Source organism: Gavia stellata, chromosome 16 (assembly GCF_030936135.1).
Source record: "Gavia stellata isolate bGavSte3 chromosome 16, bGavSte3.hap2, whole genome shotgun sequence".
NCBI lineage: Eukaryota > Metazoa > Chordata > Aves > Gaviiformes > Gaviidae > Gavia > Gavia stellata.
Window position 1 is genome coordinate 1,002,388 of NC_082609.1, and position 72,089 is coordinate 1,074,476.

Genomic DNA, 72,089 nt, shown 5'->3' on the forward strand with positions numbered 1-72,089 from the left:
TGCTGGCAGAATCACGGTAGAAAAGTTTATGTTGTGCTTTCCTAGTAGGTGTGCTGTCGAAAGCGGGCATTGGCTCTCCAGTCTTTTAACCCAAAGCCAGGAACTTGTGTTGAATAATCTAATATGGTCGTTAGATGTGCTGTAGCAAGCTGTGGACCATGTCATCATACTGCAGAGACCACGGTACCACATTGCCTGGCTGGATACACCACAGTGGCTCTACGTCACGCTCCTGTTAAAGCGAGTGCAGAACGTGCAGCTCCAAACCTGCTCGCCGAACACTTTCCACAGCATTTTGTCACTGTTCTCACACATGCAAACCTCATTCCTCTCCCCGTGGCTTTTCAATCCCCGCTCCCAGTGGGTTGTTTTATTTTTAATACCTGTTCAACACTGGAACTTTCTCACAGGTTTTTGCCATCCCTGGTAACCACACCAGTGGTGCTATTTTTACCAGGAGCTGAGAAATGCCAGCACAGCACTGAAAATTTTAACATTCCAACTGTGCAGCCGTATCTGCTGAAATCTTCATTGCATCACTGAGCTTCAGCTCGGTCTGTTCTTTTGTGGCTTTATCTTTCATTATTTACGACACATGCTTCCTGACCCAAAATCATCATCTCTCTCTGTTCACTCAAGTTACAAAACTGTGCTCTGAGCCTCACTGGATTATGTCAGATGATGCCCAGACTGGGACAAGTCTCACCCACCTCTCTTCTCCCTGTACCGGTGAAATTTGCAGTGAATGGGACATCTTTTGCGTGCTTACATTTTTGTGCCTGGCAGCACATGTAAAACCTCCTCAGCTTCACCTCTAGCATGTTATTTGCCCATTCTTTTGTACCTCTTGGGTATCTGTGACCCACCGTTATAGCAGCGGAGTGACTCTCGTCATTGCCCCTTGGTCGTGCTGATTGCCGTGCTGCACAGCAGACAGCTCTGCACAGAGCAGCGCCGGTTGCTGTCTCTGTCTCCCACCATCTGTTAGAGAATTATCTGTTCTTTGCTTGTTTTCCTGTTGATCATGCTGCTGGTGTACAGCATTATGATCAGCACTCTCTAGGGAGCGTTCGCTGCTCCTTCCACCTTCCTCTCACCTTCTTTACTACCAGTATTTCCATCTTGGCAGCAAAAGTGGAAAGACAAATAGAAAACAACCTTTTTCTTTACAATCTCTTCAACAACCTGTGGCATGAGGTGAAAATCTAACAGCAAGAACACTATTTGATCATATAATTGGGTAAGGGCTGTATCATTGTATGACAAGCAGAAAGGGCTTTGTTGGAGCTGCTTGGGAAGTGAAACCTGGCTTTTTGAAAAATTTGAATTAATTTGGGAATTAAATAGCCTTTTGACACTGCTTTTTCCAATTCACCCTCAGGAGTACCTTTTAGACAAAAATTCTTAGAAGTATATTGGAGACCTGAAAGCTCAAGATGCCGCCTGAGGTTTTCTGTCCTGCAGAATGAATGTTACTGAATAATCTTGTGTTCCTATGCAGTGCACTCCTGAGAGATGATACTTGAAATCTTTTGGATTGCATTTAAACTTTCATGCAACTTTGATGTTGTCTCTTGCTTTATGCACATCAGTCCTGCTTATTTCAAGTGCAGTGGCGCGGGCTTTGCTCCACGTGAGGAGGTTGCTCCTCCCAGTGAGGCTGATGAAGGTTACCAAGTTCCCGTGCACCAGCTGGTCTGTGTGAATACATGTGGAAAGCATGAGGAAGCTCAGTCAGTGCACTTTTCCCTCAAATTATCTGTCTCTTTTTCATGAAGTGAGGGTATTCATGTAGAGAGAGAGATACCATGGATCAGTTCATATTCCTTATTACCCTAAGTATCTGACTTGTGTGTCTGAACCTCAGGGAGTGAGGTGCACCCGAAGCTCATCAATATTGATTGGTGTTGAGTAGGATGCAGGAACCCCAGATCTTACTGCCTTCCAACGGCTTTAGGACCCTTGTGAAATCCCAGGTAAATCCAAGCTACTTTTTTCTGTGACTCTTGAACTAAAACACATGAGAAACATAAAACTAGAAAATGATCAAATTATTTTTTCTCTTCATTTCTTGATCTGGTATCACTGATCTTTCCTTTAATTGAGATTTTAAAAAGAGAACCTGGTGCAATTATTCTGCACCTACTGCTGGGTTTGCTGCAACACTCCAGTGAGTGGACAATCTATTAAATGCTGGAAAGAAGAAAAATGGCCTGAGCTACTGGAGAAGTTGATCTGGTTTTGCAAGGAGTGCTCCAGAGGTGCTTCCATGCTGCAGGCTGCAAGCAGGCATGCTCTTACACAGTCAAAGAGCTGCCATAATGCTTGAAGGTGCAAACTGGTAAAGTTACTGTTTTTTAAAATATGCTCCATCAGAAATAGCGTACATATCTGTGCAAGTGAAGAGGTACAGGTTATGCAGAGACCACAACAGTGTCAGTTCCAGCAGATAACCTGGACAAGGTGACTCCCTGTCGCACCCTGAGCTGCCGGGATGTGCCTCGGGAAGAAGAGGAAGATTTTTTCTGCTGACAAAATTACTTTAGCCACAGTGAAATACCAGTAGTGAGAGTCTTAACTGTTCCAGATGTACATATGACATGGTGCTTAATTCGGAGGATTCGTGGTGAGGCAGCGTGACAGGAAAAAAGAGCTGCTACAGGAAAAAATGCATCTTCCATATAGGGATACCTAAAAGGAAGACAGAGGAAATAGTGAGAAGCTTATGGCGAAAGGCCAGATCAGCATGCTGACAGCTTACCCACAGTGCTCTTGCTAGCAATAAATGTAAAGCGGCATGCTGTGCCGGACCCTCGACAGCGATGCAGAGGCGGCTGTGCTGCACACCTGTTTGGCAGGTCTTGAAGACGAGGAGACAGAACTCTGCAAAGATGCTCAATGGTTATGAAGAGTAGCCCAATGGTTATGCGTATCTCTGCAACGGCTGGAGAGAAGCGAGCGGGTGGTGAGCCACGGGAGCAGAGCGGTTGGGTTTGCTTTTCTGGCACGTCACCCCAGACCCCCGCTGCGGGCTGGAGCTGGGGACAGCCTTGCTGTGGCACGGGGGCATGGATGGGCACTGGTGTGGGATGGCTGTGCCCAGTGAGGGAGCAGGCGGCTCAAAGCCCGGCCTGCGGGAAGAAGTGAACACAACACAGGCCATTTAGCCAGTCTCACAACGCCAACTGTGATCTTCCCAAACGGGTGGTGATTACTGTCTCTTAGAGACTTAGCATACAAGGAGATGAACGGTGAAGTCTGGCTGGTGCTGGAATCAATCTTCTTTTGTTATTATGACAATGCAATCCAATATTGACTGCACTGATTATTGATGGCAAATTACAACTGATTATCCCACTGCAAATTGCAACTGAGAACACTTTCCTAAGAAATTTTCTCCACCTGGCACCTGGAGCACAGTGTGGGCTTGTCCCAGGTGGAAAGGGGCCCTGCTGGTCTGCTTTTTTAAGGTTATCTGTACAAAAAGTTATTTTTACGACTGTTTTTAAATTCATTTATTTTTACTCTGTTCCCACTACAAGCACCATACAGAATAAAGACTCAGGCAGTCCTTGCTTCTCAGAGTTTGCAGTCTAAATGGAGAAGAAATATTAGGCCTTCCTCCCACAAATGGATTTGTAAGATAATTATAATACTATAAACACACTTTTTAGAAAACAGCTGCCTATAAAATCAGTATCAAACTGTTCTGTTGCCAGTACAGCTATTTGTAATTTTTCCAATTTCAGTTCATTGAAATGTTAAATGGCAATGAAGAAGGGAGGGGGAACCGTGGAAATTTTTGATAGTATTCGTTCCATTATTCATCTATTCTATTCCTTATGCGTCATCCTGTGGCAGAGCTTCTTTTCAAGAACGCATTGCCTGAGATGTTGAGCAAGTGCTGAAAAAAGGGTGCTGTCACTTTTCTGTGTCTCCGGTGCACGTAGGAGTCACTGCAAATCTTTCAGGAGGAGCACTGCGCTCCTGAAAATGAAATGGAGACACATGGTGGTATTGCATCAGGTGATCAAATGTAAATACGATGAAAAAGTTGGCCATGAATTAAATGCTGGTGTATGTGTCTAACTTGAAAAATGTATTTGTCTTGAGACTGATTTATTACAAAGCTGTCTTATGCAAATGGGTTATAAACACAAGTGATGAAGTGCTGTTGGGTTCTCTTCACGTGCATCAGAGATTAGGACTGATGTACAATAACTGATTAATGTTACTAAGAAACTGCAGGAGAGGGTAATATAGGGCGAGAGTTTGGGAAGAAATTTTTTAAAGAAATAAGACTAAAAGCTATCTTTGCCAAAATTAAGGGGAGTAAAAGAAAAGGTTGGGATTAAAAGCTATGTTTTGGAAATGATCTAGCAGGAATTTCTCACCAAGGTGGGATGGTGTTCTCGTCTCTCACTGCAGTGAATGGGAGAGTCATGATCTTGTCCAGCATGAATGAAAGAGCTGCTCACACAGCTACTGGTAGTTGTAAAACCAAGTGAACCTTTGCACGGAAGTGCTGTGTGATGCCGGAGGTTTCAGGTCCGTTCCTGCCTGTGGCATAAATGGGTTTAGTTCGTTAATTCACACAGTGGGAACTGTGTCGGCTTTACATGTTCATATGCTGTCATCTGTCTGTATCTCCATCCTGCTTCATACTGATCCTACTTCTGGTGAAACTGGGAGAGCTTTGATATTGACTGCAATTTAACATTCACTTCCTTAGGGTTTTTTTATCATCTTGAGGTTTGAATAATGGGGTTTTGATCTCCCTCTGTGGGGACTGACCTCATGAACTAAACATCTGGTATACAATACAGATTGGTAAAAGAATTCATTTTAGCTCTGCGAGGAATATGTGGCTTTTGGGAGCAATGGGGAGGAGCAGCAGTCTCCCATCTACCAGGAGTATCAACTCATTGCTGCACCACAAGTCCATATCCTTTTTTTTTTCCCCTGGCAGCAGCATGAAAGGATGGGAGAAAAGAAAAAACCTGAATGCTAATCTCCTCCCCCCACTTGCCTTTAGATACATGTTTCAGAAATGATTTGTTTCTGTACAAATCCTGTTTTTTATACCTTTTTATTAAACAAAACCTCCAAATAAATTTTAGCTGCTTTCCTGCCTGCCTAATCCTCATGTTTCCATACAGATAAATCTTGTATAATTAGCTGCAGCTTGGGAAGCCTGTAGTGCCTGACAAGAATGAAATGAAACATCTCACCGAGCAGCAGTGAGCATGAGTCTGGGGTTCAGCATCCTTCACCCCAGCTCGGTGTTGGTGCAAGCCCTGGTCAGTGCGGCTCCCACCAGTCGGCTTTTTTTTGACCACTTCATCCCAGTGGCAGAACCTTTGTTTCTGCCTTTTTAGGGTTGATGAAGAGTATATTGAAGCCAGTGGGATTTGAAAACAGTTGAAACCTTAAATTTCCATGTGGGTAGAAAAGTATTCTCTGTCCTGATATATCTCTGCTCACCCCCCTCTACACATGGCTCCCTCGGTGTTCACCAGGAAAATACATACACAGGAAAAAACAAATCCCACCAGCTTGTACGTGGAGATGTCTTGTTGCTGAAAACCCAGACATTTTTAGCTCATGAGTGTTAAAACACGATCCTTTTATTTTCTGAAAAATTTTAAAGCAATATTTGAAATGAGAAGTGAATTGGGTATTTTATAAGCAGTCACCTATGTAAAATTAAGAATCTTGCTAAGATGCATGTTAGTCAGTTTTGGTCTTGTATGACAAGGGCCGCAGAGAGCTGTGGGCAGTTATGTTCATTGGCTCAGTCTCAACATGCATAATATATTTTGAACAGATTTTTGATGTGAACTGTGTGTTTAGTCATTTTCTATGTTGTATTCTCTCCTTTTTCTTTTAAATCGTTTGTGGTTAAACTGATATTTTATCTCTAAAATTAATACATAGCACACAATTTATGGGTTTTCATTTCAAATCACAGAGGTAAGATGTCAATTATTTACAAATTCGTTCAACTATGGATCGTATGGAACAATTACAGGGACTTTGCATAGCGCGGGAAAAGCTCGCCTTCTGAGTTTCTTGTGTTTCATGTAGATAGGGACTTATTTCACTTTTGGTGAATATGTGCATTATTTTTCAGGTGTTTCACAGGTTTTTTCTAAACTATTTGAGAGAGGGGAGAGGAGGGCTTCCCCGCTGTGTGACTGAACTAATGGTATTAACAGCAATAGGACTGACAAGATGATTTTTTTTTTAAGGGTAAACTTTATGTTGAATTATGTTACATCATAAAGCAGGATGTCAAGTTAACCTGTTTCAGCTTGTAGCTTTGCCTTCTCTCTTATCTCTGTGGATCAGTATATTAACACAAGGGCAGAAGTACTGCAGGATATATGAGCAAGGAGTATTATCCATCAGACCACTCAGATATTTTTCTTGCTAGCACCATGTACTGGTTCTGGTAAAACAGTTTAAAATGAGCAGCCTTATGTTCTTTTTGTAGTCCAAGCTCTGGGCAGTTGCTTCTGTCTCACTAATTGACACAGCTGAATTATCCCATCACTTGGGTAGTTCTTCACGTAATGGTAATTGGCACCTAAATGTTAATTTCTCTTGCTGGTTTCTTCCACCATCAGACAGTCCTTCTCCCCTTCTTCAAAGGTGGGAGGCTTGCAGTTGCATAGAAAGAAAGTAAAAGAAAAGAGAAATCGGTAGAACTGGTTTTAAATGGCAGAACTGCCCTGATCCAAACACACATCAAAGCATTCTGGCATCAAACCAGCCTGGTCCAGAGTTCATGAGAACATTTCCACTTCAAACTACACAAGCTTAATATTTTTCAAGAAAATTTTTCTTCTGTGTCATCTATATGTATATACACACACATACATAAAAGACGAAAGAAAAGAAGGACTTGAGAATCAAACATGTCGGTTTTTTATTTATTGAGCGGGAAAGATCATGTCAGGCTCTCTTCTTTATTCAGGCAGCTTTCTGTAACCCCAAATTCTCCCCCTGTGAGGGGAGAATCTCTCCACAGCCTCGTGTCTGACACACCCCTGGCATCTCTGTGTCAGTGACCTGCCCCTTTGTCCTCCTAAGAGGCACAGAGAGAGCTTGGTCTTCCCAAAGTACTCGGCGCCCACTTCACCACAGAAGCGGGAGAGAAGAGGCGAGAAAGAAGAACGCAGGTTCATCCTGGGAGCTTGGGCAAAGGGCAAAATAGGAACCAGTTTTCCTGACCTTTTCTCAAATAGTAGCTGCTGAAAAAAACATTCCTAAAATTCTGCATTAATGTCGTCTCTGCATAGCATGGCTTTTACTTACCTTCCATCCAAGATGGGTTAAAAACATTCTGTGCTTTTGCTTCAACTCTGATTGAGTTGAAAATGAAAAGTCCCAGAAAAAATGAATTTCTTTGGAAGGAAAGGGACTGTGCAACTGTACCAGCTGAGCTCAGCTGATATTTAATTCTGTTGTTCAGTCACACTGGGTATGATATCTCAGACTTCACAGAAGTACAGAGAAAAAGGAAATTCTATTATATCAAGAACGTGGCAGACTGATAAAATTATTAGAGAGATGAAACTTTTGCAAATGCTATTTAGGCCTTGCCTTCCTTTCCCCAAATATGAAAATGAATAATGAAAGGAGGACAAAGCTTATAACCTCTCAAACTCTTTCCTTTGGGTTTGATTTTGTTTCTCTGTCATGATGGCTGTGGCTTTTTCCCGACTAAGAGTTCAGGGAATAAATTTCGAAGTACCTTGAGCATGAGTGAAAACTAGGTTATTTAACCATTCTTCACCTGTAGTTGGCTCCTTCTTTTCCATTTGTGCAACTTCTTTGAAGCTCTGCATTTCCAGATGTCTGGACTGGGGGATTTTTAGGAGAAGAGAAACTTGAGGAAACAATGTTGAGGAATGTGGGATTTTCTTGTTTAGTGCAGCAGATGACTTGTGTGTTCTTAGGTATTTAAGTAAGGATTTCTGTGTGCTAATGCTCAAAAGAAAATGCCCACTGTTTTTTCTCCACCAACATGTGATCCCTTCTGATTGTTCTGCTATGGTGTTCTTTAAGCGATCTAGGAACAGCAGTGGAAAGAAGGGGCTGCTAAATCTTTAAAATGAAGCTGAACAAAAAATGAATGCATTCCAGCAATAATTGGTTTCTGTACACAGAGATAAGCTGCCAAAATAACAAGACTGTGATTTGAAATGCTGGCTAGCCTCCTACGAGAAACTGTTGGTCTAATCCTTAGCTGGAGTAAAAAATAATTAAATTGCATAAGAGTAATGGTGCTATGACAGCTTACATCAGCTAAGCATATGACCCCATCCCATTCAGGGCATAAAGAAATATATTGGTGTAGATTTCTGGAAAGTCCTGAACCTGTCATTTTGAAATGACTCTCTGAAACCTTTTCCATGAAGACTTGGTAATTTATGCAATCACCATAGTGCGACCTTGTTGATTTTTCAAAAAAGGCAAGAAAAAAAAGTGCTAGCATGCTCCACCGCCTTTAAGTTGTAAGGCTATAGAAGGAAGTTGGCTGAGCAACAGATTATTAGGAAAGCAAATCAGAAATGTAATAAGCTGTGTACATGCCAATGTTCCCAGGCAATTGGAGCACTTCTCCTCTGAGGAGAGGCTGAGGGAATTGGCTTTTTTAGCCAGGAGAGGAGAGGGCTTCACGGGGATCTAACAGCAGCCTTCCAGTAACTGTGGCAATGCCAAAGAAGACGAAGACAGGCTCTCCGCTCAGATACACAGAGGGAGAAGGAGAGACAACAGCCATAAAGTGAAGGAGAGGATGTTCTAGAGGATCTTATTTTGGCTATGAGGATAACTGAATGCTGGCCCCTCTTGGTGGCTTTCAAGACCCTAAGTAACCTGACCAGAACTCAGCATTGGCCCTTCCTTGAGCAGAAGGTTAGGCTAGAGACTTTCTGATGACCCCTGCAGCCCAAACGACACTCTAACTGCCCACCAGAGGAAATGGGAAGGTTTCTTCTGACTTCCGTCAACCCTGGATCAAGCTCACATCACATTCTCCTGCTTTCTGATTTTGTGTCCATGGAAGTTCTCTATATTCACTCTGACATGGAGTGGGACCAGGAGCTTGGCATGAGAGGTTAAAGTATGACATTGAACACAACTGTGAAATTCTTCAAGGTCCAAGACTGCCCAGGAGTTTTTACATACAAAAGTCCATATGCGTTCAGTGTAAATATGACTTAATTCTGCATGGATTCAAGAGAGTAGCACATCATCTCTCTGAGGCACAATTTCTTCACTGAGATTGGGGCTCCACTGGTTTCTGAACTGAAACAAGCTCAGTGGCTGATTTCACTGTTATTCTAAACACCTGGAACTTTAAAGACAGGCTATTATGTTTTGATAATAATTTAGCTGCTCTTAGTTCAGGCACTAAACTCCCAAGGATCCTTGTTTGTGCAAATTATGCCCTGATGCTTTGAAACATATTTGCGCGTGACCTGGCATGATGCATGATCTGAATGCTTCATCTCTCTGTCCGGGCCTCCCTGCAATAACAGATGTCCAAAGAATAGGCTGGCATCATTCACTAGGTCATTAGAGACAAAAACATTCCAGTGTAATTTGAATTATTTTAAAAAATGCACTGTGTAACGCATAGGATGGGAGTGAATAGCTTTTTTTAACACAAAAACCTCTGCATAAAAATGAGTTGAAGATACTCAGTGATGCATGGAGCAGAAATAAAAAGAATTTGTGTTTTGCTCCCTTACTTACACACATCTGCTGGCAGTAATTGAATATATCATTCCCAGGAGGAAAGAGAAGCAACTCACCTGCTAGAATTCATGCATTAATTGGTATGAATATTAAGAGTCTCTTGAGAAAATACATTCGGAGGGGTGGTGTTTGGTCAGAAATAAATAAATGAAGAATTGCGAATACACAGTGGCTAAAATGTTTGAAATCCTAAAGTCACAGGCTGTGACTGTCACAGTACGTTTGCAGTAGATGTTTACTGCAGCAGATATATAGTGTTGATTTATATTGATGTATGTGCCCACTATTCACTGTGCTAGGAAATGGAAAAAGGCACAGCGAGGTTTATAATCTATGCAGCTGATATTTCTTCAGGTTCATCCTCTCCTTTTTCTCCATTTATGAAAAGGATGCTGAATCTCAGGTTTGCCGTGCAGCCTCTTCTGCTGTTCAAATGGTTCCACTCTAAGGGAAGTAGAATTTCCCAGTATTTTGACTCTGCCAACTAGTCCTAGAAAATGTTCTTTGGTATCTTCTTTTGACATATTTTTTGCTAGTGGAACTCTACAACCTTGATTTATAGCAGGGAGAGCCCAATGAACCTAACAACTGTCAGTATTTTTATATGGGATCAGGACTTTTCATTTGAATTGGGAGCAGTTCGGTCGGTCTTTCAAGAAAAGAAAACCCAGGCAGTGCTCTTTGCTTTGTGTCGCGTCTAGAATATCTGCACAGAGAAATTAGGCATTACATCTGCAGGCAGCGTTTAATGTATGGTGTACCACTGATCGTGCTATGACGCGCTTTTGGCAACTGTGAGGTAGTTATGAAGAATCAACAAAGATAAAGGATTTTGTGAAGCTGAAATTGTGATCAAACTGTTAGGTTTATCTGTTTGTTTACAGTAAAGTCTTATAAATGGCTCCGTGGGGTCATACACCATGGAAGTGGTTGGGAGCTGCCTTTTGTGTGACTGATGGGGTGATTTGGTGCCTGGTTTTACAGCGTTGTCATCCCTGCAAATGCCGCCTTTAATCTGAATGCTCTGTGGTGCGTTTCAAGGCTGCTAGGTACCCTGATTGCTCTGCTGTAACCTATTAATATTCTTCCTGACCGTTTTGTTAATATCCACTTTTTAGAAATTCTAGAAACTACAGGAGTGCAATAAAAAGGCAATTATGAAACTTGCAGATACATCGATTCCCCACCCTGGAATATCGTTGTTGTGGTAGCCATGTAGCTGTGATTATGATGATAGAACGTAAAATAAATCTAATCCAGAATGCTTAACTGCAGTTACTGAGGCAGGAATTTGTGTTGAGCAACTTATGCAGACTGCTCTGCAAAATCTTGTGGTTACTTTAACCCACTTTTATTTCGCTTATTCATATTAGGGTAATTTAGTAAGCCTTCAAGAGAGCTTCAACCACATAGGCAGTGGCCATTCCAGGAATAGGTGTGATCTTTTCATCAGCTATATACTGAATTGAATCTCATGTTAATTTAAAAATGTGAAAAAAGGTATAGACTGGCAGATAGGGGTGATGTCTGTCTGTCCTTCCTTTCAAGAGAGCCTGCGTAGCTGATTATATACGTTAGAAAACTCAGAAAGGTTTTCCGTGAGCCGACTCCAGGCGTTGTAAAGCAGGTGTGCCCGGTGCTGCCATTTGATGGGCTTGCAAGCGGGGAGGTATTTTTTCCTCTCCTGGGACTGATGAGCACAGTCGTATGAGTGCTTGTAGTTGCCTGTTGCAGCTTTCTTTGTTCTGGACTGCTAGAAAAATAACCTCAAAAGACAGTGTCTTCAGATACGATCTGAGCAAACTCCCAAACGAGAGACTTACGTGCACTGGAAGGTGGAGATTTGTGGTAAATATACAGCGATGTTTTTTTCTGTACTAAACTAAACTCTCTCTATTTAGCTTCTAATATAGTAATTGCAAAAATACCATTCTGTGCTAGTTTTACAGATACCAGCTCGTTTAGCTGTTAAAATACTAATACTTCTTGCTTCTTGTAATGCAAGAAATGCACTGCTTCTAGTTTCTCTGGCAAAGCAGTTTTAAATTGGATTTTCCCCACCCTTCTCTATGAAGTCATAGAAAGTTTGGCATTTTCTTTGTGCAAATATTACAACCATCTAATGCTGTAAGCTAGGCTTTATTCAAAATTGTTTTAATCCATAGAATTTTGGATGCTGCTTCATTATAAAATGACAAAATGTTTTTTAGCTTAATTTAATCAATGTTTATGGAATATCTGGATATAATATGCTACAATGGAACACAGGTTTTTGCACCGCATAAGAAAATGCAGAACTTAATATTTTAGTTAATTTTAGGGCTTTTACAAAACATCACACTTTGACAACCAGTAGCTGAAGATGTGGAACATTATCTTTACTACATGGATTTATAAATTCTTCAGTGTTTAGATCTTTTCTTGTAGCTGTGCTTCAACAGTTTTTAGTGGTGTAATCAATGAAAGAGATAAATTAAGTGCAGAAAAATGTAGCATTGATTTTGTGATAGGCTTTATTCTTCCAACAGATTATATCTGCTTGTGGATAGAGCAGGTCGAGAACTTTGTGGCAAAATTGATTTCATTGGAATGTGCCAGTTAACAGAAATGGAAAGGTGTCATGAAAATATGTCCGTCCTGCAAAACTTTGGTTTTCTGGCATTTCACCCAGATGAGCCGCTCATGAGCTTCCAGCCCACCGGGTGTGTGTTGCACAGGGGAACCTCGGAGGTTCACAACTGGCTCAGTGACAGCTGAGAAAGGTAACGGGATGGGTTTAACTTCATGTGCTGGCTCTATGGGGCATATCTCATTTAGGAAATATCAAAATACTGCTTCCAGCTTTCAGCATGACCTTTTTATTTCTGTTCAGTGGGAAATAAAAATTATTTTGAACTGAATTGGCACAAAAATGTACCTCCAAGTATTAAAAAGTTGCTTAAATCGGAGACTGAGGTATGATTTATCGGTTTGTTTATAGTCGAACTCTATAGAGGCTGAAGGCAAAAGGAGCAGAAGAAGGGCTGGCAATGAACTGCTGCGGCAGCATCAGTTGGAGCTGGACAAAAAGGTTATCATTTTGGAGAGTTTTAAGTGTTAGGAACTGGAGCTGGACAGCAAGGATTGAGCATGGGGAATTGCCTGCCAATGCCCAGGATTTTGGTGGTGCTGCATAGCCCCATCCTTGTCCTCTGCAAGGGACGGGGTCATGGCCAAACCACCCTCAGCACTGCAGAGGCCCCCAGCCAGTGGATCTGCCTGAATTTCATCTTCGCACACAAGGGTTGCCACCCGTAAGGCAGGACACTGCGGCAAAGGGACTCTTTTGCAGACCTCTTCCAGGGACCACCTCTCATCTCGAGCATTACTCGCTCTTCACAGTGTTCTCCTTTCATCCCACGCAGGGCTTGAAGTGTACAAGGAAGGGTGAGCCGGCTGGCTGAACTGCTGAGTTATTTCACTCTATGTAAGAAGTTTTGCTAACTATATACATTCAGACAGTAAGCTGAGGATGGCTATCACTTATTTACTGGTTTAAAGATGCATTTTGGAGACCCTGAGAGAAAAATGACTGCTTTCACTAGTGGGAGCCCCATGCTCAGTAATAGGATTTGAAAGTCATCCATCTAATAATGAGCACTGTACATGCCAGTGGCTCCTTCCCTTAGCTCCAGCTTCCTGTATGTGCTATCAGCATGAATAAATGATGGTGTAAGAGATTAAATATCTCTTTGATGAAGTTGGGGGACAGGATCTTTGAAATAAGCAAGTCAGTCTGAATGCTCTCTCACTCTTTCTGAAGTGAATTAGGGGCTATTTTCTGGTTGTCTTTGATCCTTAATAATGCTTAGTCAAATATTAAGTGGACTGTTAACTGGGGAATAGCATAACAAGAAGTTTAATCTTCTTTGTCAAATCACTTCTGGAGAGAGCTAAGTATTTGTGGACTTTATAGGTCCTGCATATTTTATTATAAAGTCATATTTTATGTATCTGTCTCTTACACCGGTTCATCTCAAATAGAACCAATTGTAATGAGTAAAAGGACAGAGTTAGTCCTCAGATACAGAAATCAGGCGTGCCTCCTGGAAGACCAGGTTTGTGCATTAACTCCACTGCTTTGTTTACCATTGAAGAGCAGGGCTGTTTTCAGAGCTGCCTGAGAAGGGATCAGTCAGCTTTGCATGTTTGAGGGTTAGAGCTGTCACTTATTCCACACCAATAAACTCTCCTTCAACCTGGATGTTCCAATCCCTATACATGTGCAAATCTTCAAAACCTAAAGCTGAAGCATAGACAAATAGTTTCTTCCCTTTTTCATTTCCATTTCCACCAGAATGAAAAGGTGAGAATGACAACAGCAGAAAAAAATGGAGGAGGAGGAAAACTAACTCGGACGCATAAAAAACAAAAACAAAGGAAAAAAGGAATCAGTATTATGGCTTAGTTTGTGACAAATGTTATGCCAGAGTTGTTTTTTTGAGAAGAAGTTCTTGCTTTTACATATTTCTGCAGGATAAGGTCTCTGGAGAAGACAAAGACAGAGAGCTAGTGCTGTGGAATAGTTTGGAGGGGGAGACACGGGATGCAGAAGACTGGAAAACACTGTCTAAATTATGTGCTCAGATTATCAATGCAGGCAGAACAGAAAGGATGGCTTTCCAAAGAAGGGAAGTGAAATGAATGCCATTTGTCATTCATGCTAGGCATGAGATGTTACAATACTAACCAGAAACCCCCAAACAGTGTCTGCCTTCTTACCCCTCCATGTGCACTTCTACTTTCAACGCTACAAGGCAATTCTCAACAACGAGATATGCAGAAGGGTACAGGTCATCTTGCAGCCTCTTTTGCCATAGTTATCTGTTCTTAGAATGGGGGATGCTGCTTTCATTGAAGTGCCAAATGATTCTCACTCACGTTACAATGAAATGTGACCACTGCTCACCATGGAACGGGACATTTTTGTCACCTCTCTCCTCTCTTTTCTAATAGCAATATCTATCTGCTGCATGCTAGATAATGTGAATGTCTATTCACATTTCAGTTACAGTGCGATGACTTGTGCTTGACAGATCTCATTATGTCATATATCATCCAGTCTAAAATTTACATAGGCTTGGATTAAAAGCCATTAGGCAGAAGTCTTCCATTCCATGTGGTTTCAGGTAGGCAAACCCCTCTCCTTATGTCTCTCTGTTTTTTAAAATATAAACTAATACTAGAAAATTGCAGAAATGTAACAAAATCCAATCAACACAATCAGGCTTGTCAAAAACTGTGATTGGAAATCATAACCTGGATTTTCACAAAGCAGATGAGTCACAGCTGGTCTGAAAGAAGTATCTCACTGTTTTTAGACCTTTAAAGCCAATATTCTTTCTCCTCATGAAATTTCATTATCCCTGACGTGATGCTCTCCTGTTTTTAAAGCCTGCATTAGTAATTGAATACTGGCACAGACATTGACAAAATGAACATACACCTAATGAAAATCCATAACAGTTATTCACGTAGTTAGATTTCTTCTCAATTGTCACCTCACGAAGTTGTTACTCTTCTGTATGGAAAGACATCGTGCCAGAGACTTGCAAAGTCCTCTGGGCATAGTCTTCAGAGGGTGCATTCAAACAGGAGAGGCAATCTGTGCCCAGTGAGCAAACTATGTGTATGTTTGTCCTTGCAAAACTGGAACATATGGTAAATAATGGGTGCCTAATTAGACCCACTCAGGGAAACTTCCATTACGTGACCCAGGTATCTGAGCGTGATAATCCATCAGATAACAAAAAGCTATTCTTCATTACCTGCTGCTTCTAATATTACCCAACTTAAATAACCTTGGGATGAGAAGCTGACCCATCCCTTGCAAGGTCTGTATCTGTTTTGGAGTGCTGTGTCCTTCAGATCAGGGCTTGTCTTCTGTCTGCGTGCTCTTTCAAACTGGGTTCTGTCCCCTTACGCCTTTATGATTAGCTTTGGCATAGGGGTGGTCATTTTTATAAAACAAACAAAAAAATACTGTTTCTTTCTGCTTTTAAAAACCCAAATACTTAGAGCTACGTCTGTCAGTCACCAAAGAAATATTCCTATTGGCTTAAAATCAGACTTCTCACTTCCATTGCACGATTATCAGAAAGAGCTGGAGACTCTGCAAGGAAAGAGAACATTAATCCACTCTGCCTGCCAGCTAGCCTTTGTCTGAAAGGGGGGGCTGTGAATTTAGTATGTTTTTCCCAAACTATATTTTGTGGGACCACATACAAATTTTGCAAAATTAAGCTTATCTTAAATATGTAATCAGCATCCTAATTCCATATAAGTTCTTATAATATTATCTTGCTGGAGGGATTTCCATTAACTGTATTGCAAAGCTTTTTCCTCAGTACTTCTAACTAAATTCTGCCTGTGTGTCAGTCCATCACTGAGGCAGACAAGAAAGAGGATTATTATGTAGAAAATGTCTTATAGATTGTATATGTAAACACTCTTTTGATGTATTTGCAGGGACATTGTGGAAAAACACAGATCTGGGTGGAGAGAGGCTGCAAAAATGAGACCAGTTTTAACCATGGTGAACAAATGGCTTAAGACAGGTCTGTAGATCAACTCATTTAGATGGCAAAACCAGACAAGTGTTCAGGCACAAAAGCCTGCCTTCAGGGATGAAATTGAAACAAGCTTCAAGGTAAGTAAAGGCTTGGCATAGTTGCCCTGAATTACTCATTTTCCGAGGTAATACGAGATAAAAGCAAGGTTGGCACCTGAGGAACAGAGGAGGGTGTCAGCAAAATGAGAGGTGGTAGGGTCGTTTTCCTGGGGGACAGAGGGACAGGCAAGCACTTATCACTTATGGAGACAGAGGGCTTGCTGTAGAAAGCCATATAGAACTGACTCTGTAATTTTTAGTATCCAGTGTGGTTATGAATTTTTGTTCTTCAAAGGTATTTTGTAGGTCTCCTGAAAATGACAAGTGAGAAGCTGGCAATGGAGTGGCTCTTATTTGGGAAAGGTTTGCCCATAGGTAAGCAGGAGCTTCTGCCCTTCGCTGGCTGGCTGTATGAACTCATTCGGACACACGGTGGTTGATGGCTCTGATGAAGTTTGGATTGAGGCTTCTGATGCAGTGGATGACAGAGAGCCACGCCAAGGCTGCGTATGTGTAGGACCCAGGGATTTGTTGGCAGTGGGGCTCCCTGTGGTGGCTGCAGAGGTATGTTGGCGAGCATATGTCAAGGCATGGCATAGGTTCTTTCAATGTGTATTGATCAGCCATGTCCTGAACTTCTCTGTAGATAGCATGTGATGATGATCGCTGTCACAGCTGCGCAGTTTTCCCACGGTTCAAATAAAGGTGAATTTGTCTCTGATACACAACAACTTTTAAAATTCCTGTTGAGAAAGGCATTTCAGCCTTTGTTCATTCCATTGTTCATAATCCATTGTGATTTATTCTACAAACTTACTGGGATTCTGCTGTCCCTCAAGAGGCGCAGGAGTGAAGTCAGCTGCTCACAGCAGTAACTGCCAATATGGGGCTGAGCTTTTCTTAATTTCAACTGTGTCCAAGTGTCTCGATGTGAAAGCATTCATTGAGCTGATATGTCTCCTGTTAAGGTCTTCAGTATCTATGTGTCATGATATGTGCATTAATGACGCCAGATTAAGGAAGTACCTAAACAGGAATTTGTGCTGCTGATGGTTAATTGTTCTCCAGCTGCAGCAATTTTTTAGTCATTTTTATTTGTGTCAGAGTAGCCACATATTTCTCCTCTTCCTAGGGAACCAGCAGAACTGCTTCATTATTCCATTGCTGTACAGATAATAAAGGGATGAAGCTAGGTAGATACCTTGTGCTTTTGGAAATCTATACACTAATGAGATTTTCTGCATGGGCAATTTTGGAAAAGATCTGTTTCTGTACTCAGTTTTACAAGCTAGGCAAGACTTTCTCTTGATGTTCCACCAGAGAATTGATTAAAATGCCTCAATTTGAAAGATTTCCAAGGAAAATGTAAATATACAGAAACATAAGTGTTTATCAAGGGTGTCTTCAAGTCCACGATATACAGCACACAGGTACAAATCTTGAGGGATGGAGCCATTTTTTCTGCAAGAGGTTGTGTGGTAGCCACCGCTGGGCAGTGACTATCCCTGGCCGCCAGCCTCTGGAGCAGCCAGGGCTGTTCTGAAGGTCCAAGCTGACCCACACGTGATAAAAATCTGCCCCTCCATTTTTGATGATGGAATAGACCTTTTAAACAGGAAATCATAAGTTGTCTTCAGCAAAGGAGCTGGAGTAATAGAGGAAGGGTCTGTCTTGTTCTGCTTCATTTTTGGCTCCAGTGTTCCTTGAATCTGTGCGTTAGCAGAAGTAACTGGTGAATTGTGCAAGGGTTGGCCAGAAAAGGGGAAGGAGAAATAAAGTGTCTCTGCAGGAGGCACGTCAGCTGCTGTCCGTCTGCTCAGAGGCATGCTCAAATTAAGTACCTATGTGGCACTTCTTCCTTGTACATCTCTCAACCAGGGTTTGTCCCTTCCAGGCAAATACAGCCCATGATGTTTCTGCTGACAGTGAACAATTTTAGACCCATCTGTTCAAGCAGCAAGAGACTTTTCTTACAACTTTGTAAGTCAGCAAGAATGACTTTAAGTTTTGCTCTTTTTCCCTTCCTTTCCTTGCCCATTGTGGGGTTTAGGTTTATATTCTGTCTACATTTTTAGGGTTTTTGTAACCTATCCTCCAGATTGCCCTTTTGAGCTCTTCCATCTCATAGTGATGAATACATGTTCTGTCCATCACCTCTTTTTCCTGTTCTTTTCTTTTTTTGCAGGAGAATCGGGTTTCATGCTTTTTCTGAAGTTTTTTATCTGCTTTTCAGTAAGGTCTTTTTTGTCTTTCTGCATGATTTTTGTCTGAGCGTTCCAATAGCTCTTCATGATATATCATTAATCTGGACTTGATTCTTTGGCTACTTTACCTAATCATTCCATGATGGGATTGAATGAAACACGTTCACTGAGGGATTACGGTGGGAGGAACTTTTGTTATTGTTTATGGTTTACCTGTACTTTGGAGAAAACACTTTCATCTCCAGCACCATCAGTCTTTTATAAACACTGACTGTGTTAATGAGAGTGAGAAAAGAAATTGTGTTTGTGCCAACAGTGGGAACAAAATATGTAATTTCTCCATTAGTCTATCAGGTTAGCTCATGTAAACAACATGATTAAATTTGTCTGCATGCATCATGCTATATGAATAATAATGATAATTAAAAAACCATGCAGAGCCCAAAGATAACAAGATTATGTTAGGGAAGAGCTAGGAGGGGGATGGCAGTATTGAAACGAACGATAGGCTTAATTTGTTGGTGCTAGAGGCAGTCTGGACCTCAGTGACTGGTGGTGCCATTTGGGGGCTGGAGAACGAATGCAGACCCAAAGCTGAGTTCCCCACCACCCTCGGGCTCCGTAGTGCTCTGTGTCCAAGGAACGTAGTGTCATAGAAAGGAGTAAAAGCTTTATCTGTATGGACACTTCTCATGCGGGAGAGCAATTTTAAAGAAGTGAAAGAGTTTGAACAAGAAGCAGGCTTCAATTTCAAGACATCACTAAATGGTTTTCTGAGCTAGTGCTTTCAATAGTATGCTCATAGGCAAAAGAAGTGGTAACTTAGTTCATTGTCTTAACCCTTTAAATAAGACTGTGGAAGGGATTTGAGGTCATGAGATTCCTGTGTGTAACAAAGATATTGGCTGCTGTTTAGGAGTTTCCATAAGACATGCTATATGAAGTCTGAGTAGCTCTGCTAACATGTCAGTGGTGATGTAGACTCCTGTCAAATGGTTGTCACATATTTCTGTGATCCCTGCTAAAGGCAGAATTCTCCAGATGTTGTCCAAGACCTTGCGGGAAGAGCGTAATATTCCCTTGCCCTCTCAGGAACGGTTGGACCCAGACAAGCCTGGTGCAAGGTGAGCGGTGAGAGTGGCTCTGGGGGAGCAGGAGCAGCTCTGCGTGCCTCGCAGACCCGGTGAGCTTCCTTAAATGAAGGGTTCTTGGTTGCCATATGGAGTTTTCCCTGGGCTCTGATAGTTCTGCTGAGTGCATACATAAATTGGAAATAAATTGGAAATGCACAGAATGAAATCATTCACAGGCTACACTAAATTACAGAAATGGTCAGCATTTTGGCACATGCAGACGAGCAGCTGGTAGATGAGTTCAGCAAAGCTGCCTCGATTTTGGGTTTAAAGGTAAAGCCACTGGATTGCAGGAAACTCGAAGGTGGGTTTTTTCACCTCCTCTCTGTGTTTGCCGATGTCTCCAGCATGCACAAATGGTCATGGGCTCGGAGCTCTTGTCTGAAAGAAACAGTGTTAAATAAAATAGAAGATGTGTATGAAATTATGGAAATGCAGCATTGAAACATTATGGAAATTGGTGGATATTTGCAATAGTATCATTTACTTAATGTCATGTTGTTCTGATAATAGCTATATTTCCATTACGGAAAAAGAAAAAAGAAACATAACTTGATGCTGCCTTATCCTTATTTATTCCCATGAGACTACCTAGACTGTCAAAAAGCTTAACATGCAAATGTAAATGTATATGATATAAGGGCACAACGGACCATGAGGAATCCATGAGAGTCTCACGAACTGCTGTAGCACCATCTGTGACTGCTCAGTGCTTTTGCCTGTGGAATAGGAATAAGGCTGTCCCAGAGCTGCAGACTACAGAGCATTACCTAGCCTGCATCAAGGGCAACTGTGGCTTTAAAGGTTTAATGTATACCTGCCTTGCCATGGCACTCATGTTCACTCTTACAACGTCTAGTGGACCTGCCAAAAAAAGTTCTATTCACACACTTCACAACAATGGTGATTCGTATTTCTTCTTGGGAAGAAATTCCCATACAGATGTTGCCTGATGTCTTTTTCTTAAGGATGTTTGCATGAATAATATTCTTTATTTAGAAGGTTTCTTCTAAAACTCAGTAACGGAAGACAGGAGAAGTACTAGATGGACTTTGAAACACTGTAGATTTGGGACTTCACTGAAAGCCCGTAGAAGGTTTAAAAAGTCAGTGCACTTCTCTACTGTGTTGAAGCATCTTCCCATTAGGGACTGCAACACACTTAAATCCAAATCTTCAAAGATAATTATAAGTCCTATTGAGCAAGTATGAAACATACAAATATTGTTAAAGGTCAGGACCTCAGTTTTTAATTGTGCATGTAAGAAGTTTGTTGTGATGGTGTGAGATTAACAGTACTACATCTAGAGTAATGAGTTTCAAACTTTAAACACAGTCTGGCTCTCATGCCTAGGGAGGATGTAAGGCACCATTTTCCTTTCATGTAGAAAGTGTGAAGCATGGGCAGGATTATTTCGGTACCTCTGGTTCTCACTTCCCAGAGGTGGTCAAGGCTCGCCGTGCTCAGCCTGTGAACGGCAGTGTGACCAGAGGAGCGCAAAGACTTCCCCGGAGATGCACAGCGCCGGCACAGATACCCCAGCTCCTGACTCAAAACACGTTATTTCTCCCGTTTGTCACTTTGTGCTACTTTGACTGCATCCTTTATCCAATAATCATGGAAACGAAACCTTCCTCTCTGAAGGCATGTCTATCCCATCCCTGGTTTTGAGGTAGTATTACTGAGACTTGAAGGAGGGGAAGACCACAGCGGTCTTTGCTGTGAGTGTACTGCTGTCAAATGACTTCTGGTTTTGTACACTTTGATTCAGTTTGGTAGGCAGCTTAGCAAATCTCCACGGCAACCCCACGTGTACCATAAAATTGTGAATTATCTTGTTTAGAAGAGGTTCATTAGGAAGATTAATGAGGTATTATTTTTCTCTTATTCAATGTCCTGATACAGAGGGGGCACAGTAATTTTCCCAGCTGTGCACAGCAGCAATTGGTCCTCTCCAGGGTCCCCAGCATCACTGCATTGTGATCAGTTAAACTGCTCAATCTTTGGTAGTGTTATTTGTCAGCTTAATTAGCCCTAAAGGAAGCACTTGTTTTAAAATAGGACAACAGTTTTGTTTTTCCCTGAGAAGGACATAATGTTATTAGCAGTGGCAACTTGTTTAAATAAAAGAACTTTAAAGCTGAGTTTTATATGAACCCCTATGAATCATTTAGGTTTTTTCCCCTGCTCCTGAAGTCACCTGCTTGTCTGTACCCTGTCTCCTGTGAGTTGCCAGCCTCATCAGTATCAGATTAGTGCAATTACATGGTTCTGCAATGGGTCAGATACCATCACACAGCAAGGAAAGATAACTAAGATGTCTTCATCAAGAAGATGGGGTAAGCTATGAAATAGTCCTGCTGTCTAGCTCTCATTTCCAGCTGGGACATTTCTTTCTTTGGTTTATAGCAGAAGAATTCAGAATTTCTTATTGCACTATTCTTCCAGGGTAAAAAGGTCAGAACAATTCTTGGAAAAAGCCACAGAAAGTCGTAACTGTGGGTGAGTCTGATATTATGTGTTTGCCACAGACAGATATGGTTACAAAAATCAGTTCAGGCTAAAAATAGCTAGTGAGGTTTTAGACAGAATTAAAATATGTGGAAGCTGTGGAAGGGCTAGAATTTGATGGGCATCAGCAACCAAATCTGTGGTCCTATTGCCAACCCAAGGATGATAGCTTCAATAGACTTTGTTCTTCAGAGAAAATTAGGTGCTCTTTAAAAAAAAAAAAAACAACACACCTCTCTCTAAAAAAAAAAATTCTACCTGAACATTCTATTTCAGTCAAGAAAATGTCTCCTCAGTTTCAGGAGGTGTTCTGTAATTATGATCACAGTTAAGCATTTTTTTCTTATTGATTGTTATTCATACTATGCGTAACAATTAAATTTGAATTAGGTTTTTTTTATGCTGTGCTTAAAAATACCAAGCTTTCAAATGTGTTTACTGGTCTGTATTTTCTGTCCTAAGCAATTATTTGCAAAGCTAGAACTCTTGTAAATTATTATGCCATCTTCAAATCCCACAAGTTGAGGTTGGTTTTGGTGTGTGTAGGGCTAACTGTGCATTGGTTCAGCAAGGATGCTTTTCAAAGGTGAGTGGTCAGCAGGGGAAAAATCAAGTTCCTGAATTTCAGTGCTGTATGAACGACGATTGCTTGTTCTGAGCTGGAAGGGGAAGGAAGGACGGGGGGAGATGGGCGTGCAGCACACGCTGACTGTGCAGCATCCCTCCAGGCTGGGTTTCAGCTGGTGCTCACACCGGTCTGGCTTCCACAGTGGTGGGCCAGGCTTTGAAAGCAGGGTAGCACACACAAAGCCAAAACAGCCCTAGAACGAGGGGTCTTTGGTACCACTAGGAGAAGATTCGTCCTCCCAGTTACGGGCCACTACGGCCGAGCTCTGGAGCATGGCTTTGATCAAGTGGTCTGGCCCTCAGATAGCATGCTTAGATTTGTTGCTTTCTTTTCTTCTTTTTTCCCCTCCCCTTTTGTTTAGTGATTGCATTGTTACTAATTCCCAGCGTGGCTGCAACAGCAGCAGCGCAGAGCCCGGAGATGGCTGGCCGGTGGGCATTGGGCACTGCGCAGCCTGGCTCCCCGTGCCGGCAGCTCGGCTGTACAGGTTCCTTGCAGAGCCCGTCAGAGACAGGTAGAACATCACCGCCGAGGCTCCTGGTGTGCCTACAGGCTGTTACGGGAGGACTGTGTGCTGCCCGTTAATTGCAATTTCAGACAGTTCTCGTTATCGCCATGCTATTAATTACTTTAATGAGACATTAATTTAGATTGAAAATATGATACCAGTAAAGTTTAATTAAAAAAATCAATAACTCATTAACACATTATTGCTACACCTACATGCATCACCATATTAATGTCCTGCGTTGGAGAAGCAGTTGTGCTTCAGCTCTGCGTCCATAGATCTTTTTGTTAGAAGCGAGTTGTTGGTAGGATAATCACAAAAGGAGAGTTACTTAGTCACCACTTACTTTCTTTAGAGACTATGGACCACAAGTCAGATAGATTCTTCTCTTTGGACCAGGCAAAGCTGACAAGTACCCCAGGTAATATTCATTCTTTCTATTTTTATTCAAAGAGAAAATACTGTTCGGGTGTTTGTGCAGCTGGTTGAAATTCCATCTTTTCACAGTATGTGGGAAGGAATAAGCCACCAAACTTTTAATTAGTGGTCACAGTTTTGGGACACAGTCCAGGAATTTCACCATTAAAGCATCACACCTTGATGTTAAGGGCAAGGCATCCCCTCTCCTGCTGTCGTACTTCAATACCCGACATCGGCTTCAGTTTGACGTCTGCCTGACTCTGCCCTGCCACTGGTGCTGAGGGACCAACTGCTGCTTTCACACGTCTAAGACCTATCAGATGGTATGACTGAAGGTTTGACACCATTTTGGGTTTATATATGAATGCATGTGTGTGTGCATGTATGCACACATATATACATAAGCAGAACGATGTTTTGTATTTCTCAGTGGGACAGATGGGGAAAGGAGCAAAAGTGAGCTACTGGAAACCATCCAAATGTTTAAATGGAAGTGCGCTGAAGAAAGAATGTTTCTGAAAATGTATTTGTTCCTTAGTGGATAAAATACACTCATTACTGGTGGGTTCCCATGCATCAGTTACTATAGTCTTTAATTAAATTATCCCTCACTGATATAAAGTCGTAGTCTTTCAGACAGCAACAGAGACTCATGACGCACAACAGAAATGTCAACAAACTGTGGGGATCATTACTGTGCTCTGCGGACCAGTAGGTCCCGTCCCTGACAGACCAGCAGCAGAACTGGACTCAGAAGTTTTTGCATCCCAGTCACCAACCGCGACACCGCTGCCTGCTGCTCCGGGCTGAAAAGCCCATTCCGGCTGATCTCGGAAATGGAGCCCGAGCTGTGCTCCCGATTTCAGCTGTTATTCCAGGACGCGCACTGTGTGACTCTGGATTTACACCAGTGAAACAGAAAACTGCTGGTTTTCAAACACTGCGAAGACTCCCGTTACGTGGATCTCCGTTGATCTGCATCAATGTTGCGGCTGCCCGCGCAGACGGGTTGGTAACCGGGGCTGCCTGCGGCGCGAGGCTACGAATAAAAGGCGGTTGCCTTTCAGGTTGTGAGTTCCTTCTGTTTGGCAGCTGCGTTATTGACTGCAAGCTCTTGCCAAATACTATCTTTTTTTATTTGTACTTTTATTTCAATTTGTTACAGCATAGAGAGTAACAGCAAACTTGGTCCCATGCTGCTCTCCGTGCCCTGAGGGTACCTGACCAGCCCCACCTGGGACCCCGTGCTGCTGCTCATGGCCTTGCTGTCCCGTTTCCGACTGGGGCCATCGGTCCCTGCCCCAGCAATACCCTAGGATTCCAAGCTCCATGGAGTTAGGAGGAAAAGGGCAGTCAGCTGAGTGGGGAACCACGTGCCTGCAGGCATCTCTTCCTCAAACCAGACATCATTGGTTAGCCACCTCCGGTCTGGCACGTGAGCATGAAGCAATCGCTATGAAAACTGGACCTTTTCCAGCACCGCGGGGCTCCAGGACTGAGTGGGGACGAGGTCTCAGCTGGTGCCCGGGCAGCGCTGCTGGCATTGCCACGCGTCTTCTGGAGGATGTCGGGGTCTTCCCTATCCATCACAAACGGCCGCCGAGAGAAGGTATGATAAAATTTGGATAAAATTTTAGGACAGCTTATCTTAACCAATATGTAAGGTTTTTATTTCTTTTTTTTTCCCTGATATCTGAGATTGTGAATTAGCACTGGACTTACAGTAGTTATTGAACTTAGTTTAATCAGTCACTGCACAAACAGCTTTGCTTCTAACGCTACTTAAAGCAGTGTGCTAAACCAAAAGGGTCCTCTAATAACCCGGCCGATGCCTGTGACCGCAGGCACTGTCACAAACCTTGTCTCCAAAAAGTCCCCGAAGGAACATTGTTCTGATGTAGGAGTTTCCCTGGTTTGATGGGATCCCTGTGGTGAAACAAAAAAATCGCAGGTTTCAGTTCACTTCAGTACGAGTGGAAAGGAGATGTACACACAGCAACAGAATACAGGGCTGGGCAGTAATGGAGCCTTCTACCAGTAAAACCAAGCACCGGCTGTCTCTCCAGACTGTTATTAGTAATTCTGCCAGTAACTGACTATTGAACCTGTCCCCTCTCCTCTTTGCCCTTTGTTCCTGTTAGTTCAGCTGCAGCAGGACATGTTTCTGCTGGTGACTGACTGTCTCTGGTCCCGCTATTGCCAGTGACGCAGGTTACCTCTCCAGATGTCTCCTCCATCCACTTAGAGCTTTCTTCTAAAGAACCAGAAGGTCATGGACAAGATGTGACACAAGGTATTTGCTCAGGTACAATGGCTTCAGGATGGAAGGGTTTAAGGAGATTTTTCTCCAGCTGATTAATTTTTCTTTTAGGAGATTTTCTTTTTGCTAATTCATTGTTCTTTTATACTTAAGAAAAAAGTACATTCATATCTGCAACAATTAAAACTGGCTTTGACTTTTCACTAGACCCCATTTTCTAGATTCTCCATCTAACTACTCAAGCTTATGATCCAAGGATCGCAAGAGAAACTCTCACGGGTGCACCCTATTGCCAGGCATCAAATCACCCACCAAGTTTCCAAAGCTATAACAATGCTAACAATGATTCATTATTAATAATTATGCTCTAGCCCATGTGCAATGCTTTTCATTTTCATTGTGCTGTACATACATTAACCAATAAATCTCCACAATATCCCAGTGAGAGTGGTAAGTGCTGTTATTCTCGTTTTATGGATGGCAAAATGAGTTACAGAGAGGTTAATAGCAAGTCTAATTGGACAATAATTACCCACTTACCACAATGAAAATTAAGAAATAATCCTCCCATTGTCATTACATCAGCAGAACAAGGAGAGAGCAGTGTTTGTGTCCTCCCTATCCCACCATTTAGCCAAACAGCTTACATGCAAACAAAAGCAAAGGGAGTGCAAAGCAGATAAATATATTGTTCTTTTTTTGTTTAACATCTATTTTCCGTCACTGAGTCACTTCAGGATAGAAGAACATTATTAAATTTCCTCTGAAATCTATTAGGAGATTGTTTAAAACAAAGTCAAGCCCCATTTGTAAAAATGTATATTTTGGAAAAGAAATGGAAGAAATAGGATTTAATTACAGCTATGGACTGGTTTCACTTAATTTTCCTGAGGAGGGAAAAAAGTGTAGCAAAAAATTTTCTGGCTTAGGAAAGGTAATGGAAAAGCCAGGAAATCCAGAATTTCTCCTGTGACAGGTATGCTCACTGCTGTGTGTCCTTGTAGGAGCTATCCTCATCCCTCCTCATCTTCCTCATCTCTCCTAGCCTCATGCTCCCAGTACTTTAACACATTTTTTTGAATCGGATGTCTAACACACGTACTTTTATTCACAGCCCTCCGGTTATCGGTTGATACATTTGGTGATACCTGGTTTGAGCATTTGCTTGTGTCTATGCCACAGGTATGCAGTGACCCGTCACCACTCATTCCTTTCCAAGAGTAAGAATCAGCATAATTGTTTTAAACCATGAATAGGTGACACAAGCCTTTGGGGCTTCTCAGGTCCTGTTTTCTGCATTTAAAAACAGACGTAGAAGTCTGTAGAAGACTGAAAAAGAGTAAGGAAATAGGCTGTGCTTTACCAGAAAGCACCTACCAACTGCAACTGTGCCCAAGATCATCGGGTCAGGCATATTGAAGGGTGTTACTCAGGTCCTCACTCTTATCTGAGGCCCCAAATGAGTGACAGTAACATCCGAAACCATGAAACAGAACATGAATGTTATATTAATGATTAAACTGCCCACCCCAGAGAACAGGCTGCTGGGCTGGGGCTTTGTGATAGCATCTTCACCAGGGCATGTCCTCTGTGCCTATTGCAGAGCTCTGGCTGTTGGTGCCATGTGGATGAGGAGACAAATGCACCTCCAGACATCACCCTTCCTCTGTAAATATTTATCCCTTATTAAAATTGGGGCGGGGGAGGACTCTTGCATTAATCAAATTGATTTTCCTATTTGTTAATCTCAGAATTTACACATTTCCTTTCCTATATGTCAAAATTCCCCAAACAAACATCACTACCAAATAATAGACCCACAGCTTACTTAAAGGAAGGAAAGGAAAAAAGTCCACCAAAGGTCTGGGACCCAATTCCTAACTCGCACAGACTGTGTTAACCAGCTTTTATTTTCCTCTTGCTTACATTAGCACAAGCCGAGAGCTGCTCCGGGGGTGTTAGTGTAATGACATCGGCGTTAACATTCCCAGAAAAACCCAGATTCAGTGAAGATGGCCCTGACGACAAGAACAGTTTTACTTTCTTTCAGAGCTGATAATGTTCCTTAAGCGTTTTGTCCCCAGAGAAACTGGCTGGGGGTTTTGGGGAATTGTGGCACTTCAGCTGTGTGACTGGATATTAGGAAAAATGTCGTTCCCGAGAGAGTGGTGAAGCACTGGCAGAGGCTGCCCAGGGAGGTGGTGGAGTCACCATCCCTGGAGGGGTTCAAGGAACGTGTGGACGTGGCACTGTGGGACATGGTTTAGTGTGGGCATGGTGGGGTTGGGGTGGTGGTTGGACTTGATGGTCTTACAGGTCTTTTCTGACCTTAATGGTTCTGTGATTCTGAGTGACTCCCTGGGAGAGAAACCTGCTGCCCTTCCGGCCCGTTGCTGTCCGCATGCCGGTCAGAAGCCCAGGGCAGACACTGCTGCTCTGCACTCGCTGCCTCCCGGCATCCCCGGGCAGCGCAAAGTCCGGAGCAAAGGGCTGAAGGTTTGCCTTCCGCCGCGTACGGGAACTCTTCAGGAGGCTAAGGGGATTTTGGGGACATTGTTTTGGTCTTGCCTGGACACAGAGAGTGGCCCAAAAGAGCAATACCATCTCCTTAAAAACGTCCTGCACTGACAAGCAGACAGCTCGTTTGACCTTCTTCTATCTCTATGTATATGAACCTTAGAAAAATGATGGGGATCTGTAATTTATCTTTACCTTCCCTCATTTAAGGGGAAGATGCTAAAACAGTTACTGTAGCTTCAAGCAAGTTTACAGCTGCTGCATTATGTGGATTTCAGTTGAATCAAGACACAAAATAACTGCTCAGAGCCAAAAGACACTGGGTGAGGGCTCAGCAAATACAATTGCCTCATGATGAACTGTCAGTCCTGGGCACTGCTGGAATTACAAATTTCCAAGATTTTGATGGTACTGAATTTTGCCAGTAGAATGAATCTTTAAGTTTTTGATAGTACTGAACTTTATCAATAGGATAATAATATATTATTCTAAGCAGTAATAGATAAGAGCACGATACTCTATGGTTTTATATTTGCGGACTCCCCACTATTTTTACTGGCGCGCAAGATATTTTGTCCCAAAAGTGATGGTGACTTGGTGATGAGACTGTGAGAACAGGAGTAGCAACTAATGCTGTACATGTGAACATGACAGGCTAGAAGCTTACTTCTGTAATAGAGTTTCAGAATGAATTACCAGAAAATGTAAAAGCTTTGTCTCCTTTCCAAAGGAGATCCATTTTTACCTGTATTTACTAGGTTTTGTATTAAGACTTTTTAAATGACTTTAATTGAAAAAAATGGTGGAAAGGATACTTCTGCTCTTCTTAAAATCACTCCTGCGAGAGCCAGACCCTGCTCCATGGGGAAGGGGCCGAGGTGGCCGGCACCGGGGTGGGCGACGTGAGTGTGCGGGGCGGCTGTAGTGTGGACACAGAGAAAAGACCAGTTTGTTGGCAGGCTGAAAAAAGAAGACGTCCCCGTATGCACCTGCACCATTTAAGGCAGGCAGCTGCTGGACCAATGAAGGTGGTACTCGTGAGGAACCAGAGTACTTGATCCAGAGCTGGATAATCTCTCCCAGGTCACTGGAAAATGCCTTGAAAAATTGTAAAATTGTAACTTTGGGTTCTCCTTTGGCTTTGCATCTCATCCTGTGGTTTTGGACTATGCATAACACTTTTGTGCCGATTTCCCTCATAAATCGGAGCCCAGCAGTGCTTTCAGAAGAAAGGGAAGATAGCAGTGGGAAAGCACCTTTGCTGGGGGCTGGGCCGCCTTTGTGCAGCTCCTAGCACAGCAGGGCTGCGCTCTTCTGGTTTCAGGGCACTGCTTTAATACCCATGTTAAATGCAGTAGTAATAACGCCCGTGAGATGGACCACTGTTTCAAATGCCATTCCAGTCACCCTATATGTAACTACTCGCACTTCATCATTCTCGCATGTGCTGATTTTTCACCTTTTATTTTCCCTTCTACTCCCATCAGAGTGTGCGCCAACTGTCTCTTTGATGGAGATTTTATGAAGTCTAAGATCCACAACACTTTGTTGTCATTGGTCCACTGTGAAAAGTAATAACTCATGATTTTTGCAAAAAGCTTTGCACTGACCTCTGATTTAATATCCTGGATATTAGGGAAGCGAAGCGAGTTTTCCACAAAGCCCGTTCCTCAGCAGAGGTCAGTGTCAGGGCAATTGGGGCAAGTTCCACTTTCAGTAATATTGCTCAATTTAGAAATACCTTTCAGTTTTAAGTGGCACATATCCATGTGGGCCTAGGCACGCATCCTTAAAAATTGTGGTTTACGTAATGAAATACAATAGTGCTTCCACCTGTTGCCAGAATATGCCCTTAAAATTGTTCTGCTAATGTGAGTTCTTGCACAAACAGCAGCCTGCTGCAAACATCTGGAGCCATGTGTTCATCTCTATACAACCCAGGGACCACGTTTCTTAAAGGAAGTCTTTCTTTTCTACGGTTTATATAGAGTTTGCACTGAAGGAGAAACTATATTGCTTAGTGGTTTAGTGTGTATAAAAATAGTAAGTGCTCAACAAAAACAAATTATAGAAACATTTTTTAAAATGGATTAGCTGATAGACAAAGACCTAGCAGAGAAAGAAAGTTGATTATGTTGGTTTTAATAGACACTTCCTTTTTGTGGACATTGAGGGCATTGACTTTAAACTCTAACCTATTTCTTGTCTGTCTTTTTATTAATTGCTTTCTGTTTGACGTGCAGGAATTTCATCGCAGCTTCCATGTTAAACTGATTCACATTTAGTTTACTGCGCATTACCATATGTCTGTGTGTATATATATATATGCAATACATGTGAGTATGCCAGTTCACACACACTGATGTTTAACCAATAAATAGAAGGCTATATATAACAGCGTTAATTATGTAGATCTGAACAGTGAAATGGAATATAAATTGAATGAAATTGCTTTATTCCTTCTCTCCACACAAGAAGAGAAAAGCTGGACAAAACGTAATACTGTGCGCAATTCTGCCTATGCTCGTGTACGAGCACGCCTGCTCTATGGTTAGTTTTCAGTGGTAGTACTCTGTTAGTTCTTTTTTTTCTTATTGATTGCTCTTTCTTCTACCAAGTAAATAAGACCGTTATACCAATGACAGTCACTGTATTAATTTAATATTCCGAATATTAGGTCTCCAGTGACTTGATTTAGGACAAAAATTTTTCTTCCAAGTCAGCGTTTCAAAAGATGTTTTGATATATGCTGGAACTCAAATTTCAGTGTTATAAATGAAAGAAAATCATAAGAGATATTGGAGAAAATGTTTTATTTACTTTTGGGTTAGCATTTGAATTTAAGTCTTCTTTCTGTTTCCAGCTTTTAAACCAACGTACCTATTTGGAAGATGGCACTTAAAAATAAATTTTTAATGAAAAGCACTAATTTAAGATTCCCATGGGAAACGAGAAATTCAGCTTGAATTTTGATTTCAGTGGGTGAGCGTAGGGGCTTCTGCACGTTACAAATGTGAGCCAGGTCCAGCTTCTGTAGAGGGGAAAGCACTCCAGTAAATCATTTAGTCATTTGGAGGTGATGTGACAGCAAAACAGTCTTAATGATTTTCTTCAGTGACTCCACTTAAATCCATAATGGAATAGATTGGAGGAACCTGATCTCGGGCACATCTTGTGATTTAATGGACTGTGGCTAAATGACAGGGGTTGTGTCTTCTGCTGGGGTTCGCCTCTCCAGTGCTGGTGGAGCGTGGGGGCTGGGGGTTGTGGGGGCATGGGCAGCAGCTCCCAATGCTGCTCCTCCACCTTGGGGGTGGAGGGGACGTCCTTCTACCCACTTTCGGGGAAGGAGTGGATGTGGTCCAGCCCCACGGTCAGACTCTGTGGTTTGGGGCTTCCACTGAGAGTGCGATGTCCAATGTGGTAGACACTTCGAGTGTTGAGGCACTACTGTACTTAAAAAATTGAGCTTCAAAGAGCTCAACCAGACCAAATTGTCGAAAACACCTTTATCAAAAACATAGAAACATAGAATGGTTTGGGTTGGAAGGGACCTTAAAGTTCATCTAGTTCCAACCCTGCCATGGGCAGGGATGCCTTCTGCTAGACCCGGTTCCTCAAAGCCCCGTCCAACCTGGCCTTGAAGACTTCCAGGGATGAAGCATCCACAGCTTCTCTGGGCAAGCTCTTCCAGTGCCTCACCACCCTCACAGTAAAGAATTTCTTCCTTATATATATATAGATCTACCCTCTTTCAGTTTAAAACAGTTACCCTTGTTCTACCTGTAAGGGAAATGTTAATAATCAGTTATTATAAAAATTCAGGCACTCTAAGTATTGTAGAGTTTTTTAAAACTTTACCTCTGAGTTAATTTGAAAATGTGGGTCAAGTCCTAAAACCTCTTTTTAAACCCTAAATGCCTTCTAAAAGTTTCACCTGAAGATATTGCTCTGTCAGAATTCCAGAATGGACAGGAATAGTTGCATACAGGTAGAAATAAATGGCTGCCTATGCAACTTAGATGGACTTCTGGTATAGCACTTACAAAACAAAAGCACCAGAATAACATTGCCTAAATAGTCCTATTTTTGTAGATGTTTTATCATCAGTACCACAAAATTGATTGTGGAATGAAACTTACGAAATTCAAAAGAAACATAAAAGAAAATATTATTATTTTCCAGATGTTTTTCAAAAATCTGTAACATCCAGTACAAAATCATCAACTTCATCTAGTTGTGAATTCTGTAGCAAAAATGTAACTTTTGATTAAATTCTATAAAGGTGATCAATAAATCTGCAAAAATCTATTATTTGCAATTAAATTCTGTAGAACTGTTCCACAAGTACACAAATTGTGAGCTCAGAAAGGAGATCAGCCTTTTGATGCATCATTTTTTGATGTGAATGCTCCTCCTAATAAAAAATGATGGCAAACAAAAATAGATTTTCTGTCATGGGTGGAATTGTTCTTTTTCTTAATGCACTCCAAATATTTCTGCAAAGCATCATCTGTACTTTAAATACATGTTATAGAACATCAATGAAAGTCGACACTTTTTGTCAATGAGTAAAATGTTAAAACTAATGATCTGACCTGTTTCTTATTTAGTTATTGATTCTGCCTCTCACTCTTGTTTTGTTTTCCTGAAAAAACATGAAGCTAAGGATTTGGTTTTAGAATCAGATAGAAGAGCCCAGGCTGGAAGGAACCTCAAAAAATTGTCTGGTCCAACCCTTTGTGGGAAAGGGAGCCTAGATGAGATTATCTAGCACCCTGTCCAGTTGCATCTTGAAAACCTCCAGCTGGGGACTCCACCATGTCCCTGGGGAGGTCGTTCCAGTGACTGATTGTTCTCACAGCAAAAAAATTTCTTTCTTAAATTGAGATGAAATTCCTTCCAGTGCAACTTGTACCCATTGCCCTTTGTCTTCTCCATGTGGCCACATGGTTTTCTTTACTAAAAAAACAAGTGGCAGGGGATGACACGTTTAAAAGCTGTTTCAGTTATCTCTTCTTGATCCACATAATTATTCTGGCTATTTTTCTGAGCCCAAAGCTAACAACAGAGTTTATCCTGGTCAGCTGTAAACAAAGAAGTGTCCTTCTTTTTATCAAATTACTTTGCTCTTATCTGAAGGTCAGGATGAAAAACACTGACTGAGCACCTGAGATAAATGGGAACTAACACCAGTGCCCAGTGCTTCCCAGTACCCTGCCTAATCCTCTGGCAGCCGCCCTGGCTTTCCTTCATGGACCTTCTTCCCTCTTCATGGTGTGTTAGAAGATGAGCTGCTTGTTCAAATTGGATTTCTGGTGAGTATGTTTAGTTCAAGAAAAGTTTATCTAGCTGTAGCTTTATATCTGGGTCTGCTGCTGTGCTGAGGCTGCCTGGCGAGGGAACGTGGCTCCTGCACATGGAGGTGGCTAGATGTGCTGTCATGGCCCCACGCTGAGACATGTTGTCTGTCCTCTTGCGTTGGCGTTAGGACACCTTATGCACACCCATCCCATGGGATAAGGCTCGAGTCAGTGGATGGGAGCGTTGCACAAGCCTGAAGATACCCAGCATGGGAGCAGGATGGGGCACGAGCAATGGGGAGCACCACCGCACCGTGCCAACCCATGGCCATGGTGCCCCACCACGGCTGCTGCTGCCGTGCTGCCACTCTGCAGTCAGAGGGGTTTTATTCGATGGTTGTTCCCGTTCTGATGGGTGAATTAAATTATTCTTAAATTGGCTCATGTGAATCAATCTGTTCATTATGGTGCTGGAAAGGTAGGGGCTTCTACTTATTTTATTTACATTGATGTTGCTTTTAGTGGGAAAATGGTAGTTTGTTGTATGGATTTTAATTAAGACTGAAAATAGCCTCTCAAAGATAAAACTAAGATTGGATGGAAAAATTCATTTTTGTATAAGTCTGAACTGCCTGTTTCAGTAATTTGGATGATTAAAAATTGAACTGGCGACTGAAGATACTAGATTAAATAAACAATAGAATATTTTAAGTTATATTTAGGGCTGTTGCAAGTAAATTAAATAAGTGGCTGGCACAGGAGTGAAAGGAAGAGAAGCAGTGTTGCACCTTCAGTCCTGCTTTCCGAAGGCTGACCTGTACATTCCAACATTAAACAGCTTAACCTGACGCGCTGTTTGAAATGGTTCTGAATTATAATCAGTGCTGCTCAGGGAACTCACATTCCTATGGTAATAAGCTGTTACCTGTTGCCCTCAATTATTCTTAGGTTACCAAGTACATTTCAACAGTCCGAAAATGTAGTCAGCTGTGAAGAGGGAGAGGGAAAAACCCAAAGTCCACGAAGGGCAAAAAGAAGTTTAAAAGGTTTAAATGGGCTGAGCGGTGCCATGGGTAGCCTGTCTCTGGCCACTGGTGCCCCAAGACACAAAGGACGTTCTCCCTGCAGAAACTGGGATGGTAATCCTCTACGATGCTTATAGAGATAGCTTTGTAAAGGAATGCCCTCTGTGCCTCGGGGAAGGTGTGTGAGCCTTCTGAAGGCAGTGCTGGGAAAACCAGACTTGTAAACATCTGACAAAAATGTGCCTTTCTAATAAATATTGAAATACACCCTTCCCAGAATTTGGAAGTATTAGATCTGGCACTGGGTCAAGTCTGCCTCTCATTGAGTGATTGATTTCTTTATTTCTGTTCTCTCCTGCCAGCTCCTGGGAACATGATTGAATTAAATCTGGAGAACCTTAAAAGCGCAGTGAATTTATCAGTTTATCGGGGAACGGCATGAGGGTACTTGCGTGGCAGAGGATTTGTGTGGAGGCAGGGCAGGGCGGTGTCTCGAGCTGCGCATTTGCCCAAGTCTTGCAGACCAAAGTAATCTCAAAAGTCTAATTTCTTCTGCTTATTTGAAAGAGGCTGGATTGGGGAGGTTGGGGTATGAGAGATGGGATTATTGACCTAAGGGGGCTTTATGCAGGGGTATCTCCATGCTATAAAAAGTCAGTGCTTGGCAGCTGGTCATCAGTTGGGTCTCCATTGGCACCAGTCAGTTCCTGACACTGAACTTCAGAAATCCATTTTCTGTTTTTATGAAAGAAGGTGGTATAGAGAGAATCTGCTGTGTCTGGCTGGCTATTTTCATATCCTTAAACTGGATTATACTGTATGTAACAGTGTGTATTTCTTGCTCATTCTTTCCTCCTTAGACCATTGTGCTCAGGCGGACTGGCAGAAAGCTGCTGAATGCTGGGGCAGAAAAGCTGAAGATACGATGCTGATGATAAACAAAGATCGAGATGTGCAGGTGATACAGTTACTCATCAATCGGCATCGACCACATGGTTTCTGTATTTCAGTTACAGAATTTAAAATCACTCTTGTAACAAGCACAATATCACAATAGAAGGAAGCGAGGACAAGTGACAATAGGCAGTATTTCTTCCCTTGTGCCAAGAATCTAAATGTACAAAGCAGGTGCCACAACAGCGGCTGTGCAAGGAGGATGAGTTGCAGTTGGCAAAGCAAGAAATTCCTCAGAAGCAGAAAAGAATCACAAGCATACAAAATGCCACTGGGAAAAGCTGGAAAAGCACTGTTTTCTTTCAGATCAAGACAATTTTCCCAGCATTTTTCAAATAACTCGCATGTTGGATTTTTGTTCATCCTTGTTTCTCTCGGAAAAGGACAAGCTGCCACCCAGCACTATCTGCTCTGGCGCAGGGAGCATTATCTTGCTTTGCAGCCTACACAGCATTTTCCTGGAGCAGATAAATTAAAGAGGGTTAGTGACTCTCTGTTATTTACATATGTAATGTTTTTGTTTCTCTACGCATTCTTTGTCACAAGATTTAACCATCTCGGTAATTGCAGATGATGGCTGTTGGCTGACGTGTGTGTCCAGAGCTGTAACTGACTGCTAGGAAGTGCAGGAAATAACTAAATGTTCAGTAATACAGCACAAAAACATTTCCTCATGGGCAACACGCAAATAAGTTCTTAAGCTTAAAGCATTTGGAAAAACCGCACTAAACTCAGTTAAAATAATGGTTGTCTCACAAAAGAGTTATTAGCAATCCTTTTTTTGTTTATTTTACCAAAAGTTATATTCTTTTATAAACTGGGATTGGTTTTATACCTCACAAGAATTATAAAACTTAACTCTTTTTTGTTAGTTTTCATTATTATTTGGGTCAGGTCTTTCAGTCAAGCAAAACTGTTGTGAAGCACAGGATGTGATTTTTGATTAACCATTTTCTTTCTAGGACAGACGGTGCCTCGGATCGCAGCAGCCTGCCAGTACCCATCCCCAGGAGCTCTCTGCTGTCCTGGACTTTCTCCAGAAGCGTGGAAACAAGTTCAGCCAGACATTACTGAGAAGCAGTCCAGAAATATTCTGCGGACAGAAGGGATAAGGGCAAGGTTACTGTCTGGGGGGTTTGGACTCTTTCCCATCTGCTGTCAAGGTACACCATCTCCTAACCTTGCAGAAACTTTTGCATCTCCGGCAGAAATAGTGTGTAAACTGAAGGAGTTATGTACAGTTTAGCAGGAAACTGTTGTGCAGGGAAGAAAAATAGTTTTTAATTTTCTAGTCAGTTTTAGTTGATCACTTCAGCTAATCTCTTTTATTTGATATCTACCTGATGATTGCTTTAGTCTGTTTTCTTAATGAAGGGATGAGCACTGGGTAAGATCTTTTACAAATATGATTAAGGAAATGCACAAAATCAAGGTGACTATCTAATGCTGCTCTGCTCAGCTGATAGAGCAGGAGAGAGAATAAATGTTAAATGCAATTTAATATACAACAAATTTTCAGTATGTGGCATCCCAACACATCAAGAGATTTTTGCTTGCTTCTGGCCAGGAAAATGTCCTAGTCATATTGCTTGGAAAAAATAATTACACTGCTCTTACTTACTTACACGCTTACTGCTTGCTAGACACAGGCTGATTTTCCACCATTCACTTACACGGTTCTTTGAAGAATTCCTACTATTTCGGTATCAGCAATACTGTACCTGTTGGGGGGACGAACTCCTGCAGGCTCTTGTAACCATACGAGAGCACAACCCGAATGATGCAAGACTAAAATATTTCTCCTTCCCAGACACATTCAATGGCCATTTGTAATAATGAGAAAAAAATGTATTAAACACATAGATGCTTGAATCAAAACCCTTCTTATTCTTCTCTTGCAGATGAGGTTGTAGAAGAAGAGGCTTGAGGCTGGCACGGTGCCCTCGGGCGCCGAGCACTGCACCTCCCTCCATCTGCCAGCCAGCCCCCCGCTCGCCAGCAGCCCGCTCCCCGAGAACCCGCTCGCTGAGCAACTGCGGAGCAGGGAAGGCTGAACTCAGCTTTTAAACCTCCGGCGCGAGGTCCACAACCACGCAGCCACAGGCAGGACCCGACCCGCTCTGCAGCACTGCGAGGAAGGGCAGGGAGCCTGTCAGCATCGCTTCTCCTCAGAAGGGCAGCGCGTGATCCGTGCTCTGCCTTCGGGATTAAACAAGTCGAGTGAGTTGTTGAGGTTGAGGACCGTCCTGATAAACGCGCCCTAAATCACAGGCAGAATCCTGAGCAAGGCGGAAAACATTCACATACTGACCTGTGAACACTGCCCTGAAAAACATCCAAGTAAGGATATGCAACTCAGAATTTAGCTCTCCCACATTCTAAAATAATTTAAGAAACCTTAAAAAATGAAATTGCTGTCAATCCTGGATGAAAGGAAAGATAACAGATGAAAGTTTCTCTTAATCAGTTCATTCTTCCTGGAAAAAGCAGAAAAAGAGAAGACTTTTTCCTGTACAAGTGGAGATATTATTTCTTGCTTCAACGCAAAAACAACTAAAGTATCTGGAATTACAGTGAAACTTATTACAAAGGGCTCAGTTAAATCTTAAAAAAAATTTCTAAACAAAGAGTTTCAAAAAAATACAACCTCTTGCTGATTAAAGAGAATAGATCAGAATATTTTGGGGTTTAAAAAAAGTGTATCGTATGTTGGGGAAGAAAGATGATGCTGTGCCATAACACTAGAGGTATAGGAATGTTTTATCTGTAAGAATACATCAATGGTCCAATAAAAAACCCCACCTGTAAGCGTAGAGTATGTATTCCCAAAGCATCTACAAACATGCAGGCTGTACCTTGGTGTCTGCAGGCTAGTGATACGGAGGTAGTTGTATAAACTTAAACAGCTTTTAAAAAGATAGGTTAGGATTCAAAATGGAAGGAAAAGGACCATCATGATTGATGTAAAACGAGCAGAAGAGAATAGCCCCAGAATTGCAAAAGCGCTGGAGTAGGACACAAAATGGGAGGTGAGTTAAGGAAATTCAAACATCATCTCTCCCAGAAGTTAGAAGCAGAGTGGGATGTGGGAATTTCCCCTTCAGTGGAAAAATCGATAGGAAGAGCCACGACAAAGGGAATTATTGGATTATAGCATCAAAAGCACTTAAATTTTCCATTCTCAGGTAGTTCATCTGGATCTGATGGATTTCTAGCGAGTGGGTCCCTTTAGCTTGTGCAGCACTGATATTTTCATTTCTCTAATCTTCAGGGTTGTTTTCCAGGTGATCTGAAAGAAAACGGCAATGACAACTAATACATAGTTTATCTGTAACGTTTTCCATGTTTACCTCTCAGAGCAATTCAGAAGTTACACCATTTCTGCAAGAAGAACTGAAGTGGATGCTGAAAGACAAGGATCAGAGATGGGAGCCAAGCTGGGTTTAAGCACAGTTTGGTTTCTGTTCTCTCCAAGGAGTTCTTGAGAAACGCCCTTGTAATAAGTCTGTAAAAAACTTGGTGTCAACGCACCAGCTCTTCCCATCTCCTGCTCAAGTTGCTGCACCCACGAAGAGCCGGTCATCTGGTGAGTGCTGCTAGGAGTTGATGGATTTTTTAATATTTCACAGGGATGTCCTTTAGGCATCTGATTTTGTTTCCTTCATATGGTAAGTCTGGTTTGTCCTTTCTGAATTACGGGTGAGCGGAATCACTTGTCTGTTCGTCTCACCTTGGGAGTTGCCTTGCTCATTAAACGCGTGTGTTGTTATGGCTGCATATGAGCTCCCGGGCACGGCTGCAGGTTGTTCAGACCTGTGGGGACAATCTTCAAACCAGTCGCATGTGTCCTGGTCCAGCTCATGGCTGGGCGAGAGCTGCCGGAGCTGGCAGGTGTTGGGAGACACGCCGGCCCGTTCAAAGCCATCTCAGCACATCTGCAGCACATCTGGGCTGGGGCACGGTATCCATAGCGAGGGAAATAATTTTCTTTTACCTTTTAAGCAAACAGATCTCAGTTATTGCCGTCTTAACCTGGTGGCAATTGTTCTGACTGGCTGTCACCTGGCGGGTTTGCAAATGCATCCTGAGGTTTCTTCTTGAAGTGAATCATTTTGTAGTTTGTGCCTTTCCCCATACCTCACTTATCTGACCTTATCCTGACATACATGTAAAACCTGTGCTCCCAAGTCTCAGCCAAAACCAGAGCCCATCTTTCAAAAACTTCAGGAGAAATCTCTGTTGCAGTTGTTTTTCATTTCTGCATGACTGCCTCCTTACGAGTCAAGGGTTGTAATTAATCCTGCAGTGCCAGGCCCTGGTCGGTTTGGAAGCAGACTAAGATGAGCCACCTTTCAGACCTCAACCTAACCCCGCTTCTAATGATAGGGGCTTTATGGTACATGCCTTTTTACAAACATACAAGAAAGTTGTGACCAACACTCTCTGAAGACTTTCTGAATTTCAGTTGCTGCTGGTTGTCTGTCCTAAAACCTGTTTTCCTTTCTATCAAGGCAGGGTTGTGATGAAAACCTTTCTTTTGGGTTTGGCAGTCATGCTCTGGTGAGTCCAGCGCTCTGTGCTGGCTGCGCTGAATTTCTTCTCCTGTGAGGCTCAAACAAGCCTTTTCAGTGAACATTTAAATTTTCACAGCAGCATTAAGAATCAAAGCTTCTGCTCTAGTTAGGCATTTCTAGAACATTATTTATTGTCTTTTTCACATATCTTAGAAAAAACATTGGTTTCCGATTTAAAAAAAAAAAAAAAATCCTCCAGAATATAGCAAAACCAAAGAAGGATTTTACAAGGTATGTGTCTTGGAAGGGAGTTATCTGTGGTGAGGGAAGGGTTGGGATAGCACTTATCAGAGAGAAAACTTGTTCTTCTGCATGTACCCAGTAGCTATGTATCATCTGCCATATCCTGTTCCTTTTCACTGTCAAGTTCACAGAGCAGCGTGTAGATCTTATGTATGTCCTTTAATGTCAGCAAGAATTCTTAAAACCTGGGTGCAATCTAGGAAAACTTGGATCAGCAGAAGCTAACCATCAATGGTGCGTGCAGGGCTGAGCTTACGGATTTGCAGGCACGTTTCTTGTTAGTGACTCGATTAACTGAAGCCCCCCCCGGGAAGGGGAGAGCTGCTGGCACGAGGCAAGAGACGGTCTCTTCCAACAAAAAGTCATGAAAATCTTCAGCACAGCTTCACGGCAACAGAACAGTGACCCTCCTCCCCTTTTTCCCATGTTAAGTTTAATGCAGCTTTTCACATTTCACACAAGGATATTAAGAAACAAATCAACCTAGAAACTTCATTTAGTCGTAATCCCAGTGAGGCCCCTGGGAAGAGATAACCAAGCAAACAAACTTCTTAACATTTCCCCAGCCAGGCCAACCGGCAGGACGGTGCTTTCCGGAAAATTAATCAAATCAGTTGCCTGGAGAAAACTGCTCAAGACGACTTTCTCAGCGTTTACAGGAACTTCTGCCAGGTGGTAATGCTATTTGTGCAGTGTAGGTGAGTGGAAAACTATAAATCATACAAATAACATCGTGGGTTTCTGTTGCCCTGCTGATGATCTTACGTGCCTTCTAGACAAGGCAGAGCTTCAGCAGCTATTTCAGAAAACCAGGGCTAAGGCAGGACTTTGGCGTTTTGCTGCACGATTGATCTGTATGCTCTGGAGGTTTTCAGTCTCACTCCAAAGTTTATAACACAAGACTACTTGAGATCATAAGCCAACCTAATGGACTTTGACATACTTTATGTGTCAGTTCTCCTGTTCCAAACAGGGTAGAGCTAGACAAAATTACAAATTACTGCGTGCATTTGCCTTTTATAGCAGAAGATCATGCATACGCAGCTTAGGACTGAAATAAAACCATAGTAAATAAAACACAATCCCCTCTCTGGGAACCTTTTTCCATGCGTCTCCTGTGCACCAGCCCCTGTGGGCTGAGGACACCTGTGACTGCCTTTGGCTGTGACAGCAGTGCCCATCTGTCAAGATGTGACTGTATGGAAGCGGCGAGGAGCGCTGTGAGTGTAACGTAGCTGATAAGGTTTACTCATGGACTTTACTGTTTGTGAGTTTTTCTGGCAATTACTGGAGTGAGATAAAAGTGTTCCAGGAAGAGAGGAGCAGGAGAAAAAAACCAAAACAACCATCTCCAAATATACATAGGAGTATCTTAGTGTTACAGATGCACATAGCGTCGACCAAAATGCCACCTGCACACCCTGGCTGGTACCCTGAATTATAATTTCCCTGAGCTTACAGGATGCATAAAATGTATGTTTAATGAAGCAGTCACCAGTTGGTGGATCTGGGAAGCATAAGAAGTGGAGTATGGGATATATATGCCCAGTCCCTGTTCATAACAGATTATTTGAGAGCAAAGAGGAAAAGGGATCCATTTCATCATAATAACTATCTTTAATTTTTATGACTTAGTAGGTGGAGTCCCAAAGTGTTGAAAATAAGTTCAAATGCTATCTGGACATGCAGGTCCTGTGGCATATTTAGTAAAGCTGGGCATGCTAAGTTAAGGCAAACCATTCAGCAGCCTTAAGCCAAGGTCCTAACCTGCATATTGAGATGTAAGAGGTGCCAGGCCCCTGGGCAGTGCAGGAGGAGGCTGAGCCATGGCCGCAGCCACACAGAGGTGACTGTGGAGGGGGGTAACAGCCACCAAATATTGCTGTAACATGGAACGTGGTCAAGACTTTTTCCAAAACACTTGCCTGAAGTTAGTTTGGGTAAGCAGGCACTGGTTGATGTTCAGGTGCTGAACTGAGAAGCCATGGGCCATATCCCCTTCAGGGGTGCCTGCATCTCTGCATTGACTACACAGACGTCGGAGGATGGCAGCACTTCTCACGCAGGTGTGCTAGGCAGGATGCGGCCAGCCCTGAGTCCGTCTGTGCAACTCAATGTCTGGCTGGGGACATCACACATCGGAGGGTTGAGATGGTGATAAGATAACCGCGGGCAGTTCAGCTCTGTCCTCTCTCTTCAGCCCTTTCCATGCAGTTCTGGATCCCAGGATCCCTCCAAATTTGGAGAAAATTTGATATAAAAGCGCATCTTGTTTTCAGAGCTCCTCTTGAGAGAGCTTGATGCTGTGATCCTTGGGGCAGTCTGAGGCAGGGAGAAGTAGGCGAGAACATGTTATTCTCCCTGCCCAGAGCTCTGCCCATCTGTCCTCCCGCACATCTGCTTGTGATAGGGATGGACTACACACTCATGAAACGTTTTGGTTAAATTTGAATTTATTTTCTGTAATTGTTAACAACAATTTCTAATCAGAACGGCATCCACTGATGGATGATAATAGTCCCCCAGAATTGAAATGGATACTTACTGAAATCTTTAGTTCAATCCTTATTAAAATGTCAGTGACTGCCAGCTTTAAATACACATTTTTAATCATGAAAATTATTGTTATATGAATTACAATCAAGTCCTAATACGCCCAACTTAGAACAAAATATATTGGAAAATACATTTCAAGCTATTGCTTGGACTACAGCCTAATACATCTTAACTGTAATAATAATTGCTTTTTCTAAATAGATTTGGTCACACAAGAAACACTAAGTTTTAGAAGGGAAAAAATGGAAATAAAGAGCAGGCTTTTTTCCCCACTATTTTTATTTCAGTGTGCATCAAATCCTGGTTTTATAACTTATTAATGATAAATTGATCTCAGGAGATATTAACTCTGTATTTACACAGTGTTTAGACATGCTGGGGGCTGTTTTAAATGTACCAGCTGCTCAGAGCTGATTTAAGCACACAGATGTTCTTATTAGCATAACATTCAAATTTGATGCCCTTCTTATCTGCATCCTCCAAACGCACAAAGCCAGCAGCACAGGATACCCATGCAGGAAAAGCCTCTTCTCCCCCTGCGACCTCCCCACGGGCTGAACTTGCAGCAAAGCGCAGCTCCATCACCCCGTCGCACCTCTCTGGGTCCTCTCTCGTGCGCAGGTCAGCCCCGGTGACAACAGCTGTGATCCCGGCATGGAAAGGCGCACGGTGGTGGTGATGGAGAGAGGGGCTTCTTGCAGACGATACGGTGAAGCTGCACGGGCTCAAGGCTGAATAGCCCTTGGGTTACGCGTAAACAACTGGAAATGGAGGTGACCCTCTGCTTGTTTTTTTTCGGTGCACTTTGTTGTGTTTGCATGGTTATTGTTGCTGTGCTTTCCTTTGCGGTGATTTTTTTCAGCTCTGCTCTTGCCCTTGCTTTGTATTTTCGAGGCATGAGCTGTAATGGGAAGTAATGTTAGTGGTCCTTGAACCAAAGGAACTGCAGATAATAACAGCAAATTGGTGTCTGGCTCCATGAATTGCACGTTACAGAAATGTGCCTGAATCACAGTGCAGGACTGGAGTACTACAGAACTGGAAAGGTCAAATCCAAAGCCGGAGTGACTCTTTTCTGGCATGTTTTAATGTTGCAGGGAGGTCTATCCATCTCTTCAATGACAAGGCAGCAGAAGCCTTGTTACGGCTTTTCTGAATCATCTCAGAATTCTCCCAGGCTTTCACAGTAATCTTCGAAGTTAAAAAAGTTCATTTAAGTTTTCTTTCCTTATTGAGTATTTTTAAATATACTTTCTATTGCTAATCACGATGAAAATTACAGCAATTATGACATACTTGTAAAGCAAATGTTATCGCAGGGGATATAAAGCCCTTTTACAAAGGGGCTGTTCTCTCCAGGTAGCAGAGGTGTGAGAAGAATCTTTAGCTCCTCATTTTCAGTTTTCCATTTCAAGTCCTACATTGTTTCCCAGAGAAAAAAAAGTCTTTTCATTATTTCAGTCTACCCATGAACAGGAATTTTATGAAATTTCAGCAGAGAATCTCCATTTCAGCTCAGTCGCATAAGTCCACCACACTTCCATGGTGTGAATAAACACCTGGACTTCTGAACATTTTAGGCCAATATCCAATTTTTAATTCTTTTTTTATTTGACCTTCCACTATGCTTTATGGCTGTTAAAGAGCTTCGGTCCCCAACCATTTTCTCACTGGGATGTTTTATGTGTATGATTTTCCACATATATATTTTTGTTCTTCATTTTTCCTTGCAGCAACTTTGAGCAATACCTCATAGCATTTGACGCCTGCATTTTAATGCCTTCTGGTTTTAGGCTGTATGGTTTCAATAACTGGAAGCTCTGCTCAAGAGTTCAGGACCAACATGGAAAGGGAGGCTGTTCGGTGGCTCCTTGCTCCCCCACAAGAAACATCCAGCTACCCAGTAGAAATACAAAGTAATGACAACACCAGAACTGGCAATAACTTCAAAGTCAAACTGATATCTTGTGAAAGATGAGGAAAATATTACAAAGAAAATATCAAAGGCTCAAGAAGGATTTTCCCAGGCACTTTGTTACCGAAGTCTTTACCACCCCCTGCAGAGGCAATCAAGACTAATGGGAACATTAGTACAGCCGAGGACTACATATCAAAAGAGCCCCTGGAGCAAATAACACCCATAACTAGAGCATCACTGGCACCGAACTCCAAACCACCCCCCTCTGTCACAGAAATGAGTAAAAGGGTCGTAAACAGCAGAGGGAAAATTTTTGCCTTGTGACTGCAAATAAGCACCCAGCAGAGCTGTTAAAAGTTGCTTGCTGAAGAGAAAAATATGATTCTTCCAGTTTTATGGGCCATGTTCAGATAGCTCTTACTCCTATACCATAAATCCAATTTTCACATAGATTAAACGGAAAGCCATCACAGGCTCTGCTGAATAATGCACCGGATTGTCATGTCTCTGCTGCGTGATGTGCACCGAATCAATCCTCTTCCACACTCAGGTAGGGCTTTGCAGTGCAGCGGCAGCCACGCTGCAGTGGCTGCCAGCAATACTGCAACGCTTTCCATCTTGGGTGCTTGGCTTTACAGCAACACTTCCCGCTCGGAGCATGAGAAATGCCACAAATACCTTCACAGGTGTTCATGTGGGGTCTCGGTTCTTGCATAAACACTTACTTGGATCATTTATGTAAATTTTTAAACTTAATTTAAAAAGAAAAGAAGGTTATGATAGGGTTTAAGCTAAGAAGAGATGGCTCGAGCGATAACTGATCCCTCTGGAAGAATGCTCAGAGGTAGCTGCACTGGAGTACGGTCACTGCCGTGTGCAGGGGCACATGAGGAGGAACGCAGATAAATGCATCTCACAAGCATGGCACTTCTCATCGATTTAGAGACCGTCTGTGCACTGATGGCAGCAGGTCACAAAATGCTTGAGTTCAACTGTTGTGGCAAAGCTGGAGATCCTCCCAGGGGCTGACGGCTACACTTGTGGGGAACTGTTGCTTTGCAAATCGCACTTTTTCCAGGTGTAGCATTAAACACTGGTTCCCTTCTCAAAAATCACAGTGTCCTGATTGGTCTCTCAAGTACTCTGTTGTTTGCTGATATCACCATAAGTGTGAATAACAGAGCTTGAATCTCACTGATTTGCAAGAACTTGGGAATATTATGAATATGAAGTATGCTGTGCAGGGGAACGTGGTGCCACATGAAGTATGCTGTGTGCCATGATTAATGGTAAATGAAAAGAAATGCCATGGGCTGTTATGTGCTTTGAATAAACAACCCAAGTTAGCTGATGCAGCAAGAGGTACTCTGAGGTGGCTCCTCGCTATATTTAGATCAAAGGAAAAGATCAAATCTCTAACCAAATACTGCCCTATATACACAAGATACCGCATCTTGTATAGGGCAGCACCTCAGCCACTCAGCTATCAACATCTGTGTATTTTTCTTAATTTTGTTTTTATCTTTCAAGTCTTTACAGGTATTTGAGAAATGTGGCAGACCTTCCATGTGTGCATTCATCGATGGCCAATGTGAGAGACTTCTCCGCAGGCATGGTCCTGCTCGCGTTGCAATCAGTGTAAATTTAATCCTCCCCTGGTTCAACAGCAACAGGCTTGGTCTCGTCTGTCGTTCTGCATTCCTGGCACTGTTTGCTTCTGGTCTGCACGCTTGCATTCTGTTAATGATGGTAATTTTGTACTGATTTGTTCTTGCGCTGATTGCTGATCCTCTGTTATGTTCTGCTGGGTGCCAGTACACTAGGGAGTATTAGTCTGTAGGCTTGTTTCATCGTTTAAAATGCTTTAAGGGAGGGCTTAAAAAAAGTCATCCTGATTTTTATTATTCACATCTACACATTGAAATTAATCTTCTCATACTAATGTGAAGAACAAAATCCCAGGCAGGTTAAAATCACTGGGTTTGGGGGGTTTCCTTTGGCTTCACGTGAACCAGGCTTTCACCCAGGATCGCCGTACCCTTGTTCTTAAGCCATTTCTACCAGTTGGTGTCTGTGAGGGAGTGGTACCCAGTTTAAACTTCTGAAAATGCAACCAGGCTGACTCAGGGCAATCCACCTTCTGCTAGAAAGCTTTGCAGAGAGATGTGTTTAAATGCCTGCTGTTCCGTGCCCTCCGGTTCGGCGCTGAATACTAAACATGTTTTGTTAAAATGAGAGCGAGCTTGAATGCTTTGGACTCGAATCTTATGTGAAAATGGGTAGCTAAAAATAAACCTATAGAGATTCCTGGAAGCAACACTGGGATGTGGGTGGGAGAGATGGGCAGGACATTTTTGAGATGTCAACTCTTTTCTCACTCAGTTGGGTTGAAAAATTTAAATTCTAAAAATTTTCCTGAAACAGTATTCAGCATTACGCATTTAACTTCTCGATCAGAGCATCACATTTAGATTTTATCACACTGTGATTTCTTCTGGGTTTGTCCTTGGAACTTCTTTAAACCAGAAGTGAGCAACAATTTCTAAAATGTAAAGTCACTTCAAATTGGAAAATATCTTTTTCAAAAAATTAGAGATGCAAGAGGCTTGTCGCAGCTAAACCTTCACCACACTAGTCACCACTTACTGAGCTGATATTCTTCAATTATACAATGGTTTTTTGCAAAACCAAGTGGTGAACATCGAGCGAGCTAGCTGCTGGTGCCCCACATTTCCCGTCATTTACCTAATCCCCGAGGGAGCACCTGCAGCTTAACCCACAGATTAGAAATTGCTGCAGCATCCCTATTCCAGGTAAAGGCCAGGTCTACAGGAGAACATTTGCCAGACACAAATGACTGTGTTAATGGAGCAAGCGCTTTGACGAGTTCTTCGTGTCCTCGTTCCAGACGCTGACACGCCTGGGGGGTGCCAGGGCGGGTGGCTCTGGATGTGCTCGTCTCTATGATTTTATTCAGGTAACAATTTCAGCTGGATGTTGACAAGTGGAATCAAATTTGTGTGGGGACACTTGCAGAAGACCGTGTTTTATTGCGGTGGCAGAGATGAGGCACAGTGCTTCTATAAATGTTTTATGCTATCGAGATTGCAAGTCAATATAGAAACTAAAAACCCATGTGCAGTAGTAAAACCTACCATGGTCGTGCCGCAGTTCTCCTCGCCTGCTTCTGTGCTCACTCGATTTCTTCCCTTTCCATCCAGTCCCAGAGCTGTCACCAGCCCATTGCTCTCCTGAGCAGATTTAACTCTGTTTCTGTCTGTCTGTCACCTTCTCTCTCTCACTATTAGGACCTCAGCTGCTTCCTTGCTAATTGCACTGCCTTATGTGACATAGGTATTTTCATAACTCCAGTAAAAGCTGCTTATTATTTTACATGGTGATTTCCAATCTGTTGTCAGATTAGTTCCCGGCAACCTGAGTGCAAGCCGCTGATGGCTGGGTAGCTTCATGCAAGTTTAATGAAGCACAAGGTAAGTGGAAATACAATGCAGAGAGGAGGTCAGCAAAATCGCTTAATTAATTAAATAAGATAGAATAACTTTAATTTCGGTAAGGGAGTGTTATCTTTCTGGAAATGCACCTAAATGCCAGTTCAACCCAGAAGCAACACGTGAGCTTGCATTTAGGTGCATCTCCAGAAAGACAAAAGTCTCATCTAGAATGTGACAGGGGACATTTCATTTCAAATGAGACAGACAGTCCACGCGCTTCGGATGACACTTGGATGTGTGAATTACAGATAATGTCAAGGAGTTTATAGTGAGCACTGTAGCCTTGTATTTCTGAATGACAGAGAAAGCATCACGTACTGGTTGAGAATAATTAAAACTTATAGTTCCCTGCAAGACCTTTAATCTATTGCCACAAAACGCACTACAAAATGGTAAGCTTAAGCTTTTTTTATTTTTTTTTTGAGTGAGGAAACTGAGAATGACAAAAAGGTGAAGGATCTGCCTGTCTCCTCCCCGCTCCTTTCTCTCCCGTTCTGACCGAGCACCTCCGCACGCAGGGAGAGCATCCCCGGAGCCGGGCTGGGAGGTCGTGGTGCAGCAGCGGGCAGCGGCCGCTCCGCCCAACCCGCCCCGTCACACTGCTGCCTGGCCTGAACGTTGTCCTTGTGAAAGCGCTCTGCTCCGCGTTGGCTTTGCTGTTTCTCTCTTTCCGGACTGGCCGAGCCCTCCCTCCCAGCCGCTGTGCCCAAAGGCAGGGACGGACCCGGCTGCAGCCACCCTGCTGCTGAGCAGCCCTCCCGCCCTCGCCTCTGCCTTCAGCCGCTTCGCTGAAGTGGTTAATTTGTTTTAAAACACTGTTGTTCTCGTGAGTTATCGGCTGACTCCTGCCAGCCGAGTGGAAAAGTGATTTAATTTTCCAGTTTAAGCATGGCAGATGTGTGTGTGGGAGGGCTGTGAGGGGAAAGGGAGGGTTGTTGTTGTTTTTAAGGTGACCAAAATCTGGTCCACCAGATTGAATCTAACCTACTTTCAGTTCTCTGGAGCGGTGAGGGCTGATACAAGGCTGCTTTCATGGCAGGGACGCACATCAGGGTGTGGGGCACGGGGGCGCGTGGGGGGGTCCTGCAGCCATGGGTCCGTGATGGGGCAGAGGCACAGCTGCCGATGCTGGCGTGCGATGAGCCCAAGGGGCAGAGTCGCGGCTTCGGCTGCTCAGACCCTGCGGAAGGTCTCCCAGAAGCCACATCCCTGCTCGGTCTTGCTGCAGAATTGGCAGCGGCAGGACAGGCTCACACACCGAGTGTTGCAAAAACCCTCTTTGTAACCTGTTCATCCCGTTGCAATCCCCTCTCACCTCCGATGCGCAGGCATCCCTCTGCCAGGCTGCAGTGGCTTTACACGTTATTTGTCTGACTTAAAGTGTGTCTTGCTTTAGCATTCAGTCATATGTTGGGAAGGTCAGAGCCCTGCTTTGAGCTTGGCCTAAAAGGTGAAAAGCTGTAATAAGAAATCAAGTGTTAGTAAGCTTTTACACTTCCCGCTGTAGGTACAGACAAGGCTTGAATGATGCCAGCAGGAGTGTTGGGCAGGAGTTGAAGGAGAGCTAAGTTTTACTTCTTATCCTTTTCTTTCTCTTCTCCTTCAACAAGAACACCCAGCTGTAAGTGCTGGGGATGTAGGCTTCAGCAACTGAAAGGGGGATCTGGCACAGGAAATACCCAAAGACAATGTCTCACGTTACTCAAAAAACTGTGATAAAGGAACAGTACAGTCTGTTATTCATAATTAGTCCTATCTTGAACTATGGAGGCTAGCGATATCCAAACCAGCAATTCTAGCTCCGGAAGAGTGAGCCACCACAATATGCAGCACAGCAGGAGACAGAACTGCTCACTCAGCTCTGTCCCGGCTGCTGCATCTCCTACATGCGTATCGCGCCTCTTACCAACTTGCACCAGCCCCTCCTGCACCAGTTTTTCAAACAACCTGCTCCTTGCCTTTCCCTGGGGCAGAGGTAGGACGCCATCCCAGGCAGAGGGGTGCAATGGCAACGTCCTTCTCCTCTGGGAACGGCAGGCAGCAGGGAACGCCAAGGAAAAGCAGTTCAAGGTATTTCTCTTCCAGGTTTGTAACGCTCACCCAGGAATCCAAATTTCAGTGTTACTGGTAACAGCTTATTAACAGAAAGAAGAAACCACTGATCAAGGATCTCACAGTGGAAGAAATGTGACGTACTTTGAATTATTCTGCACAGAACACCATCTTCAAAAACATCGTTTTCCTTTACACTTGAAAATTACAGTCTCTGCTTTTGAGTTATTGGATGAGGAAACAAGAAGCAGCATTTGTGTGATGACTGAAAGAGAAATTTCTCTACAATGTACAAATGAAAATTCATTACAAACATAATGCAACAACAAAGAATGCAAATGTACAGACACGGGTAAATGGCAAATAAATTCAGCAAAGAGAAACGCTGTGTATTTGGAGGAAAATGACACAGTAAGGTGTCTCTGCACACTTCAGATGAAAACCACGTTAATTAATTTCAGAGCTGGTTCGTTACTATATTTTGATAACAGTGCTACTTCTTGTGGCGATTGTGGAATTCGTTCTGAAAGCCTGCTCCATCCTCACAGAAAATCCGAGCATACGGAAGGGCAGCGGGGGCAAGAGATGGCAAGAGAGCGTAGCCTGGTTTGGGAATGCTGGGGAAGATGCAGAGCACTGGTTTGGGGTGAAGGTTTAAAGTACGACTTGAGGTCACGGATCTGAAGATCTGCAACCTCCTCCTCCTCCCTGGAGGTGTCCTGGAGCAGGACACAGAGCCTTTCCCTCTCCCCCATCATGTTTAGAAGGTGAGTACTCAGCTGCCTCCAATCACAGATGGGAGAGTAAAAAGGGGAGATGGTGTTAAGGTTTACTTTGTTTGTATCTGTAAAGCATTTTAAAATCACCGTAGGTAAAGTAACCTCAAAGGTCAGAGTCAGTTTCTTACGAATCATGCATGGCAAGTACATGGTACCACACATGGCACCAGACCACGCGTGAGCTGTAACCTCGTGCATCAGTACTTGCCTTGGGAACCTCCTGAGCCAGGCCACAACGCTCTGCACTGGGAAAGCTTTGGGAGGGCCTTTCGACACGTCCCAGTGACGCAAGGGTTGGAAAGGTGTTGTGGTTTTGGTTTTTTTCTTTAAATCAGTATAGGAACAGCTGTTGTACCATTGCTATGTCAAAAATTGTCAATCGGAGGTTTGAAGAGGTTGTTTTTTCTCCACCCCTTTTAACCTTCTCTGGTTTTGCAAATTAAAAGAAGTTTTTCCCATCAGATTCAATTTCTACTTCAAATAAGTAGCGTTTATGCTGGGGAAAAACTCTTCAAACCGCTCAGAAATTGAGCAGTAAATCAATAGCAGCTTCAGAACAAGTTAGTGATGCTGAGAAACTGAAATGAAGCTGTGGATTGATGGGAAGGTTTTCAGAATGACACACGAGTCGAAACCACACCTTTTCAGTTCAGATCTCTGGATATTTGTCTCTGAGAAGCTGATCCTTCCCTGACTGGCTCAGAGAATCGACAAACCTCCATGAGAAGGCAGCTATACGTTGTACTCCAAGACTACCCGATTCAGCAGCTATTTAAGCACACACCAGATTTTCCAGCACCAGATGAAGTCCCACTGACGGCTTGTCTCCATGCCCAATATGAAACGTTTGCTTACTTGCCTGGTTTTAGATGGGAGTAAACCTCTCCTTTTGCTTATTCATGAGTAATATAATCACATAGAAACAGAGCACACAGAAAACAGCTTTTAGGTGCTCTGAGAGCCAGCTTGCAGCCCCAAGAAAACTAAATATTTGGGCTGAAGATGTACAAGGAGATACACCGTTGGTAATCAGGAGTAAATGAAGCATGAAGAAGGAACCAGCTGTTCGGCGAGCAGAACTGCACCGTCCACGAGGAGCGAGGGTGCACCCGAGGCAGCAGAAGCTTTTCTGTTCCTTCTTTTCTTTTTTTGGCTCTACCTTGCAGCACTTGTAGGCAAATGAGAGGGGAGAAATGACGATGGGATTTGAGTCTCTGTTCTGATGGCTGTAGTATTACGTGTAGGTTTCCTGGTGGAGAAAGCGCTGCAAGGTATCTTAAGTATTTTTAGGGTAAAAGGAGCATTGAGCAAAGATTAACCATTCTGGAGCACTAACACTGTGTGAAAAGCCATCATTATATTTGGCAAGTGCTGCTTTCTGTCGACAGCAACCTGTTATTTGACTTTAGTTATTTATTTTTGTTAAATGAGGGGTACATTTCCATGCGACACATTTTTAAAGTGTTAACCTGAGGAATGGGATATATTTCAGGGGACACAGGGGCTATTACCTGTTTTGCCTGTCTCTATTATGTGCTGCTCATCACTCCATCCTTTTTTCATATTGAAGCTTCTTTTGAGTGGCTGACACCCTGTATTTGTAGGTCAGGCAGCAACAGAAACACGGTTTCCTTTAAGCACCTCACTTAGGAGCAGGATATGGAAATGATCCAATTAATCATCTACGATCTTTTGCAAGCACATTAGAATGAGATCACAGTGTTCATGCAAAGGTAATCTTTTCCACGGCCATGCTTAATTTTGTTGAACAGTCTCAGTGCTGTCACATCCTGACTCTCCTGTACGTGGTGGTTCATGCTCAGGCTTCTCTTATTCCTAGTCCCATCACTCAGTTAATTCTTCTTCCTTACATTAGCCCTGAAATGTCATCTTCTGCACTGGCTCAACATGTCTGTTTTGTGATTAATCTGCCTCCTTCCTGAACTCTGAGCCCATTTAAAAAGCCTCAGCAGCCTGGGACTTCCTACAAGGTTTTCTATTTCCTTTTCTTATTTACTGTAGAAAATTGCTGATGGAAGAAAAAAAGAAGTTCCCATTTTGCTCATGGAAAAAACATCAGAAACCTAATACAGCTTCAAGGAATAGCTGAGCTCTATCTGGCTAAAACAGGAAGGCAGAAACAAAAAGCAGAAGATGAGAGTGAGAACATCTGGATTTTGGTCCCAAGATATCCGTGTAATAGACTGAAGTACTGAAATACCTAACCCACCGTGTTCTTATTCACTCTGGTGCATGTGGGTCCTTGCTAAAAAAGAGGGATAGAGAAAGAGGAGAGCAAATAAGCAGGGATTGTATAGTACCAATTAATGTCAGGTTATCATCCAGAAACCTGTTTCCTACAGTATCTTCTTTACTCCCTCCCTGACTCAAGCTATTCTGAATCGCTCGCACTAGTGCCTCAATACAAAGCTCCAGCATCTTCTTGATGAAATAGGGACCAGTGAGTCTGGGTTTCTTCTGGAGTCAGGGGATGCTGGAGCAATTTTCCATTCTGTTTGGTCTGCCTCTGTGACCTCAGCAAGTCTCTTCATGTGACTTCATGTGAAATACTTGGAGGTGACTTAAAAAGCAAATACATAATATTTTTATGGTTGGATGTGTTTATCACTGTATCACAGCAGTATCTCATGATGTGAGTAGCAGTTATAAAAGCACTTTGAGCTTATTTGACAGTAAATATTTTGTGGCTATTCTTTATTTCTTCCCCTCGTATTTTAAACTCCTGGGCTGTGTCATCCTTATTTATTGGCATCTGAACTCCAGCATGGTGCACAGAACTGTGCCAGGTAAGAGGGACAGGACAGTGCCTCACCCAGGGAGCACAGGTCCGGAAGGCACGTGGGGTGGGACGCTGCTCTGCGGAGCTTGGGCAGTCCCAGCTGATTTCACATTCTGTGGCGGAATTCAATTTGGACACCCTGTGTGAAGGAAGGTTTCAGGATCAAGTGAAATACAGTAGCTCGCTTTCAAGCATTGTAAATTTTCAGGTGGGCAGAACTGAATGGATTGCCCTTTACCCAAAACTGTAATTTCTCTGTTACAGAAGAGAAGCGTTTGTAAAGATCTTTAACCTGGGTAGCCTCTGCATGCAGCCTCTGACCAGTAACAAAGCAGTGTCTCATGGGGTACGAAGGCAGCAATAAATTCTGTATTGACACTGAGCAAAATTTATTATCTGATATGTTTTCCTTTATGTAGGAGGGTACTTACTGCAAGGTAATATGCTGGCGAGTCTGAATAATTCAAGTAGCCAAAGGCACTTCTAGGTACAGGCACACGTACTTCAGACCTCCATCCCTTCCCGAGATCCCCTTCTTCAGTTCTGGTACCCACCGAACCCTTCTCCTCCCCTTTGCGAGGATGTGGTGCACATCTATTAAATTATGAAGCTTTACCTTTTTCAGCCCGTGATTAGATTACCTTTGCTTTTACCCCAGAGTGCCAATTAGAAGAGAAGACCATGCAATCCTACAAAAGAGCATGAAAGTAAACATGGGAGACTTGTCATGAACTGCTCCCTTTCTGTGTCACCGCCACACCGGGTGTGACTGCTCCTGCTAGTTGAAAGTAATGGAAACAGGTGCTGTATTAATATTTATAAGTCCACACTAAAACACTATTTGATCTGCTCATGAGAAATGCTGCACGTGGAGCACTTTCTGTGACCTGTCTCTCAAGTGCCCTCCATTCTCCCATGCTTCTTGCACACATTATGCACACTGCCGGTGGGATTTCATATTATTCATAACTTGCTTTTTATATCTCAAAATGTTGGAAGAGAGATGTCAATGCCTCTTTTCTCCCCAGATCCAGCCAGGGAGCACTGCTCTCTAAAAAGGAGCCTCTGCTCAAACAAGCTTAAAAGTAATAACCAAACAAGCAGGCCGAAAAACTCTGGCAGGGGGCTCGGAGGGTGCCCTGCCTCCCACGCGGGCTTGGTGTGATGTCTGCGGGAGTCAGCACTGCCGGCTCAGCCAGTGCCGGGAGGGGGGAAATGGCATTGCCCCCGCGTATTTCTACCGTTCCTGGGTTTTCACCAGCGACATCAGCGGAGAGCAATTTTGACCGAAAACAGCTGGGGACAAAGTCCTGCACCCGTGTCTCAGCCTTTGTGCAGCTGGCAGCTCCCCACTCCATCTTGATATTCTGCTGGTGTAGCAGCCTGTAAGTACTCGCCAGTTCTTTTCAGCATGTCATTACTGGGCTATTAGCTGCCTGTGAACTGTGTAATTGAGACAGAGCTGATTATGTGTACACACGAGACGTTGCCTCGTGTCCTCGCCTTCTCCCGGACCCGCTGGCATGTGTCCCTCGGCGGTGGCCGCGGCCGTGGCCGCCTCATCCCACAACGTTGCTTGTTGGTTGGCACTGACGTCATGTGGCATTATTTCTGCAGCTGGGTTGAATGGGCATAAAGACAGGAGAATAATAAAAGGTGAATATTTTAATGACTTTTCACATGAATTCATACCAAATTTTATGAGGAATGATGGATAACTTTATGAATAGGTTGCAATAAACCAGATACTCATTTAGTAGGAAACAATAGAGCCAGGTGAGCCTTAATTTCACGACTCTTTTTCACCGAAATGTCAATGATCCAAGTATTTTTATTGTTTTTTTTCTGTTGGCAGGCTCAGAAGCCGAAAGGAACCACTGTGAAGTCTCAGCTGACCTCTCGAGAGCTCAGGGACAAAATACTTCCTAGCCAAGCCCGCCATGTATTGAATGATGTGCTGCAGAACTACAGGGGCTGATCGGAGGTGGTCTGCCACCCTGGAGCACCAGATGACACTATGGAATGTAAGCACAGATTGTTTTTTCATTAACAGTTTCAATAAAAAAAAAGAATAAGAATGTGAAGCCCAGGGACAGATGGACAGGAATATGAAGAAGCATCCATTGCAGAGGCTCAAAGAGTAGCACAGATGCATGACAGTGTCTTGTCTTAGATATATTTTGAGACCTTTTCCAATTTAATATTTTGTGACAGTAGGATTCAAGTATCTAAACACAGGTGTGGCTGCAGCTTACCACATGCAATGATGCCTTCTGGTCAGTCATGTACCAGAAAATAGAGGAAAAATAACAGCGCTTGCAGAACACTGGTTTCCAAATGGTTGCTTAGGCACTTAAATAATTAGGTCTAGGACTTACAGCAGGGAATGGCATGCCAAGGTGCCTAGGAAGAGCTGGTGAAACCATTTTTTATGAAAACAGGAAAAATCTATTTCAGTAGAAATATTTTTTCCTGGATATATTTAATAATTTTCTTTGAAACCTTAGCAATAAACCTAAAAATTCCCATGGAAGAACACAGAACATTTCACCAGATGGTCGGATGGGCAATAAACATTTATTTGTTTTGGTGACTTACTCAGTTTCTGGTCCCCTGTTCTGTTCCTGTCACTTAACGGTGACTCAGTAAAAGCTCCTGGGAGCCGGCTCCAGGCGACGTGCAGCAGCACCTCCACCTGAGCCTCTGCCCGCAGCAGCAGCCGTTTCTCAGCGGTACAGCTCCCTGGCAGGATGAGACCACCCAGCTTCTCCTCTTCTCTGCAGGGCATCCTTATTGTGCTGACCAGTGCAGCAATCCCGCACCGCCCGTGAAGAGTGAGGCTTCCCACTGCAGCCTTCTGCTTAAAGACTTTGCTCAAACCAGTAGAAAGGAGAAACTGGTGCTGATGGTGAGAACTCACTGGTTGTACTTCCTGGGCAAGGCACTATTTGGACAAAGGGAAACATCTTCATGGAGATGCTCAGAGAAGCGAATGCAAGTGAATAAAGGCGTGAATTTAGCTAAACTGGCACTAAACCCTATTTTGAGTCTCCTAAATGAAGGTAAATTGAACCAAGGTCCCTTTGATTCTGAAACCATTTTAGAGATTTAATGGTTCAGCTAATTGTTTTGCCTGATTGATAATGCATAATTCATTGTGAATTTAAACTCCACAGAGTTCAGGTATTTTTTTGGTGTGACATTTTGTTTTAGTTCTTTGTACGTAGGGAATCATCCTGTGGATGTAGGGAGGTAGAGAGCCAGAGGGAAATCAACCTGCCGGAGGATTTGCAGCAGACCTGGAGTCAAAAGACTTTTCAAATCCGTATTGATTCAATATTTTTTTATTGCTCTGAACTACGGAGAATACTGACGGGGATTGGCAGCTGGAGGGTTTTCATACACACTGTCGGTGGTGCCTGCTGAGAGTGAGGTGGGTGAGGTCCATCCTGCGCATGGACTATAACACCGGGGAGATGAGACCCTTGCTGACGATGGCTGGGGGGCCCTGGCACAGCGCACGTGGAGCCAGTGGTAGGTCCTGCCACACTGCACCCCGCAGCTTGCTCGGCTGTAGGCACAGCTGAACCTACTACCGGGAAGGGAGATGCTGCTGCCGAGCTACCCCTGCTTAGCAACAGGACTACGGAAAAGGCTATCAAACAGCTCACTTTATTATGCTCAAATCCATCATATTTGGAAATGCCTGTTCTCTGTCCACTTTTTTTTTTTTTAATCTTGGAGAGTTATTTGCTTATCATAGAGGAGCACTGTGCTTGAGGGAGCATGGGTTGAGTCTGCACTTGGTTTGCTCTTCTAGGCTTTTGCCTTGTTCTTGCCGAGCGGTACTGCACACCGTTACTGGCTCAGCTCAAATACACCAGAACAGTCTTTGGGATGCAAGTGCACTTTCCTTTTCTCCCACGGATGCCTACTGGCAGCTATAGTAAGAAAGATTTCTCCCTACACAAAACCAAAGTAGAGGTGAGGAGATTTGTTCTGCCAGTGCGGTGATAAACCACGAGGAACTGAGCTCCATCTGCCAGACCCGGCTAGGCAGATCTCCGCAAGCTTTCACATCTGAAGCGGAGACCAGCAGCGTTACTGCACTGTGTGGGCAGGAATGAGCCAGGGAGACATTTCCCAGCATGGGGAGAACGATTCTCTCCCTTTCTCAGGCAGTTTTTTAAGTATTAGCAACCATGGTAACTGGAATAGAAATGTAACCAGTGCGCCGCGCATTCAGCTTGACACAATTATCTTTGCAGAACAGTCATGTTAAAAATAAACATGACTTGCACCAGATGCCTCAGCCACCTCGCTCTGTGCCGTGCAGGAGACCTGCCGAAAGTTTGGTGCAGTTTGGACGAGTGCATCGTGCTGCGAGGCCTGTGCGATCGGTTGGTGTTGATGGCATCTGTGCCCGTCGCCATCGTTTCTCCCTGAGCGGCATCTGGGGAAGAAGAGGAGGACCTCGGCGAGGCCCCCTTGGCCACTAGTGTGGAGACTGTGCCAAAGAGGGAGAGGGCTCCGGGGTGGACGTGCCCTTCCCCAGCTATGAGACATCAGCATCCGTGGGGTGGTGGGGGCAGCAGCAGTCTCCACGTGCCCGGGGGGACGTAAGGAGCTCTGTGTGTGTGTGGTGGGCATCCGCCTTTAGGACTGTTTTGTGGCAGCAGAAGCTTGGTCGAAGTTAAACCCATCGTAATGAAGGTTGTGGGCATGGTTTCATCCATTTTAGCAGTGCAGCTTTAGCTGTGCAGTCCAGCACGTGCGCAGGCTATCTTGCTGGTAAGCTCTGTGCAGACTGAAGTACACCGTGATCCTTCTTTTAATGGTTATTTCTGGTTTTATGTCATTCTTATGTTATTAGGAGAAATCCTTAACATTCACTGAGTTTCTTGGTACACCAATGCATTTTCCTACTAAGCACAGCTATTTTTCTACTCGAGATAGCTTTTGAAGAAGGCAGGTAGTGTTTTAGCAAGACTTACTGTATTTAATATGGCATATGTATTGCCATGCTAAAACATCTGGAATCAACATTTGCTCTTATAACTGTTGGCCTAGATCAGTAGTAATTCAGATTTGATTGATAATGGTGCATCATCTATTGACAGTAGAGCAAACCTTGGATAGCAAGGGTCTTGCTTTGGAAATCCTAGGTAAGATCAGTTGAGGGTGCACAGATTGTAAGCTGTGTCTTAAAATAATTGCTAGAAATAAGTTTAGGAAGAAAAAAGGATTTGGACACTTCATTTTGTCAATGAACATACTGTGATTTAAAACTCAGATTAATTTGGATTTGACATTTCTGCCTTACATCACTATATACTCTACAAAAGACAGCAGAATGTGGGGAAAAATCATTATCAAACTGGTCTTGTTTGAAATCAGTCATTCATCATTAGTTTGTGCATTTCAAACTGTGTTCACACTCAGTGATGGGCATGCAATAGAAGCCTGGTGTGCTTTTCTCATTTGTAACGTTGTGATGAATTCCTCCTCCATCTTCAGCAGATGAGTAGGATTGAAAAGAGCCATGTCAAATACGCCTCCGGTTTTGTTTGCAAGTGGATTGCCCAGCACATTGGACTGCTGTGCTTTGTCAGGAATAGGTCACTGATAAATTCACGGTGACAAATATTTCAGAACACAAAGTAACACAACTCAAATCGCTACTAAGGTGTTGTGGTCTTATTTCAAAACCCATAGAGGAAGTTCCCTGCATTTGCACCAAAGTGGGTGAGGAGATCCCTACTGCAGAGGGATGGAGGGAAGCGTACCTTGTGCACCATATTGCTCTTTATCAGAGTAGCAATTAAATCATCAAGCAAAAGCATCTGGAAGGAGGGAAGAAAGTTCGAGTACAGGAAGTACAAAAATTATCTTTTTTCCCTTGTCTTTTTTAGTAAATGCTGTGGAAATCAAGGGAAAGGCGTAGATTGCAAGCTCTTAACTACTAAAGATTTTTGCAAGAGTCATTTCCGCAAATGTCTTACATTCCATATATAGATCTTGAGTCTGTGCTTTTAATGGACTGACAAATGTACAATAACCCCAGATGACTGTTACTTCATTGCTTGGCTATACAGATAAGAGGTATGCTTTCTTTTGATTGAGATCTTAAATCAATTGTTCCTTTACTCAGTGTCTAGTGGTTATTATCCAAGGAGAAGATAAAGTTCAGATGGTAAATTGTTAATATTGTAAGAAAAATGTCTGTTGTGTCCTGCTTAAAGTTTCCTGTCTAGATGAAATACATTCTCCTATAATATTTAAGATTGTGTGTAATCCATCAGAGCACATATTTGATCAGTGGCCATATTTGCTTGCTCTGTCACTGCACCGTCAGGTTTTACAGCGTAGTTCTGTAAAACCTGCCTGCACTCTGCGCTCGGCAGCGGTGGCGAGCGGAGCCTCGCTCCCCATGGCTCCCCTGGCTGCTCTGGTGCTCCTCCCGGGCGAGGGATGAGCTGCTGGAGAGCTGGGCAAGACCCTGTCCAGCTGTTTGGGAAAAGAGCGGGCCATGCCACAGAGATCTCCTTGTCCCACACCACAATATCAGGGACTGTGCTGCTGCCAGCACGGGGCTGGAAAAGAGCCCCAATGGGTTGCTTGCTTCACGCCTGCCTGTCCCTGCCGTTTCCCATCGGGGACACGTGGAGGTGGAGGAGAGCAGGAGCTGTAGGTCAGACTTCAGGCAGGAAGGCTGTGGGATGGAGCAGCGGGGTGTCCTGCCAAGACCATGCCTGTCAAGGACTTGCGTCAGGAGAGAGCATCCTGAGCTGTGCCACATCACGAGCCGATGTTGATGTTCGGCAGCACAGAACATACATCAGGCAGATGGACAGACTTAGTATAACCCTGTGCGTTCACGTGCATTTCGAACAGCTTCTCCTCTGGCGTTACGCGCGGTGCAGTGTTGCATTGTCTGTGACGGCTGCTGGACCACTTGACTGTTTGCTTTTGAGCCACCAGCTCTTTGAAAGTGGAGCCCTTAAAACGCTTTCTGGGGTTATTCATTGCCTTTTCAAGTTCTGTGACTACAGTAATAGATGAAAACCATTTGGATGTTCTTCCTTTATATCTTTATGTCTATGTTACCAAAGATACCAAATTTCCTCTCAAGCACTCGAAATACATAGTCTCACAATTGCTTCCTAAATGAGCAACAGCTGTAATCCTTCATCTACTCATCTCTGATTTAGCTTGGGTCATAGTATTTCATACTAATTTGCTATTGAATTTTCACCTTGTGTCATTGAGAGAAATAGTTCTGTTATTTTCTAATGGTGACTTATGCTGCACCTTATGAACTTTAACTAGTCTCAGGGTTGTTCTCATTGACAAATTGCTGTAGGCTGCCCAAGTAATTATTCGTCCTTGGGAAGGTGTATATTCTTTATTGAGGGTATCCTAAGAATAAAACAATCTCACTATTAAAATGTCTGCTCTATCACTAGAAGATTAAATATTTATCCTTTTGACCAATTCATTCTAGTCCTTGAGAAGCAGAGATCTAGCAAAAAGTACTAAAATCTCCATGAAATTCTAGATGTTAGAGAAGGTATATCATTACTATGAATGTATGTAACTAATTCTGACACATTTCTATTTTCATTTCATTCTGGTGTTTTAGATCCGATGGTGATCACCAACAAAACTAAAAAACGCTGGTGGCTCTCCACATCTCCAGCAAAGTTGAGTTAGGCGCTGCTGGTTGGGGGCAGCGTGCTTCACTTGGGTCAAGGACAAGAAGCATCAAGTGGTCCCAGGTAACGGCTCTCCTACTTGTCTCTCTCTTGGGTTTAAAGCCATCTCAAGCCCACAGTGGCCGTGGTCTCTGACAACTGTTGTTGAAAGGTGGCCTCTACCACGACTAACCTGGGACTGCAGGAGGCCAACCAGCAACCCCAATGTCTTTTCCTGGCCAAGAGACAGGCACAGGTACAGACAGTATCTAGCAAATGGGACTCTGGTCCGGCTGATATCTTTGGGTGCTGCCACAGCAAATGTGTACAGAAGTTGATAGCTAAACTCTGTCGATTTATTTGCTCTCCTTCATGCTAAGTCTGAGCCCACACAGACAGGGCTGTGTGTCCTCTGGTTTGGTAAACAGCTAGAGCAGGGGGACACCCTGAGTCTGAAATGTGTGCACTAAGATAAGAGCTCGGTGAATTAAAGCAAACCCTAGTTCCACCAAAATCAATAGGAAAACTGAAGGAAATCTCGCAAACCAGGATTTGACTCCCAATTTGGTAAGGAAGCAACAAAGAGTGAAGAAACTCTGCCTTAGCAGACCCTGGTTACTACAGCCACGGAGCTCAACTTCATAGGGAAGGTAGACCCATGTGTACGGGGCCAGATCCTTCCCCTCTCCTGCTCCTGCTGGTTTAGATTGAAGGACCTGACATAAAAGAGAAACCCAGTTTCCACACTGCCCTCTCAAACCCATTTTATTTCCCATCTCCTTAACCCAGAATTTGTGGCGGTGTCGGCTGCTGCTGTTGTGACAGATGCTGAAAGAGGCTGGCAATACTTCTGCTGCTAAAAACAGTACTTCTTTGTTGACAAACTGTTAAAAAAAGATTTACTGTTATGGGCTGTTTCACCTCAGGGTCATTTTCTAGAGGGAATAACTTTGGGTCTGTCAGTTGAGGACATGTGGGGGCACAGCACCAGCGGACACGCAGACATCAGGGCCCTTGGGGAAGGACACTGTCCTGCGTGCTCGCACCAGCAATTCAAAGTAGCGGCTTGTCCAGATAGGAATAGCTATTCGTGCCGAGTTCCTTTTTGGTTTTCCTGCACTGAGATTCAGCTCTAGTCTGATCATCGCTGAGAGGTAAAGTAGTGGCCGTGAGCAGGTCCCGGGGAGGCAGGGCAGGAGGGAGCACCAACCAGCACGGGTGGGAGCGCAACCCAGCTCGTCCTCCTCCTCCAACCCCGCGGGGTGAGGCAGCTAGAAATGCCTTCGCCATCAGCCCCCGTGGCTGACGGTGCTCTGGAGAGACGTGAACAGGATGGGCTGTTGGGTTTGTTGAGGGCTGCTTGTTTCCATGGGCTTGATACCCAGCCCGCAGGCTGGAGGAACGGTGCGGCGATGCCCCGCTGCTCCGCACGCAGAGGGGACGGCCGTGGGCCGCCGCCGCAAGCTGCCTCTCCTGACAGCCCAGGTCCTACTTAGGGCAAATGCTCTGGTCTCGGGAGGGGACAAACGCACAGGTAATGCTGCTGAAGTTCAAAGGATCTTGAGAGTATCCACACACTTAAATTTTTTTCTGCATTGGTGTTGTGACGAATGGTTTCATTAACTTCCCTCCAGCTGAAAGACAACAGCACAGCCCCACTCCAGGACGCATTTTTCCCGCACAGCTTTGCTAATGACTCTGCACCCGTAGCTGCAAGAGCCTGTGTCCCCCAGTCTGTCTCTGCCTGAGGTCTCCTCATTTGTCTTCTGCAGAAGCAAAGGGTGACTTCTCCCACTGGTCTGGCTGACATGCTCATGGTGAACTGCATGTGTTTAATGTGCGGCCAGAGTAAACTTCTGAGTTAGTGCCACTTTATGGACATCATGATGATGTCCTATTCCATGCCCTCCTCCTCCAAGCAGACTCCTTTTTTTCCTTTTTTTTGTTTTTAGTATATCACTTGGAGAGCTTCTGCTGCACAGTTTGTGCTTTTCTTGCTTTGGGAATAAATAGACAACAGTTGTCTATTGAGGGTTGAATGCAATGGCTTTTTTTCTTCAAAGACACTTCAGGGATTTTGAATGATCTTTTTGACTGTTAACAGAAATCATGTAGCTATGCAGCTCCATTAAAGGCTCTGCAAATATTCAACTACAATAAGTGTCTCCTGCCTTTACCACGTTCCTGGTTTTTTTTTATTGACAGGAATCAATAGCGGCATATATGAGGAAATAGATAAACATATATCTAGCTAATGAGAGGTAAATGGCTCTTCAGAGCAAGTTGGCCTCACAAATTTCCACTTGTCTCAGCATTTTCACATTTTTTGGATAAATATTCAGCTATGCATGTTAGCCCGCTCACCTTGAATGTATCTGAAATCTCCAATCTCTCTTCCACATGTTTTCAGCATTTTGCAATGTCAGATGTTGCTTCCAGCTGTAAGAGAAATTATCTTTTATACTTCTTTAAAGTAAAAGCAATTTAGAGCATCTACATCTGCAGACACAGTAGCTCCTTGTGGAGTCCAACACCCAAGAGGTGCTTGTTTTTATACACTATTGGACCATATCAAAGGCAGCATTGTAGAGTAGTTAATGATTGCCTTTTCATGTCAGTTTTTAAATTCTTGTGTAGTGTCTTTATTATTCATACCAATCTGTCTTTTAGATCATCTTCCATAGACACTCTAGATTAAATTTTCTTCATTATCATTATAGAACTAGATGAATAAGTGGCACATCTGTTCATGAAGTGGTTTATTATCTGTTCTGATGAGGTTTTGGATGAATAACAGAATGACTTAAATATGGAGCAGAGAAACGCATACAGGTTTATGCATAATCTTAAATTCACAACCAGCAGTGCTAACTCGAGGAATCTGATTTTATACAGAAGAGATAGTTATTAATTAATGATCTGGGCCAATTTATCATGAGGGCTAACTTAATGAAGGGACAAGATGAGACAGAAAACAAACCTGCATGTGAAACAGCACTAATGAAGGCCCACGCATTGTTTAACTGGTTCTCCTTCCATCACTGCAAAGGAAAACTCCATAAACATTTTATAAACACACCATTCTAGCCATGTACAACCGAATTGCACCAATAAATCTATTTATCCAGAAGTTACTTCCTAATTTCTTACAGCTGCTTCACTTACAAAGGAGAACACTGATCATTTGTCAAAGAGACAAAAAGGCTAAATTTTCCACACCCATATGGTAGTGGTGGTTTCCACGAACACTCCCAAATTGCTAAGCTCACACTGTCCCGCTCGCCTTCTGGTCCGGTTGTCCTACAGGGAGACAGAGCTCTTGGAGGTGGCTCAGGACGGGCACGGCAGCCAAAGTTTCCAGGCTGCAGGTCAGGCTCCCTCTTGGAGGGGCTATTTTTCTCTTCCACGCCTCAAACGTTGCTTGACGTCCCGAGGAAAATGCCCCAGTCCCAGCTGGGTGCCAAGGTGGGAAGGGAGCGGAGGGAATACTGGAGTCTGGAGTAAAAAACTGCTGCTCCACTCGGGTGCCCTGAGCACTGTTTGATGCCCAAAAATGTTTGATGAGGCACTTTATTGACCCCCTGCAGACGAGGTGAAATGAAGCATCAGATTCCTATACGTTCTTTATATGTTTGTCTTGGGGATGTGAAATGTAACTGGATTGTATGTAAAATATAAGCCCAGGTCAGAGAGAAGAGTTGCAGCTTGAGCTCCAAGTGACAAATCACTCGAGCTGCAGGAGCTGTCATGGTATACAAGGTTGCCAGGAACAATCAATGAAATTATAGCCTTGTACTACATGGTTGTTTATCTGTTATTATGGAAATAAGGTACCATCAAAACTGTTGAAAAAACTTGAGGATTACACTGTGCACAATGTGGGGATATGACAGCAACATTTAATCATGTTATTCTGACAGGTTCTGGTTAAAAAAAATAAAAATCACAAACTTCTACTGTTGTTGCTGGCATATAGCTGAAAGGATAACAATTAATGTTATTTGTCAGCTGTTATGGAAGAACAAATTTGGATGCTGTATAGTGTCTCAGCTGAAATCCCCAGAGTAGCAGAGGTAATATAACAAACACAAGGATGCTCATTATTAGTATTGCTTCTACCAAGCAAAAGTGCCCATCAGATAAGTAATTCTCCCGGATATGAACGGAAAATTTATGTGAAAGAAAAGCATGGCAGATGCCGGGTGCGGTACGGCATTGCTGCACGACGCCGGCTCCGCTCAGGCTCTGGAGTTCTCATTTAATGGAGAAAAAAATGTTCAGCTAATCCCATTTGATTGTCTTTTGCTGTCTAGAGCTATGTGGAAATATTTAACTTCCATCTGAAAATACGTAAGGAAGGCTAATTTAATATATCATTTAAGGAACAGATCATTTTACACTCAGAACTCTCTGCTGTTCATAAGGCATTAAGAGCTTAATTTCAGGCTTGAGCTCAGATCTGGGAGAGAAGAGGCATTCCCAGCCTCCGGGCTCAGGCCTGGGGAATCTCTCAATTACAACATGTTAGTATTTTTAGTAAATAATATTAATTGAATAATGATACTTCCAAAAACAATGCAGAAAAAGCAGTTTGCCCCCAAACTGTACTCACAACACACTGTTGCCTACATTTTTTTGAGATGCTTTGCTTTTCTTATTTATTTCCCAGATTTTACAAGTCAGAAGGTCTTTGCTATGGCTTTCGTGAAGAGGTATGATTTAAACCTAAATTGTTGTAGTAGGAATTTTAAATATTTAAAAAAAAGTTTTGTACAGATTAGCTTTAGACCATTGTTTTTGTGATCCGTCATACTGGCAGATACTGTACTTAATATTTTTGTCTACTTCTGAAGATAGTACCAATCACCTCTGTTCTTGACAAGCCCTAAGGAGAAGAATATGTATCAGTATCTATTAGAACAGTCTAAAAAAAATCTAGAAATTACATTTTATAGAGAGAGTATGATCTGGTTGGAAAATAGAAGAAGCTTGATGCTTTCGCTCAAAAATTCTGTGCTGCCTCCTTATATAGTTGCTGTCATCACAACATCCACACACCTCACTCTTCTTATTTTCGGAGATCCTTTTTATATATTTTCACGTCAGTCCCATGGAGGAAGATTCCAAAACGGGAGAGGAGGAGGCCAGACCCTATTCAGCTGGCATAAAACCTACGCAAAGCACTGAGCCTACAATTTTCTCTTGGCTCCTGCCTCTAAGTCCCCAAAGCCAAGCGTTAAGCAATGTCTGATGCACGGATTTGAGGAGATCATGTCCAGCAGAGTGTAATACCCGCTGACATGCCTCACGCCATAGCAAGGCAGATGACCGTTCCTCTGAATTTGCCTTTCTCCAAATCTGTATTTCTCCAGGGCGCTTCCTCGCCGCTGCCTATAACAGGAGTGGCTCCACTTCCGCGAGCTCTCCTGGTAGCAAAGGTGTCGGGGTGTGTGAGCTGTGGAAGATGTGCAGGTCCTGTGGGCACACGGCGCAGCCCCACGCAGGTGGGTTTGGGGCGGGTGCTGGAGCCGCATCGGGGCCCCCACATCCACTCTCGGAGCTGCCCGTGTGCTGGGGCAGCAGCCGAGGGGTGGGGGTCCTGCATTTCGTGGTGGTACCAGGGGATGTGGGTCTCTGCTGTGGCTTTTATTCCCCAGCATAGCACGGTAAAGGCCAACAAGAGTCGATGGTTTCCTTTTTGCCGCTCCCTCGGGGCAGGGCGAGCCCTGAGCCCTGCAGCTCTGCGCCCCGTCGTGCTGGGTCCCGCCTCGGCAGCACCGACAAACCAAGCAAGGAGGGCTCCTGCCTGGGCGCAGGCGACGTTCTTCCCTTTGAAGCGAGCACAGGTAGGGGCACGCTTCTTTCCAGCACACTCAGGATTCGCCCAAGAACTGTCCAGAACTTTATATGCTTAAATTTGACACCACATACATTTAGCTATAATAGTAAAATCAGTGGGACCATTAAAGTAGATTATGCACTAATAATTATGCAAATATTCCTTCAGTGAAACTATAAAAATCTCATGAAGATTTAGCACATGGCTATTACAGGGAGAGAAATATGTGGAAAATGAAAACGAAGATCATTAACTTTAAGGAGTTAGGGGAATTTTTTTGCTATCTTTTAAATATGTGATTTGGGATGCAGTTGCAGGTTTAACCTGGAGGAGATGATCAGTTATAACAGTGCTAAAATACAACTGCAGGATGAAAATTTCGTCTGCCTGAAGAATTGATCGCTGGAAAACAGAGCTCACCTGTTTTGTCCTTTTAGAAAGAACTTAAATACAGTATTAAGGCATTTCTAAAAAGCAGAATAGCATCTGTATTCCTAGCAGGTAGATCTAAAGGGAATATCTATTCTCCTGTCTCAGTACATAGATTAGTGGTTGGAAGAAATTAAAAGGGGTTTGACCGCTCGCCCCCTCCAATGCCCTTGTTTTCAGCTCTGGGTGGAAGAGCAGGAGACTCGCTGTGGCTCTGGGGGCAGAGTAAAGCAAGTAACTTGCTGCCCCACAAGCCATGGCAGCTTGATATTTCACAATGGGTGATGTTATGAAATTATATAATATTTGATGAAGAGACCACCTGAAGGAGCAAATCCAGTTTCATTTATTGAAGCTGGGTTCAGCATCCAGGTCCTGATACAACACTTAGTACTTAATTCACTTCAAACACACAGGAACCACTGGAAGTGTAGATAACATAGTAGTAGGCGAGTCTTCAAAGCTGATGGGTCTATCCAGAGAGGAAAAAAAAGCTTTTTTTTTTTTTTTTGTTATACTTAAGTATCAGCTTGGGCATGTTGAAGTCAGAAACCTAAAGTGCATTTTACTAGCTGGCCGCGGTGCGGTACCCAGTACTGATCCAGCTTCTGCCTGCCCACTTCAATGCCAGAGTCAGGAGCCTGCAACACTGTCAGAAAAGGTGCCCGGGGTGGTGTAAGCAGTGTGCTTCTCCAGGGAGCTCTGGCCGGCTGGCCGGGATGCTCCGGCGCTCCGCTTAGTCCAAGGAGATCAAGAGGAGGGGTGAGGATGCTACAGATGCGGCTGAATGCATCACCAAAAGTTTAAGGCAGATGAAAACCTGTCACTCCTCTCCACATCAGATGTCTGGAGCAGAGGGTACGCAGCCGCAGTACCGTTACCTGGTACACCAGGGAGGTGGGGAAGGAAACGTTCTTACTTGTATTTTGCTTGCTGGGGAGGCATATTGTACAGCTGCAATTAAACTGCCAGTTTTTAGCTCTGCATTGTTAGCTGAATTTATTTCTTATCTACAGTGCTGGAAAAATAAGCATGCTTGTGAATTAGAGACGAGTACTAATACTGCAATGCAACGTAGGGCATAACAAGCAGCGTGAAGCAGTAGCAGAGGTAAAGAGCTGAAGAATATTTTATGTTCAATGCAGCTTGCCCTAGACATAAAGGGAGGTATTAGACATGACATGAAGAGGTGAGTGATTAAAAATAGATGAAGTTATGAGGGAAAATCTTCAGTCCTTTGTGCCAGCTAAAAGCTGCAAAAATGCATGAAGACTGGTGAAGACTGGAATGATTTCTGTGGTTAATTAGATCAATATATTAGATTTGTGGACAGCTTAAAGAGCGCAATTGTAATGTAGTGACAAACGTGGCGGTAGCTGTGTGCAGGGCAAGTCTGGTGAGAAGAACAGTCCTCAGCAGGGTAGAAAGCCGGAGGGGAAGGTGGAGACGTTAGGGCAGAGGGAAAAGTATGGCTGAAGGTATCCGGACTTCTGCATTTTAGGGGGCTAGCTCTTGTTGCCGCTGTAGTCAGGGACAGGTTTTCCCTTAAATAACAGTTTTACCATGAAAGAAGAAAGGGCTGTTGGGTTTGGTTTTGGTTTGAGGCATTTTTTCTGTTGGTTTTTGGTTTGGTTTTTTGGTGGTGGTTTCTTCCTACAACTACGGACACCAGTGAGAATTCAAGGACAACCTTGCAGGGGTTGTGGGACCCGCTGTAGGAGGTTTTATTGCCCAAAGCAATGGCAGAAGGATAGCACGTCTCTCCCACAAGAGCTGTCAGCACGTGGGAGATGCAGACGGGTCTCCGGTTATGGGATTGAATCTATTTCGGTCCCTGTTCTCCCCAGCTGCATGTTACCCGGCGTGGGGGCTGCTCCCCAACTGCTCCTCTCCTTTACCACTTCAGCCAGAGAATCCCGACGCTGACTGCGAAGGGACATTTTGGCAAAGCTGCTGTGGTCCGCACATGCCGGCACGGAGTGAGTTACCTGCACGCTGGAACTTGCGCAAGTCGAGCGACCACATACGCGCGTCCATCACTGGGACACCATCGCTGCTTTGCGCAGGGGCTGGGAGCGGCTCGTCCTGCAGCGTGGGCCGTCCCCGCGGGCACAGGAGCACCAGCAGCTGCCTCCCAGCCCTGCCCTTCCCCGGAGCCTGGGCAAGGGACTCATGGCCAGTCAGCCGGGTTAAAAGGATGGGCGGACGCATCCAGGGTAATACTGCTGTTAATTGAGGGATTATTAGAGTAGAGACATATTTTTAATCCTTCCATTACCGCATGTGTGGGCACTGACCTTCGCTGTCACCCATCCCAGGTTGTATGTCGCAGTCTAACTGTGTAATTTAGCAGCCTGACTGCATTAACTGTTGGCAATCACACTTGCGTTGTTGTTATTACAAAGCTGCAGTCTTGCCTGCATCCTCTGTACTGGTTACCGTTTTGCCTAAAGCTGTGCTATTTCAGGCCGGGCTCTCTTCAGCTCTCACAGGTTTAGATTGGATTAATTCATTAATGTGAAAGGCCGGGGAGAGATCTAGTGGCAACAGGAAAAATTATGTTTCTCTCTCACATGGCTCTGCTGCACAAGGTTATCCTAGCCCCACACCACGGGCTGCCCGAGCACTTCTTACACCTATTTCTGTCTGTCTGTCTATACACCACGCACCATCAAGAGCACAACATAAGTAAAATTCTGCGGTTGTTCACAGCACTCACAATAAGACCGAGAGCATCTTATGGCAAAGGAAAGAAGGAGGTCAGATGTGATGCTCCTAATGAATAATTATAAATAGATCAAGACCAGTTCTTTCAGGCTAATGGTGAAAATAAAAGCTCACAGCTACATGAGTAGCACCATTTATTTTAGCACTGGTAATATCACTAAACTACACACTATTCCCACTACATTATGTTAAAATTACACATATTAGATGTCTTTATTGGATTTTAAAAAATAATTAGAGTAGCTTAATAACAACTTCAAGTAACACAGACAAGATCATAGAGAAAGCAGAAATTACATTTTCCATATGTGTCTATGAGCGCCTGCACCCTTTCAGATGTCCTGGAAAGGGACTGTGCCATAGCAGGCTGCTAATTTAACTTGGGGGTTAACGTCTGTGACTAAATAAAAAAGACAGAAACCGCAGATTTATCTTCGGAGGTACAGCCAAGGTCATTGCTGCTGCCGTCAACGCGTACAGTCCATTACACACTTGGAGCCCTTTATCTGTTACTGCTCATCTGTTGTTGTAGCTTATCTTCATTTTATATCAACTCATAAAGAGGGAATGAGGGGTGGGGGGAGCAGAGTTAACAATGACGTTAGAGTCAGATCAACTGAAATAACTCCAGCTCCGTGCAGAGGGATTACGGTGTTCGGTCAGCCCCTGTCTCCCCTCTCCATCGTCCTGCTGTCAGTGAGGGGGGTCAGAGGCTCCTGCCGCCCCGGCTCCCTCCCCTCCCCGCCAGAGAAGCCGGCATTCACCTCTCTCATCGTGGCGGTCCTTCTCCCCTGGGAGATCTCAGACCTCTTGGGTCACTGTCTCGTTAGCATAAAGCTGTCGATGCCCCATGCTCCAACCTCCAGGATTTCAGGATTACAGGTGAGGTTTGGGATGAGAGAGCAAGTACAGAAATAGCCCATCGCGTTATGTCCAGCAGCCCAGCAAATCCATATGCTAAAATATGTTTACACTGGAATGCGCTAAATAATTTTTGACAGTCCAGTACTGTCTAAAGCTCGAAGAGCTCTGTAAATACTTCCCAGGTGGTTCAAGGGGTTAAATCCCAAGCAGTTTCTTCCT